A 71,670-nucleotide genomic window follows, 5' to 3' on the forward strand; every position below is an offset into this window, starting at 1 on the left:
AGTGTGCCAAGGAGGGTGCCCACACAGCCTGAGCACACCCTGGAGGCCAGCAGTGGTCTCTTGCCCAGGGCGATGGGAGACAGGGGAAGTGGGCGGGTGGACACCAATGGAGAATTTAAAAGCTCACTATGAAGAAGCTGAAAGGTCTTCCATTTGAATCTATGACAAGATCTCTGACAAGTCTCTAAAAGATGGGATGGTGCCTCATTAGATCTTATTTTCTGTGGTTCTAATTAAGATGACCTCATATCATAATCACAGACCTGATTCTCTCTGCCCACCACACTGGAAGCTCCCAGCTTCACGCTGACAACCTCCACCTTGGCCACCTTTCCAAGGGACAGAACAGTAGAGCTCAGGGACAAGCAGCAGCCTGTCTAGCAAGTGTCCCCACCAATAAGTAGATACCCAGCGAGCCCTGTGGGCCGAGAAGGTGCGTCAGATGGAGAAATGGATGCTCCGTGGAAAGGCACAAGCCCCTTACTCTCCATCAGTGTGAGCTAACCTCCGACCCCGATTCCCCACCTGGGACAGCATCCCACGCAGTGGGCACAGCTCAGAGGCCAGAGGTGCCCAGCCTGCAACCATCGGCTCTGGGATTGCCGGACAGCGAACGGTGACTCGCCACTTCTTCACGTTTCCCGCCGGTGCCAACTTCTCTCTTTGCGATGGGGTGACATCAGGGGCCCAATAATAATCATGCAAGAAAGGCAGATAATTAATATTTAGCTTTGTCAGAGGGAAATGCTTGGGAGGAACCGCCCTCTTGTCAGAGGGCTGATTTTTGGTCAGCTGGTGGGCAGACCCAATTAGACACATCAGCCGAGAAGACAAGGAGCTGAAAAGCAGCTTACTGGCTCCAACATGACGTCCAACGGGACGCTTCGGTGCCAAGCGGCATGTGCAGAGGCCAGCCTACACACAGGTGGGTCTTCTATTCTCATGCACACCTGGGCCCCAAGGGCCGGCGACCCGGTCCAGAGCAGCCCCGGTCATCCCTCACTGGAACTTTCCTTGTCCCCAGAGCCTGCCCCAGAGCTCACCTGAGCAGAGCCTTGGTGTGGCAGGCCAGGAAGGCTGGGGGACATGTGGGCTGGACTGTGTCCCCCCAGATTTATAGGCCAAAGCCCTAACCCCCGTGTGCCTGTGTCTGAAGACAGGGCTTTCAGGGGACGATTAAGGTTAAATGAGGTGCTACGTGTGGGATCCTAATCCAACTGGACTGGTGGCCTTGTGGGAAGAGAAGGAGAGACCAGAACTCTCTCCAGAGCCTGACCCGGCCAACACCCGGATCTGGACGTCCAGCCTCCAGAGCTATGAGAACTTCTGCTGGGTGAGCCCCGAAGTCTTTAGTCCTTTGTTATGGAAGCCAGAGCTGACTGAGCTACTTCCCGTCTGGCCCTCCCAGGACAAGGAGCCCCCTAAATACCCCCCCACCAAGAAGCATCTGACTAGGCTTGAACACCTCCAGGGACGGGGTGCTCGCTTTCACTCTTTTAGCTTCAGGATGGTAGAGTAAAGAGGTTTAGGGACTTAGGTCCTCTAAGACCTAGGTTCAAAACCTCTTTGCCCCCAAACCTACCTGTGCCCCACCCACCCTGTGCCTTCCATTCTGGAAAGGGTCTCAGTGCACCCACAAGCATCCAAAGTCAGCAGCCCGAGCACCATGCCAGCCCTTCCCCTGATCTCGTCCCCTGCATCCGGTCTGTCCCTTGATCCAGGCGAGTCCGCCTGCCACCGCCCACCATCACTGGCTCTCCTGGCTGTTTGCTACACGCCTCTAACCGAACCCTTTGTCTGGCCCTGCCTCTCCCTACTACCCCCAAATCCATCCTCAAACCGTTCTCTGTGAGCTTTCCAAAACACACTCATGACCGCACACTTTCCCACGAAAATCTGCCACCATGTGTCCCAGCGCTCTGCAGGACCGCGGCCAAGTGCCATAGCACCGTGTTCCCGGCACACCACACTTCGCTCCACATTTGGCCCCGACACCTGCTCCTGCAGCACCTGCCTCCACAGCGTGACTCGCCCTGACCCAGCCCAGCCTCACCCTCTCAGGTGCACAGGCACGTACATCATGCCCACGGACACATGTGCACACACACAGGTGCATGCGTGTGAGCATGTACACGCACACACATGTCTGCAAGCACAAATTCCCCCTCTTGAGTCCCTCTGTGTGCTGCTGTCGCTAGGAGCACCAACAACTCCTCCTGGTCTCCCACAGCCCTGCGCTGACTGACCCTCCAAGACCAGCGAAAAGTCACCAAGTTCTTCAAGTCTCAGTTTGTGCATCTGCAAAATGGGAACGATACAATCTCATCTATCTTACTGGGGAGTGTTGAGCTTTCCGTGGAGGAATGTGGATCAAGTCCCTGACACGGAGTCTGGCGTGGGTTGAATCTGATGAATTTTGGCTGCCTTCCATCAAAATAAAAAACACACACGCACACACATACACACACCCAGGGCTACATGACAGAATTCCAGACTGGGGCTGACAAGTGGGGAAGGGAGGAGAAAATGAGAGCGGGCAGAGGGAGCGAAGACGTGGGTTTAAAGGCAGCAGGAGACGGTCCAGGCACCCTCCGTGACTTTCTGGCGTCTGCCCCGGTGACAGAGCACACAGGTAGTTCTCCAAAACCTCACCGAGACGCGCCATCATTATCTTTCCTGATCATGCAGATTAAAATGCAAGCCCATCTCACACATAAAAAAAACCATGATCATTTTTAGATGAAGTTGTTCACACAGGAAGAAACCCCACGTTGCCTCAAAGGAGAAAGTGGATGACACCTTTTCCTCTTCCCCCAGTGACAGGCCCACGGGCTGGATGGGCAGCGCAGGTGCGCAGGTCGGCCAAAAAGTGTCCCCAGCATTCGGGGGGTTGGGGTGGGGGTGGCTGCTCCTCAGTGCTGGGTCCGTCCTGACTGAGGGCTTCAAAGGGACAAGGACTTCTCTGAGGGCGCCTTCCTGTCCCTCCCTCGCGGTAAGGACACCTGCTACAACAGTGCCCCTCCTCCGCCACGGACAGCGTCCTGGCAGGCACAACCATGCACCTGGGGAGGGGGCCGGAGGACTACAGGTGCGCTGGAGGGTCCAGAACGCAGGAAGCACACTGAGAGGCAGCGAGGAGGACAAAGGGGCAAGCTATAAATAAAGACCGAGGCACGGACCCACAGCCAGGTGTACAGGGGAAAGAGGAAGGGGGGAGGGAGGTATAAAGGAAGGGCCTCAGCAACCCCTCCTGCCCCCGCTGGGCTGACCTTCCTTCTCCAAGGAGAACCCCCCTCCCTTGTGCCTTCAGCGGCTCCCAGAGAGAGGGTCAGCAGGTCAAGCCTCGTCGCTCAGAGGACTCCGGTTTGAGTGCAGACAGACGAGGAAGGGCCCTGAAGCCCCCTCCCTGAACAGGGCAGGGCAGGCAACAGCCTGCTGACCAGGCCTAAGGTCAACGTGGCGGAGCCTCAGCCCATGTCCTCGGTGAACCAGCCGCTGACATGCTGCATGGTGGCCTCACCCCAGGCAGCAGTCTCCGGGAGCAAGCAGGAGGGACCCCCCACTGGACACACATCCGGGCCAGACGTCCATCCACACTGTCCCTTCCAGGCACTAAATACAGCTCGAACAGCAGTAAGATTAGCAGCTGGGGGGAGGGGGGCGGTAGAGAGATAGAGTCCAAAGGACACTCAGGCTGGGCCACCATGTTCTCTTTTTTTAAACTCAAAAGAGAAAGAGGAAGAAGACATCCTAGTCGGTCCCCATCTGGACCATACGACTGCCACCATGCCTGGAGACTCAGCATAAGCAGGGCAGCCTGATGTCTGTGTCTGACCTCTCACAGCATTCGGGGCCCATCTCGACACGTCAAGCCAAGCCCCACAGGCCTGGGGACCCTTGCGTCATGGCTGCAAAGCCCACAGCAGCCTCCTGAGCAGTATTCTCACCTCACCCCATGGTGTCAGCTCCCATGTGATGATATTCTCAAAAAGCCCACATCCCAGACTTCCTGTGCATTCCAGAAGAGCCAGTGTCCAGGCAAAGCAGTGTAGACAGAGGCACAGGGAGAGGTTCACGCTTGAGTTGGCCAGGTTGAGGGTTACTTTGCGTTCCTGCTGGGAATAGGTCGACTTTACACTTGAGGAGCGCCCCAGGTGATGTCCCAAGACCCCTGGAGGTCGTCTAACGAGCATAGCTATTCTTAGGCTACTACTAAGACAGTACTTGCTCTCTTTGATGATGTTCGCATTGGCACAGGGGACCCTAAGTCAACAGGAGGTGACACCATCGACGCTGGGGCACTGACCGAGGCCGGTGGCTGTGCCACCCAAGTGCACCCCAGGTCCCTATATTCGTCACTGCCCCACGCGTCCATTTTCCTGAAAAATGTCCTTGGTGAATCAGGAAAACATGTTAATCCTACCACATCCCTACCCTTGACCTACACATCCCCTTAGTGTCCTGTGTGGTGAAACATGCACCTGCCGGCAGGGACAGAGGAGTCGTCAGGAGCAAAGGCACTGGAGGGGTCGAATGACAAGCTGAATCCACCCGTTTTTCCTTTTTTTTTAATATGAAACGCCATTGGACGTTGACCACTGACAAGCGATGGTGTTTTGGAACTTGGGTATTTGACAGACTCCTTGAAAATGAACACACAGGCCTGTTTGTTCAAGGAAGGCTGAGGGCGTTTATTGTTGATAGTAATAGCTGAGGTGTCAAGTAAAAAATAGTAGAATTTGGGGACACCGGTATCCGTCCCCCAGTCCCCCACCACAGCCCATGCTGGCTCTGAGAGCTTCCCAGGCCTTTCCAGATGAGACTGATGGAGAGTCACTGTGGTTTCGGGATTTTGTGTAACGACACAGGTCAGCCTCAATAGTCTCTGCCTCGCTCAGAGCACCGGAATTTTCCAGATGATGACACACGATCGCATGTGAGTAAAAGATACACTCAGAGGAGATGACAAACAGACAGACTTTAAAGTAATAGCGTACACATCACAATTAACTTTTAAGAAACCACCACTTGCCAGGTTTTGGTGCCATATCCGCAACTCTCCGAGAAGGCTATTAACCTTCTAACCACGTATCAGTGCAAGACTGGATTTTTTCACGTGCTGTGACACATACAGATAAATGCAGAAACAGGACAAAACCCAGCATCTTCGGGTAAGTCAGACATGGGAGAGCTTTGCAAAAATATAAACTAATAATGTTCTTTCTACTATTTCTTGTTTCAGAAAATATATATATATATAAAGTTTATTTGATGAAATATGCTGTTTAAGGTAATAATACATAATGGTTTTATGGGTGTTATTTTAATTCAATATTTTAATCTAAATGCATTTAAAAATAATATTTTTTAAATTGGCTAATTACCATTTCTGATTAAGGCAATAAAGGGCCACAGCTAGAACCCACATACACAAAAGCCCTTCGGTCTCCTCAGTAACTTTTAGGAGTACAAAGGTGTCCTGAGACCAAATCTCTGGAGACACAATGATCTAGTCACTTACCATGCCCAGGCGCAGGGACATCTCCTGAAAGCTGGTTAGAAATGCAGGCTCTTGGGCCCCACCGCAAACCTACAGAATCCCATTCTGCATCCTAACAAGGTCATGTTGCGGTATGACACATGCTCATGGACTCAGGAGAGGGGCACTCACAAAGGCATTTCCAGTGTCCGGTTCTAGCACAACGTCCTACTGGACTAACCCTTCTCTTAGTGGAACATCAACCCCATATCATGCAGACCCGCATCAAGAAATAACCCTAAAGCAAAGCATCATGGATCCAAACCACAGGGGCAGGTCTGGGGAGTATGTGGGAGCCTCGTGCTGGAGGCTCTGGGCAGGACAGAGGGCCTTCCAGCCACAGTGTCTACGTCGGCCTGATCCCATCAATGGCGTAGGTGAGAAACTCAATCAGTGCGGTGGGACCTGCTGGGGCCCTCGTTGTTGGTGGTGGTCTTGCTTCCCCATTCCCACTCACCCCAGCCATAGGGTGCAGGACCCCTCAGGGCTCCCAGGAGAGACAGTCTGCACCCTCCATTCTGTCAGTGGACCCTACACCCTAGCTCTCTGACCCCAGCTCTGCCCAAAAGCCAATCTTCATTCAGAGATCAGGAGAGGACAAGACAATCAGTGGGTTGGGGACACCACGGTAGGGTCTAGATGAGCTTTTGAGGGGTAGAGGATAGACAGAGAGGGGACACAAGAGCTAGGCAGAAGCACCCAGGCCCTGGCTGGGAGCCAGCTCCAGGTTTTGGAGCTAGAGGGAAAGGAAAGGTCGCCGCTGGACAGCACAGGTAGGTATGTCCAGGGTGCAGGATGTTGGAAGTTGTTGAGATGACGTATAAAAGGGGCCAGCACACCACTGCTCAGCGACCAGCAGCAGCCGCGGGAGAAGCCTGCACACACACACCCCCAGCACAGCCCTGCCGACACCTTGATTGTGGCCTCCCAGTCTCCAGAACTGGGACAGACAGACCTCCGTTGTTGATGCTACCCAGTTGTGATGTTTTCCACCAGCCACGGCTGCCCAGGAGACATGGTGGCTCCTGCTTGCAGGCAAGGACACTGGAGGTCTGGGAGGTTACAATGAACTGGCCAGGTCACAGAGCCGGGCCCTGTGGAGAAAGGAGCTAGACACCCCCCCCCCCCCACCTCTGGGGTGGATCCTGCCATGCCACGGACTCCGTGGACTCAGGCATGTTTCTCGTCCCTTGACCTCTGAGCGGGAGGCATCCAGTCCAGACCGGCTGGGATAGGCAGCTGACCCCTGGCCATGGTCACCCCTGCAAAAAGAGCTGAGTCAGTGGTATGTGAGCTGCTCGGGTGGAAGGGGAGCCAGAGGCCAGGGGCCCTCAGGCATGTCAGCGGGAGAATCAGGAAGTCAGTCCAGGCTGCCACTTCCCCAGGCCTTCCCCTTCGGTCACCCCCTCTGCCCAGCATTCCTGGTCACAAACCCCCCACAGCAGCAGGGCCAGCCTCCAGGGCCAGCGGTTGGAGGCTCCACCCTCCACCTTCAGAGCATCCTCCATGGAGGCCAGGCCAGCCCAAAGGCAGGGGCCCTGCAGGGGGAGGTCAGGGAGGGGGAGGCCAGGCCCTGGACCCTGCAAAACAGCAGGACTCTGGGCACCAGCACCCTGTGAGCAGGCGTCTGATGTCCTGAAGGGATCAGTGCATCCTCTCCCAACTGGTTACCGAGGGCCCGTCTGAGCGAGCAAGCTGCTGTCGGGGAAGGGGGCCATCTCAGACTGTGGGTGCTGGTCACCTTTTCCTCTATACCTGTCGGCTACCTCCCTGTCTCGTTCTACTCCAGTCTCCCTCCCCAGGTGACAGAGATCAGGAGACAAGGGTAAGACAGCCGAGAGGGACCTCACGGGCCCTGCTCGATGCCCTGGCCTCCAGCATTTTTAACTAGGGCTTGGAGGGGGGGGGCTCTGCTCTGCTTGGAAAGGGACAGAAGAAGTGGGTGAGCCTAGGAGGAGGAGAGCAGAGTGCTCCCCCAAACACGCAGAAAGTCATTCGGACCCAGGGTGTGTGTTTGTGTACACATGTAGGTATTGGGGCAGGGCCATGCCCATAGTGTTTCTGATGCCAAAACACATTTTCACATGAGTTATTTCCTCTGACCCTCACAGCGATCCCACAAGGTAGACATTGTGTGCACACACACACAGAGGGGGAAACTGAGATTTAAATGGGCTGGGAGACGGGGCTGGGATTCAAAGCTGTGGGCCTCACAGGGTGCCCTCAGGTGCCACTGGATCTGGGCCACAAGGCAACATCAACCTGTCTTTAAGAGCTGCTGCCAGGAGCAGTCCCAGGTAACCGTCGGCAGAGCTGACCCCCTGCAAACCCTTGTCCCTGCGGCCTGGAGTCTGAGCCTGTGTCCCGAGTTCTGTTCAGAGCAGAAGAGAAAGCACCACCCACTCCACACCCACTCTCACAGCCCTCGTATTCCTACCCACGTCACCGTCATCCCGCGGTCTCAGCCTCCCCCAAACTTCCCGCCTGCTTCTAATTTTTCAGCCTTTACTAATCTCGGCAAGGGGTGGGGGAGGAACACGTGGGAGGCAGAGAGAGCTCCGTGCAGAAGTCGGCATGTGACCCTGGGCTCCTGCTGTACAAGCAGCACCAGGTCCGCTATCTGTGGGCAACGGCAAAAGGCCATCCATCTACCATCCAGACAAGTGCTGGCACAGGAAAGACACATGATGCGTGGCCCAAACACGGTGGTCCCCCGGCCAGTCCCCCACCCACACCCCAGCCTCCTCTGCCCTAGGCTGCTCCCCTCCTCTCTCCTTGTCACTACTTCGGAAGTCCCCCATGGCCGCTGCGTTTAGATCCCCCAGGCCAGTGGCCCTCCCCACCCACCCCGGGTCCTCTGTGAAACCTAACAAGTTTCCTGCCCTCTCTCCTGCGTGTCATGACACCGTCAAGCAGGCCTGGGCCCTGGAGGTCCCGGGGAGACCCTGTCTGTGTGGGCGGGTACATGGTCCACCCAGCTTAAGACCCAGAGATCTGGACAAATATCCCCCCGTTTTCTGGTTTGAGGAGGAGGGAAATACTTCCCTCAGAGCAGCCCAGTGGCCTAACTGAAGTCAAGATAGGTGACATCTATCACTTTCCTGCCATCTGCAAGCCTGTCACCGCCCGGGGAGATTAGATTAGCGAGAACCTTCATCAGAGAGTCTGGCTCTAGAAACAGCGCCTGGTTCTCCCGTCTGTGCCCACAAAGGCGGACACCAGCGGGGCCAGCACGCTGTCATGGGCAGAAACAGAGGCACGTCCCTCATTTCCAGGTTCTGCTTCCCCTTCCAGCCGTTTCCTCCAGCTCCTTTCAGAGTTCCAAATGACCTTCTGCCTGATTCCAGCCAAAACCTTTGGGACCCTCCCACCGGCTGGTCATTGTCACCACCCCGGAGGATTTCTGGCAAACAACGCATCTCACGTGTCTCTTCCGTGTCATCTTAGCCTCCGAACTGAAAAGCCGCTCAGCAGTGAGGCAGGCCCCTCACCCCCGCCCCCTGTCCTGATCTCTCTTCTCAGAACTGGTCACTGGGCAGGACTTGAATGATGAATGCTTTGTGTCCGGTTTTCATTCCACACAGTGAGGGGACACTACTAAAGAAGAGGTCTTTCAGGAGAGGCGAGCGAGGCAGTGTCTTTAGCAAGGGTCAATGACCAAGCAAGTCTCAGCCTCTGGGAACACACAAGACATCCAGGTTCCACAGACACCTCCTGCCTGTCAGTACCTTGGCGATAACTGAACCCTGAAGGTCACACCGCCCTTCAGCTGTTCTACCCGTCTTCTCCCCAGCCACACGTCCTCAGCTGTTCTACCCGTCTTCTCCCCAGCCACACGTCCCCAGCTGTTCTACCCGTCTTCTCCCCAGCCACACGTCCCCAGCTGTTCTACCCGTCTTCTCCCCAGCCACACGTCCCCACCTGTTCTACCCGTCTTCTCCCCAGCCACACGTCCCCAGCTGTTCTACCCGTCTTCTCCCCAGCCACACGTCCCCAGCTGTTCTACCCGTCTTCTCCCCAGCCACACGTCCCCACCTGTTCTACCCGTCTTCTCCCCAGCCACACGTCCCCAGCTGTTCTACCCGTCTTCTCCCCAGCCACACGTCCCCAGCTGTTCTACCCGTCTTCTCCCCAGCCACACGTCCCCAGCTGTTCTACCCGTCTTCTCCCCAGACACACGTCCCCAGCTGTTCTACCCGTCTTCTCCCCAGACACACGTCCCCAGCTGTTCTACCCGTCTTCTCCCCAGACACACGTCCCCAGCTGTTCTACCCGTCTTCTCCCCAGACACACGTCCCCAGCTGTTCTACCCGTCTTCTCCCCAGACACACGTCCCCAGCTGTTCTACCCGTCTTCTCCCCAGACACACGTCCCCAGCTGTTCTACCCGTCTTCTCCCCAGCCACACGTCCCCAGAGAAGGTCCGCTTCATTGACAGTTCCAGGAGCGCCAAGTCCGGACTTGCTCCGTAAGCTGGTGCTCCTCAACGGGACCGAGGCCTACCGGTGTCAGGAGCTTGAGGGTCCTGGCTGTGCTGCCCGTTCTCACGCTGACCCCTGCCTCATGGACGCTAGCTGCCCACACCCCTGAGCTGTCCCTCTTCCTGATATAAGACCACCTGCCCTTTCTCGCCAGTCCCAGGCAAGCTGAAATGACCCAACTCAGGCAGAGACTGGCACCTTCTCGGGGTCTGTCCCCTGCCGCCTGGTCCGGCAGGGGCAGGAAGAGGAGACGATCGCAGTGTCCCCATTCCCTGCGAGGTTGAACTTGACAGCCAGCCCTCCTGCCAGGAGTCTGTGGCTCTCTGGGGACCCAGGATGAAGTGTCCGGTCAGCAGTCACCGCCCGGCCAGCACACCTCGCCCCTGCGCTGGCCGGCCACTTCCCGGGCCTGGTGCTTCCCGACAGCCATCGCTGAGGGGGGAACCCAGAACCGTGAGGCAAAGGGGAGACTTCATTCAAGGGGGGTTGAACGTTCCACACCTCAAAATGCCCCAACTCTTTCCACTCTGTGCTTTTTTAGTCTGTCAACTCTTCTTCCGCCCAAAATGCCTACTGCAAGGGAATGCCTGGAATAACTCAGCATCCTTAGAAAACACGACCGCCCTGCTCCCCTGAGCTCACACTCTCGCTCCCTCTCGGCCTCCTTTCTCTGTGCCTGTCTTGTTCAGCTGTCCTCGTTCCTCTCTCTCTCACTCTCCCCCCCCCACAAACCTTCCCTCCCTCTATTTTTTTGTCTCTCCTTCTCCACCCGGAGGGAGCTCCGCTTTCGGGGCCCCCTCCCGAATGAATGTCTCCACATCGACAAATAGCAACTTCGTTGGTTTAGGGAAAATGCTTTATCAGTGCAGAGGTTAATTGTCTTTCCCTGCCATGTTTTTATTGAATACGTCTGGGTGACAAAGTTAATTTCCTCATTAGCTATTTGTGAGAGTGGAACAAGCTCAGGGGGCATCGGGGCAAGGAGGCGTGTGCCGAGTGCAGGGGGAGCCGCCTGGCCTCCGGCCCCCGGGCTCTGCCCAGGCCCCCTCCCAGGGTGACAGAAGGACCAAGGGCAGGCGTTGGGGTCGGAGGTACTTGCCGAGGAGAGCAGAGCTTGTGGAGAGACCTGAGGCTTGAGCCCTGGGGCGCCGACTGGTTCCCATGGTCCCAGGGACTGCAGGAAGGCCACACCAGGGAGAGGCCACACCAGGGAGAGGCCTGGGCCTGGTAGCCAGAACTGGGGACCCACCCCGGCTGCTCCAGGCGCCCTCCTCTCCCCATGATGAAACACCGCCCTGTAGTCAGACACCCACGTCGCAGTCTTTTAGGGCACAATAAGAGCAGCAGATAAAAACAGATACATCAAGCAGCCCTCGCCCCAAGACCTGCCCCGCTGAGCCCAGGGGCCCAGGCCAGTTAGCCTGCGGGACTGTGAGGTCTGTGGCCTTCACTAGGACCTGAGCAGCCAGCACCACGCGTGTTCATGATGGATGGTGGCCTTCGGCGCAGACACCCCAACACGAGTGGCCCCAGAGGCTCCATAGGCCCCCCTGCCCTCCACCCCACACTGAGGGGCGGCCCCTGGGTGAGGAAGGAAGGTGAGCACCCACCCAGATGCCGATTCTGCAATGCAGAGTGGGGGCATCACGGGCATCACTTAACGCAAGGTCACCGGGTGGGGAGGCTGGTGGTGTCATGGGACCCTGGGCCAGCCACTGCACACATTTCCTGGGCTCTGGAGGGAATAGCTGTGTCTGCAGCCTTACACTGCCCTCTGGCTCGGCACTCAGAGACCCTACCTTGTGACTACAAGGTCCTCACCTGGGCCACCGCAAGCTCCCCTCTCAGCCACCAGACCCCACGCTGTCTCAGCCCCTCCTCACCCTCTGTAACCCTCCTCCCTTCCAAGTTACCCTTCCCGTCACTGTCAGCCCATCTGACCCCTCAGTACTGACGAGTCAAGACAGAGGCCACTAGGACCTGGACACCTGGCCAGACAGGAGTCCAGAACTTTCCAAGCCAAGCCTGCACTCCGACCCCGGTCCCTTCCAGCCCCCAGGCCAGTGTTTTGGGCTGGTTCTAGCAGAGAGAAAGCTCATGGTGCTGTGGGCCATCCAGAGCAAGCACCCCCCTCCTGGGCCCATGTCCACCACACCAGGGCGAGCAGGCAAGGGACGGTGTGGGGGGGCAGCCTCGGCCCTCTCCTTTCTAGGAAACAGGGCGGCATGGGACTCAGTGTGGATACAGTTCCCGAGTTTCCTGTTTCTATAAACTGACATGTCACCCTGGGGGTGAGGGGAGGGGACGGGACACTCCCAGAGACCCCTTCTGACCCAGCCCAGAGAAGGTGTCTTTCCGCAGTAATTTCAGAAACAAGAAAAACCAGACCCGGGAGCCATCTGCGTGCCACCAGCTCAGCATGGAGCAGGGACAGCTGGGCAGCCCGCACCCCTCCCTGTCTGTATCTCCTGTGTACCTGTGCCTCTCCTTTCTCACGCCCCTCCCCCTGCCGGTGACCAATGACTGGCCAGGGCAGAAGGGTCTTGGTCACCAGGTACCCTTCTGGCTCTTCCTGGAGCTTGTCCCTCTGACAATCAGCCATCCTCGGACTCGTGCTGAAAGAACAGAGAGGGGCCTCCAGTAGCCCCGGCCGTCCCAAGAGCAGCTCCTGGACTTGTGACCACCAGCAGGGGGTGGCCACGGGAGCCCCCATCACCACACTAAACCGGTTTGTGTTGACCCCCTCCCAGCAACCCTCCCGGCCCAGCTCCAATCTGTCTAAAGCCTGAAAGGACTACTCCCTCCACCTGTGTCCAGTCCCGTGCTGGCGTCCCACCTGTTCCCAGACTTCCGTGTGGGGGTAGGAACCTGGCAGCGAGGTAGGCTGAGGCCTAGGGCACCTCCCCGCCCCCCCATGCTGAGGGAACACTGGGGACCGGGGAAGGCTCCCAGGCAGGGGCGATCGCAGAGCTGGGCTCTGAAGGGTGAAGAGGAGTGTGCAGAGGTGATCCGAGAAGAAGGGCGTGCCGTGAGGCACAGCAGATGCAGGGCTGCTCCTGCTGAGGAACTTGAGGCTCCTGGGTGCCGCTGACACCCACACTTCAGGAGGGGGGAATGGGCAGGAGGAGGAAGGGGTCTGACTCTGCAGAGGGGCACTTAAGGCTGTTCAGCAGGAGAGCAGCAGAGTCTGAATATGGTCTGGGAGGACCCCCTGGGAGGAGGTGCAGTGGCCAGGCCAGAGCTGAGAGCCACAGGAACCCTGTGGTTACCCTGATACCAGGGGCGCCTCTTCTCAGGCCATGGCTTTCTCTGAGGGACAGAGTAGAGACATTGTCAGAAGTATTCTCAGAAAACCTCAGGGAGGGTACTGGAAGGTGGTCTGGTCCCAGGGCCCCGCGTTTCAGAGACGGGGGGTGGGGGGACTGAGATAAGAGAGGCTTCGCCCCGTATCACGGTAAGTCAGTGCCTGCGCCAGGAATAGCTCTCCGATCAGCCTGGACTCCCACACTGGACCACACGTCTTTGATGTGGGTGCCCCAGCTGCACGCGCTTTCCTGTCAACACACCTGGGCTGCTGCCGTGCCTCCACATGTGGGCGTCTTGGTGCTTCGAGGTGCCCCATCTGAAATGCAGTGTCCTCCCAGAGCCAGCAGCTAAGCTAAGAGAGTCAAGTCGTTGAGAAGAACAAGGTCTGAGCAAAGCCTGAGATCAGAGAGGAAACTCCTCGGGGAGCTCACGCCGGCTCTGGTGCGGCAGAACCCGGGCCCCTGCTGCTGGAGGCTCTGCCCCAGCCTGGCCTCGCCAGCACCTGCACCTTCATGCTGTTGTTTGTGGAATGGTGCCTGTCCCGCTAGCCGGAGCTCTGAGGGCAGAAGTGTGGAAAGTGCCAGCAATCACATGGGCAGTGGATAAGGAATGTCTGTGCTGAGGAAGGGGATTAGGGTGGCACCTTCCCCAGACCGTCCTGGGATGCTCCCCTGAAGGCTCTCACCTTCCTATGACCCGCCACTCTCCTCTCCCCTGGAAACGTCTATCCAGAAAAAACGAATCCTGGTTAGCTGTCTCCTCATCATTGCCCGGAGCCACTCGGACCAGCGGGTGTAGCAAAGCAGGTCACTTGGGTGGGGACCCCCAGAGCCATCCCAAGAGGCACGGGCATAGAAGGCCAAGGTTTTTCTTGTACTCCAGGCCTTGTGACTCTCAAGACGGAAAGTTAAAGGGTGTTCTGCAATTTCGTTCTCAATCCAAAGGAATGTTGCTTTGGGAAGTAGCCAGAGTCCACATTTCATGGGAAGGTCCCAAGATGATAGCGATGTGGAAAGGAGGGGGTTACGTTTTAGGATTTAAGATGTTTTCCCAGACACATTTTAAACATGATGATAACTTGAAATATTAATGATATGCGTGTGTCTTCAGCTCACCAGAGAGCCTACACTGGCCCAGAGGTACAAGGAATTTTTAGGAGTGATTACAGTATTCTGCTCACATCACTCAGTCAGCTGAAACATTCGCCTGCACCCAACGGCCCTTCCAAACACAGTCATCATTATTGTCTTCACAGAATTTGGTGAGGGTTGTGCTAGGCACTATCACAGTGTAAGTAGAGTCGGCCTCCTCATCCGTGGGTTCCCACCCTCGACTCGAAACACAGTGGACTCTTGAACAATGGGGGTTTGAACAACGCAGGTCCACTCATAGGTGAATTGTTTTCAAATCGGTTTCATTCCAGAGCCAACTCTATGACCTCACGTAAATCTCCAAAGCTGTCATGAAAGGAAATATCATTACACCCATTATGCAGGTAGGAAAACTGAGGCTTAGAGATGCAAGGACTTGTCTGAGCTGGAGCGAACCTCAGACCTACTGAGGTTTTTCTCAGCATCCCCCCCCCCCACTGTAATCTGCCAACTTTCTCCCTCTCCCTCTAATTCCCACCAGGGAGGACAGTTTGGGCCTCCCCTACTACCCCAGTGAGCCCTCCATGCCCCACCTCTGCGTCTGATCCAGCAGCTTCTCTCCAGCCTGCTACCTCCAGACGGGACCCCTGAGAACCAGGACTTGGGGTTCTGGGGGCCTGCTGCTTCCTTGCTGTGTCTAACACAGAGCCTGGTACCCCCGAAGGGGAGGGAGGCAGTACCTTGGTGTGAAATGAATCATTGATTTCCTCACTGGGATATCATCTTTATTCTTCATCACGTCTATCAAGAACGTTAAGAAAATCTATACCCTCCCCCTCAGAGGTCCAGGGTGTGGCTTCTCACTCAGAGGTGAGACAGGACCCCCTGGAGAGTCAAGTCAAAGCCAGACGGCGGGGGTCCCTGCTCAGAGGGGCCGCTCACAGGGCAGGGGAGAGGGAGGGACCATTGCTGCTGATCCTGCCCGGCCTCTCCATCGGAGGGGCATGCGCCCTCCAGCCTGGCACCCATCCCTACCCAGTCACAAACTAGACAGTGAAAGACACTAAACTCACTGGGCACTCACCAGCATTGTGGGCCACTTTGAAACCGGCCTGCAGTGTAAGACAGTGAATGGACCCATTTTGAGATTACTATTTGAGGAAGACACCTACGACGGTGGGGGCTTTTCCTCTGCATCTTTTGGAAATGCCAGAGATAAAATGTTAAATGAGACTACCAACCAGGTCCTAACCAGGGCCACTGCAAGCTCCCCGCCGTGACACCTCAGAAGGGGCCCGGGGCTCCCCGCGCGAGCAGCAGGCCTCGGCCTGGAGTTCTGTTCTGACTTCTCAAAACAGGGTGTCATCTACCCAGCTCGAATGAATTGAGAAAGAAATTCCCTCGCACCATGCACACGCACACACGAGGAGATCTTGGTTTACAATGAGTGTGCTGCTGTTCTCTGTGTCTCACGGGCCGGGGGCAGGCCCGGGGACCGCGTCAGCCTCCCTGCCAGCCAGAGTCAGTGAATCACACAGTCCCGTGCCTGTGCCCATCCCTGGTCCCCGGGCCGCTAGAGCTGACTGAAAACCCAACAGCAGCTGGCAGGAAACGGGTACGCGCGGTGACCACAGATAAACTGCAGGGCAGCCCAGCCGCGCAGAGTGGCTCTGCAGCAGGAAGCGAAGCTGTCAGCATGGCCCGGCCGGCTCTCCGACCCCCCCTCCCCGGGGCTGCCCCAGACAGTGCAGGGGCGCAGCTGTGGGTCAGGATGAAACCAGGAGCATGACCAGACTGGCACGGGCCTGCTGCCCTGGAGGCCCAGAAGTGTCCAAAAGGAGAAAGAAACACTGAGGAAACCGTGGCTGGGAGGCCAGAGGGAGGGGCGGCTGCCGCTGTGGTTGTCGGAAACTGTGGTTCGAATAATCCGGCCTGCGATAAAATGACAACTGGTGGTGGCTATGGCCCAGGCATTTCTTAACCAGAGTCCCTGTCGCAAAAATAACCAGCGGTGGGGGGTGGCGGGGAAGGCACACAGAGAAGAGGAGGCAGAAAAGTCCTGCTTTTTAGAGCTACAGACACAACAACATCCTCAAAGAGTCTCACAGCTTTTTGGCCGATACAAAGGGCTGGTGGCCCTCCAAAGTCCACCAGGATAGAGAAAATAGTAGCCAGCAGGCGGTACCCCAAATCCTTCCCTTCCTCACCCCTAGAATGCTCGCAGACACCCCAGCATATAGGTCAGAGTATCCCCATTTCTCAGATGAGCAAACCGAGGGTCAGCGTCTGCATACCTGGCCTGGGGACACAGAGTTCGCCAGATTGCAGAGTCCAGACTAGGCCTGGCTGCTTGTCTCTGCTGTACCCTGAGTGACATATCCTCTGTTCACAGGGAGTCATTTGTGCAGGGGGAGCAGAGGCGGATTTCACAGCGGGCGCACAGGGCGTGCACCCTGGGCTCGACTTCTGAGAGGCCCCACAGAACCCCAATTTGACACTTTTTTCTAACGACACCAAGTCTGATTTTCCGTGTGCCATTTTAACATGAATAGGACACCATATTTTTTTATTTTTTTTAAAATATAGTAAACATGTATTTTTATTTTCCCTGTCTCTCTCTCTTTTTTTAAGGGGCCCAATATTTTCTTCTGCGCCCGGGGGGAGGGGCCTCATCGGACCTTAACCTGCCTCTGCAGGGGGTGGGTGGTGAGCGTAGCCAAGAGCTCAGTCCGGTGCTCAGGGTTTAGTAACACCCTCCTGTAACCCAGGGTGGGTGCCGGCCCAAGCAGCCCTGTGGCAGGGAACCCCCTCTCTGCACCCCAAAGCCAACCCAGGGACCTTCCAGGGGCATCCAGAGTGCAGCGGCCTGCCGGCTGCTCGATCCTCTGTGACGCGTTTAGTGACAGGCAGCAGCGGAAGCTCCAGCATCTGCCTTTGACTCATGTTCCTGTTCACAGCCTCCAAGGCAGAAAAGGCTCAGCTGAGAGGCTCTGAGCTGGGCACCCTGGGGCGTTCTTCTGGCTTTCTGCAGTCTGCACCGCTGGAGTGGGGGGGGTCTCCTGGAGAGGAGGTCCCCTTCCTGCGTCGGTGCACCTGCTCCTAGGGTATGTGCGTGGTCCCCCTCTCGGGGAGCAGGAGGGGAGCTCAGCTGGGGGACTGATTCACCCTTGTTCCTGGAACTATCTGAAGGCGGGAGAGGATGCAGTGGGTAGGTCCTAACTGTATCATCTGGGCTGAGGCCGGTAGCAGATGGTCCTTGTTATAAAGAAAAAAAAGGGGAAAAAAAAGCTTCCATGTGGGCCTGAAATAGCACAGCACTCACCATCAGCTGAATGGAGAAATGTGCTGGCCGGGTGTCACATGGGGGTGGGCACCAGCTGCAGGCTGCAGGTTGTAGGTTGTAACATGTGGCCCGGGCAGCAGCCATAGCCAGCGGCCAGGCCTGCAAGGCAGAAAGGGGAAGCCTCGGGCAGCCACTGTGTGCCCAGCCCCATGTTGGGCAGGTGGTGTATCTGGCCCCACAGAGAGCCCCATGACAACCCTGAGCCCATGTGACTTACTGCCGCATTGGGGACCTGGAGGCTGAGACACGCAGTGGGGGGGACTGTGAACACAGGCAAGGCAAGGGGTGGGTGCTTCCTAGTTTGCCCTGGAGTAAGTCTCGGCTCTCTGCTCACATCTGGGTGCTCTTGGGCCGGTCATGCCCTCCTTCTGCACCTTAGGTGGGTTTCCTAGAGGGTGAATTGGGCCTGGCCACAGCCCATGGGGTAGCCAGGGCCAGCACCAAAGAGCTCAGGGCCCGGGCAGGTTGCTCCCTGAGGTGTACGACACCCTCCGCCCCTCTCTCCTGTTTTGAGAACGCCTTTGGGGCCCTGTTTAAATCACACTGCATGTTGGCAAATAACAGTGACAGTTCTGAAAGTTACACCCTCCGGGCTGATGCAGAGTGCACTGGGAGAAACAGCGATGACACCGAGCTGGTGACAGGCAGTACCCAGAAGGGCAGGACCCGCCAGGCTCCAGCCAGCAGCCCTGGGCAGCAAGGGCTCCTCCGACTCCCTCCTGTGCCCTCCCCCCACCAGAGCTCAGCAAATGGAAACCTGGCCCTGTGGTCTGAGAGGTGGAGGAACTGCAGGACCCAGGTGGGGACACTGCCAGGCAGTCAGGGATGGAGGGTTTCTACCAAGGAACCGACTGCGGCATCCTCTGGGGACGACCAATGTGCGAGCCTTGAACAGCTGGCTCTGCAGAGCTGCTCAGCTGGGGGCCAGTTTCTGCAGCGGGAGTGCCCCGCTGCGGCCTGTGGGGTCGTGGGACGCGAGGCTGGGAAGAGACCGCAGGATCAGCAGCCAGGAGCTCAGATATTCAGCACATCACTGGTGATAAACAGACCAGCCCTCCCAGCAGAGGGACCTGAGGGTCGGGGGAGGGACAAGACACAAAACAAGGACAAGGGCTCAACTGAGAGGCAGGACCGCCTCGGGCCGAAGCCCGGACTCTTCAGTGAGATTGTGGTTAGCCGTGACAAGTTCACTGAAATCCGCACTCTGTTCACTAGCTGTGTAATTTTGGGCAAGTTACACACCCACTCTGGGCCTCTTATGTGGGGTGGGGACAACGGTCCTAGTGCCACCCCAGCTCTAACAGCAACCATCTTGTCCTAACAGCCTCTGCGCATATGGGCTCTTGTTTTTAGATCAAACATTGGAGTCCCCAAGCCAGCGCTCTGTGAGAAGCCTGTTAGACCCCGCACACCCAAAGTGAAACACACGCACGCCTTCCGCAGCCCCACGCACACCCCCCAGAAACACCCTCTCCCTTCCCCTCATGCACTTCCTCAGAGCCCGGCTGGGAACCTCCATCTCCTCTCCTCCTCCCCCTTGTCCACTACAGTCACAGCCACAGCCACACCCCTGCACCCAAATAGCAGCCATGAGGCACAGCTGACCATTCAGCTTTAGAGCACGTGCCCCTCCGCTCTGTGACACTCTGCCCCTGCTGACCCTCCCTCTCTCACTTTTTTTCTCCCCCATCTGTGCCTGGGTCCTCCTCTCACCTGGGTGCTAGCCCCTCCCCCTCACCTGGATGCCGGCCCCTCCCCCCCACCTGGGTGCTGGCTCCACCCCCTCACTTCCCCCTCTAGTCTTAACTATGGTCCTGTCTCCTCTTGTTAACATCCCTCTTGCCAAGCTCACCCTCTCCAGGGGCCTCTGTTACCCAAATCTGTACCAATTCCTTCCAATCGTACCTCCATCCACACTTCTCTTCTGCCTCCCGTGACAACACAATGAACATCTCTTATACGCACCCTCCGCCATCTCAGGCACCTCAGGTTCCATTTGTCCACCACTGCGCTCATGACCCCTCACCGACCTGCTCTGCCGCCAAGGTCTGTTATTTTCTGGATGGCCACTGTCATCTGCTTCTCTGCCCTTGATGTTCCCAATGCCCTCTTGGCCTCTGGTCACTCCAGTCACCGTCATCGCCACCCCTGTCCCCAGCACAAGCAAGCACCATCTCGGGTCAGCCGGCTGCAGCCATCCAACTGTCTGTCCACCTCAGCCCTTCCCCCCAGACTGTCCTCCACATCCTCCCACATCTCAGGGGAGCTCCGGCCACCCTCCAGCAGAGAACACTAGTGCACAGCCCAGCGTCCACCGTGGCTGCCCAGGGCCTGCATGACTGGCCTCAGCCTAGTTCTCCCAACTCCTCACTCTCTCCGGAACAATCTTCTCTGGTGTGTCCTCCCCTGGCCGCTCCCACCCTGGCACGCTGGCGCTGGCCTGCACTCCCCCCTCACTGAGCACGGTCATGCCTCCTTAGGAAGCCTCCTCCTCCCCTCTGCCCCCACCCGCCCCACTCTAAAAAGTTACTGCATTAGTCACTCCCTGAGCTTCCCATACCCTTTTCTTCACAAACGTTAAAACCATTTGTAATTATTCACTTATTCGTGTGGTTAATTGATTAACGTTTAGCTCTCCCACTGGGCTAATAGAGTTTGGCCACATTTTGAGCAGAGTAATGCTTTTCCCTGGGGTATTGTCTGGGAACCACAGGAGGGCCTGCCCCACCTGCTAAATGCCTGTGTGTACACCCCCACCCCCAACCATTGTGACAGCATCCACACCCTCTGGCATTTCCACACACCCTGGGAGGTTGATACCCTGCCCCCAGCCTCCTGGCCAAGAAGTACAAGCCCTGGGGACAGGCATGCTAGGTTTGTCCAACCCCTGCATCTGGAAGGCCCAGCACACAGAGGATGCTCAGAGAACACAGGTGGTGAATCCACCACAGCCCCTGCCTGTCGGTTTTTGAACAAGCCCTTGTGACCACCATGGCCAGCGCGATCAAGGAGCTCACAGTTGACATCCAGGTAGATGTCTGGCCTGTGGCAGACTAGACAGTGATCCTCCACACACTGGAGATAGGGTGACCCTGTGGCACTGGCCCAGAGCTCAGCTGGGCAGGACCTAGAGTCAATGACCCTCATCTCACTGACTGTGGTACTCAGGGCGCTGCAATGGGACTGCTCCTCCCTGGCTCATGTGCCAGGGAGGTGCTGCTGGTCCTTTCTCAGCCTGTCAGCACCTCTAGCTCCTCCCTGCCCCTGCCAACCTCCTCTCAGGCCTGCCCACTGAGCTGGCTGCCCAGAGGACGCCAGCTCCAAAGTCCAAGCCAGGACGCAGGCCACAGAACTCAGACTCCCACCTCCAAGCTCCTTCCTCGGGAGCTTGGCCTTTTCTCTCCCTCTCCTGGCGACGATCTCTCACCCTCCATCCAGATTCTCACACATGGGCCACGTGCGGTGAGCTTTCCTGGAGCCAGCCAGAATTCCCCATGGGCTTCGTGCTCCTCGTGTCCGGCACCCCCTGTGTGCCCTCGGGACCGCGGGCACGGACCCTCACACCCTTCCCCACTGGACTCCTGCAGAGATGCATAGCCAGTCTGTTCCCTGCTCGTCCCATCTCGTTCCCACCCAGTCTGCACTGGGCAGTACCAGGCGTCGGCCACACAGCAACCACCAATGCCACATGCCCCTGGCCCCAACGAGCTCACAAAAGGCCCTGCTTCCCTCATCATCTACCCACAGGACTTAATCCTGGTCCCTTATGCTGGATCAAGTGCTCTGCAGTGTCCTCCCGAGACTCTTCAGAGTTGGGAAGAGTTTACACCCCGAGATCGTCAGACAACCAGGGTATGACGTGTAGACAAGACGCCATCAGGGCTCCAAGAGGCAGAGGTCAGCCTGGCTTGGAGGAGCATGACTAAACTTGTTGGAGGGCCGAGCATCAGGCTGGCCCTCAGAGGACAGGCACAGTTAATAGTTAGGAAAGGCTAACAACATTCTAACCAATTTACACAGACCGTCTCCCCTAGTCCTCACACTCACCCTCTGACACAGGGGAGAGTCTCACCCCCATTTTACAGACAAAGGCACACAGTATTAAATTATAAGCTTAAGGTTGTGCAGCTTGTAAAGGGCAGAGCCAGGGTTTGAACCCACACAGCCTGGCTTTGGGGACATAGTTCTCTGAGATACCATCAAGAGGGTTGGGGTGTATCAGCTAGCGTGGCTTTGTAACAAATGTACCCACATTTAGGGGTCAAGAAGCTAGGAGTGGTTTAGCAGTTCCTCTGACTCTGGCCTCTCCTGGGCTGCAATTAAAGGGACACCCTGTGGTCACCTCAAGGCTCAACTGGGGGAGGGTTTGGGTCCATGCTGACTCATGGGGGGTCATCACCAGCTGTTGGCTGGAGACCTCAGTTCCTTGCCCCATGGGCCTGTGCTGTCAACAGGCTACTCACCATGTGGCAGCAGCTCCCCTCAGAGTGAGCAAGGGAGAGAGAGAGAGAGAGAGAGAGAGAGAGAGAGAGAGAGAACCCGGCAGAAGTCACAGTCATGTTGCCACCTCATCACAGGAGTGACCTCTCATCACTTTGGCCGACATCTATTGCTGAGAAGCATGTCTCCAGGTCCAGCCCATGCCCAAAGGAGGCATGCTGCAGGAGGTCACGGACACCGGATGCACGGACCCCGGGAGGAGGGGGGAACACCAGATGCATGGACCCTGGGGGGTGCAGGTTTGGGCCACAAGGCAGAAGGTGACCACAAGGCCAAAGGCAAGACCCAAACTTCAATCTGGGGTCCGGAACCTTCTGCCTTGTGGCCCAAACCTGCTCCCCACATGCCCCCTTTGCTAGTGGAGGACACAGGCCCCCACACCTTGAGGTGTAAGCCAACGTGCTGTCTTTGTGTTGGACTTTCCGCTCCGGGGATCCTAGCTGCGTTTTCATCAGTAGTAATTCTCACCTCGAACGGCTCTAAAACCTAACTCCCAGCCTGCGAGCGTTCTTCCTCCTGCTCTTCCCAGAAACCTGAGGCCGAAGCAGACGGGCACACGTGGCTGGGTAAAGAGGCCGTGTATTTGTGTTTCACTGGTGTCAGGCTCAACACTTGGCACCACCGTCCACTCACTCCTCCCACACCCTGGCCATACGACTGCAGTCCACTCTAAATGCCTCTACAGTGTTTATTCTGCCTTTGTTTCCTTCTACTCCCTCCCCTGTGCCCAGAACGAGGGCATGCCCTCACTGTGCCAGATGTCACTATCCACGTCATCTTCTGAAAGCTCCTAGGCTCACTCAAAGACCAACCATGGCTCCCCCACGGCCAAAGGCAAGACCCAAACTTCAATCTGGGGTCCGGAACCTTCTGCCTTGTGGCCCAAACCTGCTCCCCACATGCCCCCTTTGCTCCCATCAGGCTGAGCACATGACCTGAGTCCTCCTGCTTCCGGACCTCCTCTCACACTATTCCCTCACCTCTGAATGCCCTTCCAGCTCCTCCTTGCTTAGCCAAACCATGGTCCCCCTGCAGGGTCAAGTGCATGCCTCACCCTCTCAATGAACCTCTCCAAGACGACTCCAACTGTCCAAGGCTCCTGCAAGGGGCAGAAGGCAGTGTGTGCTGGACCAGGCCCACTAAATAGAAATGCTCAGGACAGCAGGACAGCTACTCTGCAAGAGCAGTCTGAGTTCCCCTCCCTAAACCTGCGCCCTGCCCTCCTCTTCACTATGTATCTGTATACCTCGCCCGGGCCTCAGGAACCGAGGTCCCTCTGCCTGACCACCGGTAGTGATGAGGCCCCATCCCCAAGGGGACAGCTTTCTCCGGGCTCCGTACACCTCCCGCTCCCTGGCTCTCTCCAGCTAGACTCTGGGTAGTTTCACAGCAGGGCTATGCCCGGCACATCTCTGCATCCAGCACGGAACTGCGACCGCGGCAGGGAGAGAGGCAGGCGTGGGGCTGACCAGCAGTGCAGGTCAGAGCACCGCCCAGCGCGGCCCCAAGTCTTCCCAACAACACCGTCCGGCCCCCGGGCCCGCGAGGTGCACCCGCACTCAGTGCACACACCCACACGACCCACTGTGCACTGACGCTTGTTCTCTTCTCACACAATGTTCAGAAATAAATGCCGGCGCCCACATTACACTTTTTTGTAAATAGCACACTAAAGAGGAGACACACCCCATGCTCCGGAGCCGCACCGGACAGGGCCTGGGCCATTTGCATAAAAGGGAGAAGTTAGACCTGGGGAAAGTGACAGGTAAAGGCACGTGGAGCCCTGCCCTTCCTCTTGTCCCTGCCACCACGTACCAGGGGCCTGGAGGGAAGTCTCGTCGCTCCTCTATCTAAACTGAGGCGCGCCCTTCAGAAAAGCACCTGTCTCACACCTTTTAGTCCGAAGACCACTTTCTAAATGACTGTGCATTCTGGGCCGTTTGTGCCCACATGGCTTCTATTGGAAAGATATTTTCTGTTTTAGAAATTAAGATGAGAAAAATTTTTTTCTGAATATTTATGAATTTGGATCCAACACAATAATAAATTCGTTATATATTGGCATACATTTCACATGTTAAGAAAAAAAAGAAACAGTGTTTTCCCAAAGAAAAATATAATGGTGTTCGGAACAGTGATGGTTGATACTTTTCCCAAGTTCCTGAAGGTCTGAACGGATAGATGACAACTAGGTGCTCACGTCGCGTCCGCATTCCATTGGGGGTTTTAACGTTGTTCTAGTTGATGCCGGACAAGAAAGCCCCGTGGGGCCGCAGACATGCTAACCAGTTCCTCCCCAAGTCCCCATGTACAGAAATCACGAGCACACCGCCACTGATCGCCACAGACTCCCTTCACTGGTGTGACAGGAGGTGAGTGACGCTTCTGCTACCTGGTCCTTTTTGTTCTCCTACGCAGGGGGCATGTCTCTTCCATCCAGAAGAGGTGGGACACAGAAAACAACTCAAAGAGCAGGCACAGAGCCCAGAAAATGCCCGGCCGAGGCCTTGCGTCTGCTCGGGGTAGCACGTTGATGGGCCGGGGGTGCATTTCTTGAAGAGACCGTGACCTCGCAGCCCTGAGCCACGCACAGCCTCTGTCATGCTGAGCCTGGCTCCGTCGCCCACAGCAGGACACAGAGCCAGAGGCCGGAAGGAGGAGGACCCCCAGTAGCGTCTTCCAGACTGGGCTGCTTACCTACCCTCCAGGACCACAAACTGAAGGCAAGCCACTCCCTACCACGGGCTGTGCGCTTCTCAACAGACAGCCTGCCACCATAGTGACACTCACGTCTGCCATTATCTCAGAGAGAGACAACACCTTTTCAAAGACATGGACTAGCCCTGGCCGGTTGGCTCAGCGATAGAGCATTGGCCTGGCATCCGGAGGACCCGGGTTCAATTCACGGCCAGGGCACATAGGAGAAGCGCCCATTTGCTTCTCCACCCCCCCCCCTCCTTCTTCTCTGTCTCTCTCTTCCCCTCCCGCAGCCAAGGCTCCATTGGAGCAAAGATTGCCTGGGCACTGGGGATGGCTCCTTGGCCTCTGCTCCAGGCGCTAGAGTGGCTCTGGTCGCGGCAGATCGACACCCCAGAGGGGCAGAGCATCGCCCCCTGGTGGGCAGAGCGTGCCGGGTGGATCCCGGTCGGGTGCAAGCGGGAGTCTGTCTGACTTCTCTCCCCATTTCCAGCTTCAGAAAAATATAAAAAAAAAAAAAAAAAAACAACAACAACAACAAAGACGTGGACTTAGCAACATGTCAGGTTAACTTCTGCGCTTCTTACGGATGCTCTCAGGAATTGGGCCAGAGTACACAGGGCCAGCAGGACCTCTGTGAACAATCTGGAAGCCACGGCCGCACCAGAAGTGTTCTCTTTCTCGACCTGTCCCCACCCATCCCTGGATGAGTCAGGTACCATTGGCTCTGCGTGCAGGACAGTGACACAGGCCAATTATTATAAAAATGATAGCTGGTGCTGTACATGCACAGCATCTCAGGATGGCTCCTGCAGCAGGCATCCCCATCCCTAAGCCATGAGGAACACCAGCCAGGACCTTGGGTCCTCCCAGGACAGCCTGCTGCTGTAGTGACAGAATGGGTCAGAGGCCATGCCTGGCTCCATGCGCTGTGGATCTGAACATTCCCCCAACAATCCAAAAGAAGGATATTGATTGACAGTCCAATTTTTTTTTTTTTTTTTTTTTTTTTTTTACAGAGACAGAGTCAGAGAGAGGGATAGTTAGGGACAGACAGACAGGAACGGAGAGAGATGAGAAGCATCAGTCATTAGTTTTTTGTTGTGCATTGCAACACCTTAGTTGTTCATTGATTGCTTTCTCATATGTGCCTTGACCGTGGGCCTTCAGCAGACCAAGTAACCCCTTGCTGGAGCCAGCGACCTTGGGTTCAAGCTGGTGAGCTTTTGCTCAAACCAGATGAGCCCGCGCTCAAGCTGGTGACCTCAAGGTCTTGAACCTGGGTCCTCTGCATCCCATTCCGAAGCTCTATTCACTGTGCCACCGCCTGGTCAGGCGACAGCCCGATTTTATAGCAGAGATGATTACCTTAGAGACGGGCGGAATCCTGCCCGTGGCCCTTCCGGAAGTGAGCGGAGGCCCCACCAGACAAGGCCAGTGCCACCTCGGAGGCTCACCCCCAAGACTCAAACCAGTCTTTGAAGGGTAATTTAAGGAGCTAAAAGTGCAGCACTGAGCGACCTCAATTAGAGGTCGTGAAAGGGACAAATGTTTGAACACAGCATCCTCACTGGAGACTCCACTTCGGTTCAGTTCAACAATTACTATCTAGAGAGAGTCATGACCACACAAGCATGTGTGCTCACACACACACCCAGCCACACACAGCCACACGCACACACACTCACAGACACACACACAGCAGCACACACACCTAGCCACACAGTCACGCGTGCGCACACACACACACACAGAGCCAACGCTGCCTTTGAACACTGTTCCCGAGGAAATTCAAGCAGTGAGAGAAGGGAGCTCACCAGAAACAAGAAGCAACTACGTCATTCCAAAAAACTAGCTGAAATGACCACAAATCTCACCCCCAAAAAATGTCCTCAGAGTGACGGGGACCTGCCTCCTGGCAGACAAAATAAGCCCCGCATGGATGGGCCCTCTGTGGCTGGGGAGGCAGGCGCTGTCGCCGTGGTCAGTCCAGTTCAGTTTGCTTGACTGTCGTGAAACGTGGGCTTAGCCGGGGGCTCGCTCACTCCTAGGACCCCAAGGCCAGACCTTTCCATTCCGGTGACAGCCGAGCGCAGCCAGCATGGGCTGCGGCCCCACCAGCATGAGGCCGCCGTGTTTACCACGTCTGCACCTTGGGTTTCTCTCTGTTAAGGAACACCCAACAGATGTAATTCTGGGGGCTTCCCTTGTACCCATGCCACCCGAGAAGGTGGGGTCTTGGGCTCCCAGCAGGCCCCCGAGTCTGGGTGAGCACCTCAGCTGTTCTGAGACCTGGGACTGGCGGATCCTGGAACCCGGGGGGTCCTGGAGAGCGGCCGAGGGCCGGCAGCCAGCGGCTGAGCATTCAGGGCTGGCCCAGAGAGCCGCCAGGGTGCACAGTCACGGGCACAGCAAGTCGCCGCAGGGCTCGGCGGTGCAGGCGGGGCATCCAAGGCTCCCTCACCCCTGGACGGTGCTCACTCAACATCATGCTTCTACAAACAACCGCGACACTTTGTTAAAACAAATCACAGGTGAGTTTGGTACCTTTAGCTTCCATAGAGACACAGGGCTCTTGCAGCAGGAGCCCTGGCTACTGAAACCCTAATGCTGCCTCCACGTGGCCACAGAGCCCAAAGGGAACCAGGGCAGGCTGACGGGGAACCCACCTCTGGGACGGCTCAGCGGCATCGTTTTGCACTCTAGTTGGTCCCTCCTTGGGGTATTTTTTTCTGTCACTTCTCATCCCACTTCTAAGTCATGCTGTCCTCCTGTATTTGTATTCCCTTACCGGCCATCTGACCTCCTTTTTTGGACAGGGAGGAACACTGTGAAACACATGACATGAACTGTGATGAGATGAACGATGAGTTGGCAGACTGTCACCTGACTCAGGCGGGAAATCGGACCCCCGATGTGACGTCCCGGTGTGTGTTCCCACGGGGCATGGCCCCCGGCGGGGCCGGCTAAGAATGGGCATCCCGGCCTGGGCTCCCACCGAAGCAGCCATGTTGGGGATTTTCAAGGGTTTTCAGCTTCAGTGGCTTCCAGTCCCAAGAGAAGTTTCCTGCTAAGTCAAGAACAAGCAGCGTCAGAATCTTCTGAGGCACCAACAACAAGCACCCAAATGTGAAATGCCCGCTCCTGAGTCCCGCTAAGGAAAACATCTCCTGGGCGGATGGGACCAAGGCTCTGTACTTCCGAGCAGCCAACTCCTAGCTCAGTACAATGCGAGATTGGCTGCCCTGTCACGTCAAGCAGCCAGCCAGCCTCCATGGAGTATGTTGGGGACCATCCCAGGGTGCTCATCACAAAGGCCTCGCACAGCCCCATGGGCAAGCTCCATAATCTTCCCTCCTCCTCGTGACGCCCAGTCCTCCTCAAAGCTGGTGCCCTCCTTTCTGACTCTTACCTGACACCCTCCTCTCTGCCTGACACCCCCAGCACTGGGACACTATGGGGGACCAACAGGTTCCCGAGCTGGTCCCCCCCAGCACACAAGCGCCCCCCACAGTCCCACGCTGGCCTTCGCCCAGACTCAGATGGGGTACCCAGCAAGTCAATGTTTATTGAACAAACAGATACATCTTTATTGTTTTCCTCCAGAGACTCATGCACTCCAAACACACAGCTCCTAACAAAAACAAAGCCCAACTAGACCTCTTACTTTATTGCAGTGTGGAAGCTGTATCCATGTCCGTGTTTCCAAACCTGGACCTCCCCCCAACCCTGTTCCTCCTCCTCTCCTTGGTCAAACGTGAGTTAGGTTCCAGCCTCAGTTTAAATGCCACCTCCTCTAGGAAGCCTTCTCTGATTTCCTCTTACTCACGCAACAACAAACATTTGTTGAATGACCACCCTGGCTCAGGGACTTGACTCGGCTGAAAACATTGAGAAGAGGTCCCTGCCTGGACCCCCGAGGGGCAGGTAAACGCAGAGATTCATACCCCACACATCCAACACCACACATGTGCTCATTCTCACACCACCGCACACCAGCCAATAGACTATGTGTGGGGCCGAGACCTGCTCATTAGCCTTCACACTTATAAGGGAAAGTTCCTCTGGGAAGCTCTGGTCAGTAAATAAAGCATAGAAAAAAACCAGGCGCGCTGCAGGGAGATCTAGGTAAGGTTAGAAATGGAAACTAACACCAACTAAACTCACAGTGAAATACCACACAATACACATCCGTTAGGAGGGCCAGAGCCCAGAGCACAGATGACACCAAACGCTGGCGAGGATGGGGAGCAGCCAGAACTCACGCATCGCCGGTGGAATGCAACATGGTGCAGCCTTCGGAAGATGGTCTGGCGGTTTCTTACAAAACTAAACACACTCTTTCCATAAGACCCAGCAACCGTGCTCCTTGGTAGTAACCCAAAGGAGTTGAAAACTTAGATCCACACCAAAAACCCGCCCGTGGATGTTTCTAGCCACTTTATTCATAATGGCCGAAACTCAGGAGCAACCAAGATGTCCTCCGGTAGGCGATGGACAAATAAACGGTGGTCCATGGAGACAGTGGACTTATTACTCAGTGCTAAAAAGAAACAGGGAGCCATGAAAAGACACGGAGAAACTTCAGTACATGTCCCAAAGAGGAAGAAGCCATTCTGAAAAGGTTATATATAGCGTATGATCTCAACTAGACAACATTCTGGAAAAGGCAGAATTATGGAGACAGTTAAAAAAAGAAAAAAGAAAAAAAATCCATGTTTGCCAGAGGCTAAGGGGATGGGATGGACAGGTGAGACACAGAGGATTTTTAGGGCCATGAAACTGCTCTGTGTGACATTATAGTGTGGACACATGGCATTATGCATTTGCCCAAACTCATGGGGTGTGCCCTACTGCAAACTATGCACTTAGGGTGATCACGCTGTGTCAGTACAGGCTCATCAGTTGTGACACATGTCCCACTGTGGTAAGGGACACAGATAGATAGCAGAGGGGGGTGTGCATGGTGGGGGACACAGGGACTGTATGTGAGGCTTGAGCAAGGGGTCACTTGGTCTGCTGTAGCCCCTCAGTCAAGGCACATATGAGAAAGCAATCAATGAACAATGAAGGTGCCACAACGAAGAATTGATGCTTCTCATCTTTCTCTCTTACTGTCTATCTGTCCATATCTGTCCCTCTCTCTGACTCTCACTGTCTCTGTCACACATACACACAAAAAATACAAAAATAAATGTTTTTAAGAAAGAAACACCCGTAACAACAGCAGCCACGTTGTGCCTGGGCCTCACTGGTGACAAAATTGAGGTCCCAGCTGGGAGCAGAGTGGCCCTGCCTGTCTCTGAAGCCACACCCTCCAGGGCCAGCCTGCCTCCAGGTGGGACAACAAGGCCTGGAGACCCTCCAGGATGGCAGGAGGCAGGAGCTGCCCAGGGCCTCGGCAGGCACAGCTCCGGGAGGCACTGGCCTGCGGCCTCCAAGGGAGACCACGCCCTGAGTGCAGCAAGGAAAGAGGATGGCACAGGCACTTGGGCAACTTGTTGAAAACCCTGCTGAGGATCCTGGTTTAATGCACTCACCGCCCCAGAGCTCAACCGGCTGGGTGGGTGCACACGCATGACGCTTGGGTTCTCTGTGCCTCAGTTTCCCCACCAATAAAATGGGGATAATTATGCTCTCAACGTTGTGATGGCCATGCCACTTAAATGAGGGGAGGCCGGCACGCCGTCTGTGGAGCAGGGATGCAGGGGGTCCAGCAACGGATGGCCTCTGCTTTACCTTCAGCTGCCACTTACCGGGCACCGTCCCAGGCCCTCTGTTTCCCTCAGTCCACTCAGTCTGTACCTCAGCCTCTGTCCAGAGAAAGTATCAGGTCCCCTGCTCCAAGGACATCCCCAAGACCACCCAGGGAATGAAATGATCCGTGCCCCCGACACTACCACACTGCTGTGATTTTGGGGGGAAAAAGTCTTCAGCCTCCCTGAGGAACACCCCCCCCCCTAATGTGGCCTGGAAACTATGCTGCCCTGGCTGCAGGCCGGGGGAGAGGCAGGCGGACAGAAAAGCCCCAGGTAATGTAAATGGAAACTTTACCACCAGCCGGCACCTGGTGTTTTTGCATTTCCCAAGACAGCTGGAGGGACCTTGTGCAACACCTCAGGCCAAGGAGGAAAAGAGTGGAGGCCCGCGCCCATTGTGGTCCATCGCATCATAGTGGGGACAGCTGGACCAGACTCCAAAACCCACTTCACATCCCAGCCTGGAAAAGCTGTGGCACAGCCTGGTCAGAGGCCGTCCTGCCGCTCAGGTGGCCTGGAAAACACCTGAAAGGGGCGACCAGGTATGTCCTCCATGCAGGCCAGGGGGACGCTCTCTGGGCCCCAGGTGGGAGGGAACAGTGCTATGACCCCACAGGCCCCAGGGGAATTAAAAGCAGATCCCAGGGACACTTGTCCAGGCTGCAGGTTGTAGGAGGGTAGCCACCCGCAAACTCACACCAGAACCCCCAGGTCACATCCCGTGACCCCTGCTCCAGTCCCTCTGAGGCCACTTACTGACAGAAGACCCCAAGGACACAGGCCTCCCAGGGGAATTGGGGCTCAAAGAGCTCACGGAACCTGCCCCAGGTCATGCAGAACTGGAAGAACCAGTGTCCTGGGCCAGCCTGCAGGTCCATGAACTGCTGCTGCCCCAGGGAGGGAACCAAACGTGTGGCCAGGCGTGGGCAGAGCACAGGCCCCAACACTCTGATGAAACCCCAGACACCCGGGGACAGGACAGGCCTTGAACGGCAGCTGTGTGCAGATGACCAGAGCTGAATTTCCCCATCGGCACGGTGGCCCAGCTGTGTCAGAGGGGCAGGCACGTGCAAAGCGGTCAGGGGCCCCATGGCGCTGAGGGTGGCCTCTGCAGCTGCGGGTGGGGGTCAGGCGGATGCCCGCCCACCCAGAGGTGGCTGCAGAGGACAAGGAAGTGTAGGCAGCAGGCTAGACACAGCCAACATGGGGCCCAGAAGAACACAGCCGCACAGAGAACGCGGCCAGAGGCCTTCCACTCTGTCCGGAAATGAGACAGATGCAGGCGGGAAGCACCCTTCAGAGATGCACACAGCAGCGTTGAGGGACAGCAAGACTGCGCCTCGCCCTGCAGCGAGGTGAGCGCACAGGGGTGCAGAGGAAGCGCCCCTGGGGGGGGCTGGGTGGCAGTGCTCAGATCTAGATTTGAGCCCCACTGCTCCCCAGCCCCCAGAGAAGGAAGAGCAACATCTGTTTAACTTACCTATTTACACTCGCCCAAAATAGACTCGTGCCTGTGGGGCGTTCCAGTTCAGAAGGCGGCTCAGACCTGAATTATGTATAAACCCCCTCCTCTGTCTCTCTGGGCGAGCAGCACTCACAGCTACTCCCCAGTAACAAAGAGTTCAAGAGCGAAAAGGGAAAGCCGAGGCAGATGTGGACTCTGGCGCTCACCAGTCCAGCTCACAGCTGTGCAGACAGGACACCTGGCTGGCTCTTCCCACCTGTCCCCAGCCTGGGTGCCCCAAGTCCGTGCCTGTCTTCTCACTGGGCATGCTGTTCCTGCAGACAGAGTCCCCGGTCACCTGGTGGATTCAGAGGACAACGACCCTGGATGAGGACACCACTCGGCAAGCAGCCTCCAACTTTTTGCTGTGACAAGGCCACCGACATTATCGGGCATGCTGCCAGCAGCAGCGCCCACAGGGGAAACGGGCCAGGTGCTTGAAAGCAGGAACAAAACCAACACGGAGTGGGTTATTTTTATCAGCCTATCAACATGCAGCGAAGACCCTGCAGCTAACGGGGCATCACGGGCCTGGAGCCGACTTCCCCTCCCTACGGCCGCGCTCGGCCCTTCCCCGGGAAACCGGGAAAGTAGAGCAGGTCAGAGCTGAGCGTCCCTCATTCTGCCGTCTCCACGGGAAAAACTAATTAGTCGCCAAATATTCAGAATGGGTAATTGCTACCTGAATTAACAAGGGCAAACAGCCGGTGAGAAAACAATAGTTTACTATTTCTGAGAGCCGGCCTCCTTCCACCCAGAGTTCCAGGCTCTGCTGGCTGGACCTGGGAGGGTGAGACCCAACTCCCACTGGTGGCCTGCAGGGTAGGGGGACCGGGCAGCCTGGGCCTGCTGTGCTCCCAGGTCAGTTCTAACACTTCGGTGACCGAGCCACCATTGTCTCTTCCTATGCACTGTACACACACCACACACATGTACTACATGCACACACAAGGATACAGCACACACATGTATGCACCACACAAGCAATACCACTCACACATGCATGAACCACACACACTTAAAGCACACACTCACAGGACAAACTTGCATGCACCACACCACAGACATGCATGTACCATGCACACACACTACATACACACAGTCATACACCACACATACTCACAGCACACACATACAATACCACTCACACATGCATGCACCACCCACAGTCACAGCATAGACATGCATGCACCACAAACACACACCACACACATACATGCACCACAAATGCCCCACATGCCACACATACTACATATACACATGCAACACCACTCACATATGCATGCACCGCACACCACACACACTCATAGCACACACTGCACGCACCACACACACCACGCACATTCACAATCATATCAGGTTTCCAAGGTGAGTGCATTAAACCAGGATCCTCAGCAGGGTTTTCCACAAGTGCCTGAGTGCTGACCAGGGGTCTGTAGACCAGACTGAGGGGTGCAGATGGGAGGAGTGGGAGGAAAAGGCAGGCTGAGATGACCCTGAGGGAACACAGGCATGTAGGAAGGTGGGGAGAAACCCACTGCCTCCCCATTCACCCAGCATTAGGCACAGGCTCCATCATGTGGCAGTGGCTCTGGGGAGCCCTGAGCCCTGAGCCCCAGGGAGCCCACTGAGCCCCTAGCCCAGCCCTGTCACCACCTTGCTGTCGCTCCCCTGCCGGGCCTTGGTGTCTGCATGTGAAGTGATCGGTGCCCTCGTGTGAACACTGCCCTCTAGGAAGACTTCAGCTCAAGTTCGGGGTGGTCATGGGTCACCCAGCCCTTCAATCCCTGTCCCTGTCTCTGCTGGAGCACTCACCACAAACTGCCCCTGGGCATCAGCAGGGCACTTCCTCTGGGGTGGCCACGCTCTCTGCAGGCCTCACCGTGTGCCCAGCGGTGGGGCCAGAGCCGTCCCACCCTGATGCAGCCGGCAGACCTGCAGGCGGAGCCCTGGGCTGCCGTGGGCTGGCATGGCCACAGGCAGCGGTCATGAGGATGAGGCATGTTAGCACCGGGCAGACGATTTTTCCTTTGCATTTCTCCTTAAGGACACCCTGTAAACCTCTCTGTCACTGTACAGAGAGAACCTTGTCTAACAGCCAGACAGTAATTTCACAGAACGGCCGCATGATAACATCCCTCTGAACCTGACTCTGAGAGGTTTACTGGCCAGTACAGAGCCCAGCAGGTAAATCCAGGGCCCCCAGAGCTCCCAATGGCCGGCGAGGAAGGCGGAACTGTCAGCACAGAGAGGGCCCCACCCTGACTCTGAGCGCTAACGGGCACCCAGGCATTATTTCATCTCTCAAAACCTCAGCTCCCATGGCTGTGAAACGGGAAGGACAGGGACGTCAGTGAGGGAGGTCACATGAGCTAGCCGAGAGCGCCTGGTGCACGAGGCCTCCGCCTGCTCCCTGTCCCCCTCCTCCCTCCCTGTGCGAGGAGCAGAGAAGCAGAAAAACTGGATTGCAGGCTGCTCCTCAAGCCCCCCTCCTGTCCAGCCTCCTGCCCTGCCCTCCGACCCGTGGGCCCAGGTGAGCCAGCAGGTGGCAGGTGGCAGGTCACAAACCCTCCGCTTTCCCCTGGAAGAGGGATGTTCTGACCACACCGTAGCTTTCAACACAAAATGCAAAGCCGACCTGAGTGCGCCTAGAAACCCCATGACAGTGAACAATAAAACAGCCCCCACTGTGATAAAATATATACATATGGCAATGGAACTATTAGAGAGTGTTTTTGTTTTTTATTTTTATTTTTCCCAGAAAAATGCAGAAACACAGCCGCTCCCGGCTTGAGCAGGAAGGTTTTAAATAATCCCCACAGTGTTTATAAAGTTAAATGGTTCTTCCCATCACATTGCTATGTCCCACGCCCGGCAGGAAGACTCCTGAGAATTCAAATTCAAAAGGAGATATAGACAGGTAAGCAACCCTATAGCTTAGGGGGCCTCACATATCTATCTGTCCTGCTGAGTCACCAAAGGCTGGCCAGCCCACAGCTCCCCAAGGACCCCGCAGGGATCAGCCCCCAACCAGGCCACCAAAATCAGTCTAGCTCACCCTCCACCACAGGACCTCGGGCATCGATGACCTCTGCAAGAAGGCCCGGGCTCCTCGTCTGGAAGGGAGCGTCTCCTTCCTCCGGGGTTTTGGGAAGGATGAGAGGAGATGGATCCGATGCTTGACCAGTTCTGGGGTGGCCTCTGTTCCCACCTTCCCGCAGACCGTAGAGGGCTGTGAGCATGGGCAGATGGACACGGACCCGTGCAATAACGTGCAGACTCTGAGAAGTTGGGCCGGTAGACTTGTATCACTTACGGTCTTTAGTCACCTTCCAGGAGCAAGTCCTGGGTCCCCAGCCATGGGGAAATCCCCATGGCTGGCTGGCCAGGAAGCTGCCCAGAACACTGTCAGTCACTAAAGAGCCTGCGTCTGCATTTCTCCACAACCTTGTTCTGTCCCTGTCCCCAGCCCCACTGACCTGACTTCCAGCCTGGCCTTCACCGGCCTCCTTCCTGCCCCTAGGTCTCATGTCTCTGGTGGTTCCCAGGCCACCCAAGGAAACAGCCTGTGGCCCCCTCCCAGGAGGCCCTCTGAACACCTCAATATCTCCCATGCTTGCTCCAGGAAACATCAAAGACAGAGGGGCTGCCCGTTGCGTCCTGAAACCCAGTGACCTGTGCCAGGCCGGCTCACGGCGCCTGTCAGACATGACCTGGGAACCTGGCTTTGATCAGTGAGTCCATACGCCACCCTCCACCCCAGAACTCTGTACCTCAAATTCATTCCACAGGCAGGTGACCTGGCTCCCCTCATGGGGGGAGAGGGGAGCACAACGAATTATGCCTGGAATTTGCCCTTTGTCCACTCACTAAAGAGCCGCATCTCTGAGTCTCTCCCCCGCCACCTCCACTTTATGACGGGTTAATGGGTGGAAACGTCTTTAATTTTAGAAATAACGGCCAACAGTTGAACAGCCCGCACTGGTTCCGTGTCTCCGGGTTCATGATCTCTCCACGAACAAGGAGGTGCAAATATTTTTAGGCCCCATTCAAGTTGCAAATGAAATATTAATTAAAGGTTAACGCCCACAGCCTTCAGAAAATGATTACCCAAGATTGCAATTCTATTTCCCCTCCTTTTTGTGCAGTAAAACCGCACCTTGTCACACAGCAGCACACAGAGACGTGGAAACAAGAGCGGGACACAGTGACAGCTCCACTCAGAGTCTCTGGGACGCAGCACCCGGCCGCAGCCTGACTTGCACCGGGAGCCAGTTGGGATCCTTCCAAGGGACCCAGACACTCGACAGGGACAGCCAGCTGCTTCGAGAGCCACCACGTGGGCAGCTTCCCAGGCCACTTCCCACAGGAGAAGAAAAGAGGACAGTAGGTAGCCTGGCACATGACAAATAGCAGCTGCTATTTATTGCACACCTACTGCGTGCCCAGCAAACTCAGCAAGCTGGCAGGAACTCCCGTTGTCCTCTACAGACTAAAGCACCGAGGCTCAGTCATATTGAACAACTGGCTCGAGGTCATGACGTAAAAAGGGCAGAGGCAGGAATCCAATCGAGGGGCCAGCTGTTCCGGGAGGGTGGGCTGTGTCCCTCTTGCTCACCAGTGTGTTTCCCCACAGTCATCCGAGCACAGTGCCTGGCACGTCGTTAGTGCTCGAGAAACTCTTACTTACTCAACACAATGACAAATGGTGACTGATCGGACTCCTGAACTGATTCTCCACACCTAGAAGGCAAACCTCTGTAACGTCTCAACAAAGAAAACTTTAAAAAAAAATTATCATAGCTGTGACTTTGAGCGAGTGTCAGCCCCGAGAGAACCAGGCTCAGTGGGGGAAAGGGCAGGCACGTGGTTTCGCCCACGTGGTAACAACAGCCTCCCCATTCCCCCTCCACCTCACTCGCCACCCGCCCCCAGCCATGCCAATGCAGGGCACAGTTCTTTCCCCCAGCAACCTGGCATGTGGTTTTAAGAAGATGAAGTAGAATGGGACACGAACTCAGCTGAAGCAGTGATGGTGCATTTTGTTCTGTGACAACGTGAACATCAGAAAGCTCCTCCCAAAGCTCCCTGGGACAGGAGTGACCACAGACTGACCCCGGGGAGAGCTTCCCTCCACCCCACAGCCCTTCAGGTAACTCTGGGGCAGAGAGAAGCCTTAAGGTCTGTGTCAGAGGACAAGGCTACAGGTTGCAACGGGACAGGACAGAGATGTGGGTAGCTGTGACGCTGGTGTCTCCAGACCGTGTGGCCTGGAGCCAGGGACCCAACAAGCAAAGGAATTTGCTGAGCCCATTGGAGGTGGGGAGAGCTGCTGAGGCAGAAGGAACAGAGCTGCCCCGGGGTCACGGAGGTAGGGACGGGACTTCCCCTCTGGGTAGGGCAGAGGTGGCTTCCCATTGAGCTGCTGTGACGGTGGAGAGCAGGGGGCGGCTCCAGGGGGGACGGACAAGTCCCAGCGGGGCTTGGGGCAGGTAGATTTTCCAGTTCCAAGGATTTTTCTGGAAAGTGCAGTCGCTCTGTGTACATGTGAGGAATGGGTGGGGGCGAGGGGCTTCCTGACCTCAGAGTCAGGAGAAGCAGGAGGAGGGAGAGGAGGAAGCTGTTGGGAGACTCTCAGGGAGGGGGCTCACTGCTCTTTGAGCAGAGAGGTAGCTGGGGGGGGACTTGTTCCCTAGTGCCAGCGGGCAGAATAGGAGAAGCTTAGTCACCAGGCTGATGAGAGGGAGGGCCATGCAGACAGCAGACAGAGGGAAGAACACATGTTCCTGAGTGTCCAGTATGGGGGACACAGTGCCAGATGCTGATATGACATCAGAAACACTGACCCTGCCCTCAAGGACCATGCAGCCCTCTGCACAGACAATGTCAATGTGTCAGGTGCAAAAACTAAGGCTCAGCATCTCGCTGGTGAACTCTGACAGAGCCCAGACACCTCTTCTGCCCCTTTATGGACCCCTCCTGCAGGGTGTTTTCATGAGGGCCTGAGAAAGATGGGCCCAGGGGCCTTCGACCTACCTCCTCCAATCCCAGGTCCTTTAAGATCCCCTGCCAGAGCACCTTCTAGGATGCGGACCCCCAAGCAGGAAGCACAGATAACACCAAGGACAGGGGCACTGGAGATGGAGGGACAGAAGAACTCCTACCACCTCCAGACAGGGGGACAGAGAGCCCCTGCTTTTTCTGACACAGAATGAATCCACTGACGCTCCTCCTTCTTGGGTACATTGACTACATGCACAAGCAAGGTCCCAGAGCCCAGAGATCCACAGTACAGAGTCATCAAAGCCACCAGCGTCCCCCTTGCCCTTAACCTGTCAGTCCTTCCCTGCTCAACAGGGCTTGGCCAGAGAGGTCACACGGAGAGAAGGCACAGTGGCAGGAGCGAGGGTGAGGGGTGGTGGAGGTAAGAGAGTCCGCCAACGAAGTCCACACTCCCAGAGGTCCTCAGAAAGCCTTCCAGGACCCTCACTGGCCTCCTTTGGGGCTACCTCCGAGCAGGGCCCCGGGGTTCTCAGGACACATGTGTGAGAGAGCAGGTGATCCACAAAGAGCGCTGGAAGGCAGTGCTGCTCCCGGGGGCTGAGCCAGGCAGGCTTCCTGGTGGAGGTGCCTTGCTGGTGGTGACTGCGCCACCACCAGATGCAGGTTGGTGCTGAGCTCGGAACCGAGTGAGCGGCCTCCTATGAAGAGGAAGTGGGAATGTTGTAAGCACTGGATCCTCCTCCTCCTCTTCCCGCAAATTAAAAGCATTTTCCAGGAATGGTGAAGAAAGCTGAGAAGCTGCTTCCACAGCCTTTAGACGCAGGGAGGAGGCACAGCCCCAAGCCCCAAGCTCAGGCCCTGCTGTGGGCAGGGGAGCACATGCCCCAGGCTGGAGCCCAGAGCCGCCGGGGCCAGCGCCCAGGCTTCCCTAGGACAGCGCCTGCGGGAGGGAGCCTTCCACCAGCCGTTTCCTGCGGCTGCCGGCACCCGAGGCCACTCCGGGCTCCAGGGCGCGAAGTCCGGGACGTGGGGAGGACACTTGAGGTGTAAGCACCCCGCCAACCAGGGACTGAGGGGAGAGAAGCCACCGGGCCCCCTGATTGCCTGGCACCTGGCGCCTGGTTCCGAAAGAGGGGTTTCCGCTCGCTCCTGTCCCCACTCTGTAAGGTTGACGGAATCCCTCATTGTGCGGAATCATGGAACTGAGGTGGCCGCTCCCAGCTGTCCAGGGGATGGGCCTGAGACTTGGTGACACAGGGTGATAACCAGTCCAAGTCAGGACAGGGATGCACACAAGGGCAGGTGCAGAGGGCACAGTCGCAGGGGCACAGGCAGGGGTGCAGAGGGGAAGGAAGAGGGGGACACAAGGACCTCAGGTGCCCAGGCACCTCTGGGGAGCCGGGAGGGGGAAGTTGGGGTCAGAGCTCCAGACTGAGGTCCCTTTGCTGAATTCCCCTTCCAGACATCAGAGGCGAAGAGGAACACACAGTCCGAGGCCACCTGCCCCAGCTGTCCCCCATGAGTCAGAAAGAGATGGGGCTTTTTCCCTGCAGGGTGGCATGAGCCAAGTTCCCCTTAGACTGGGCTCACGCCAGCCCCTCCAGCGGGAAGGCAGCGGCTTCGGGAGGACAGGGGGACCAGGCTCAGGGAGGGGCAGCAACAAGGGTCCCGCCTACCGGTTGACCACCGCCCCCCCAGCCTCTTCTGGGACAACACACCACTCCATCCATCCCACCACCCGGCTGGTGCCATGCTACGCCTGCGACCAGGCATCAGCTGTCCCTGCCAAAATCACCTCTTTGTCTAAGTCCCCATCATTGCTGATGATGTTTCCAGATGCAGCCTTTCCTTGTTCCTGGAACTGGGTATAATCTTTTCTTTACTTTTTTCTTTTTTAAATTTATTGATTGATTTTTTTAGAGAAAGAGGAAAGTCAGGAGGTGAGAGAGAGAGACAGAAACATTCACCTGTTTCTATATGTGCCCTGACCGGGGATCAAACCTGCAACCTTTCCTTCCTGTAACCACCCCACGCCGACCCTCGCAACGTGTGCTGCGGTCAAGGTGCCCCGGGGGTCCTCCTCCGAGAGTGTCTGTGGACTTGCGTTCTGGTCTCACACCACACCTTCCCCTGCAGATTCTCCCAAACCAGAAACAACCTCCCCCAGCGCCGGCCCAGGGAGGTCCAGGTCCCTCCACGCTGACGTGGGTTCTCTCTCTGCAGGGCCGCAAAGCGTTCCTGAGAACTGCCAGCCATCACTTCCCACCTGCGACCTTGAAGGGCAGCTCCTCGCGCCCTCTGTGATCTGAGTATTGGGGGGGTGCCCCCCCGGAAAACCACAAGACACTGTGGGTCCTGTGAGAGGGAGGGCAGCAGGGTGTGAAGAGCGTGAACCTTGGGGTCACGGAGACCCGGAGGGTTCAAACTCCGGCCCTGCCACGCCCTGTGGTGATGATTCAGTTTCCCCAGCCCCGGGCTCTTCATCTGTGAAACAGGGTAATCATGCTATCTGGCAGACTCGGTATCAGGACGGAAGGAACATGTTGGCACCTACTAAAGGCTCAGTAAACAAGAGCCCTTCTGGGATACACAGGTCAGAATGGGGATTTAGGGCACAAGCTCTGAACCCAGATTACTTGTGTCTGGACCCTGTGCATCACGCGTTCGCTGTGTAACCTTATATAACTTCCCTCACCTGTCTGTGCCTCTGTTTTCTCAGCTACAAAATGAGGATCATGGGCTTAGCAGGTACAGAGTTTGTGCTTGAAGGGAGTGGAAAACATTTTGGAAACAGATCATGAGGATGGTGGCACGTTGTAAGTGTAATTATCATCACCGAACTGTACACTTAACATAGTGTGGAGACCCTGGCCAGTTGGCTTAATGGTGGAGCATTGGCCCGGTGTGTGGAAGTCCTGGGTTCGATTCCTGGTCAGGGCACACAGGAGAAGCACCTATCTGCTTCTCCACCATTCTCGTCTCCTTCCTCTCTGTCTCTCTCTTCCCCTCCCGCAGCCAAGGCTCCATTGGAGCAAAGTTGGCCTGGGCGCTGAGGACGGCTCCATGGCCTCTGCCTCAGGCACTAGAATGGCTCTAGCCGCAATAGAGCAATGGCTCAGATGGGCAGAGCATCACCCCCTAGTGGGCTGTACAAGTGGATCCCAGTTGGGCACATGTGAGAGTCTGTCTCTCTACCTCCCTGCTTCTCACTTTGAAAAAATACAAAAAAAAAAAAAAAACACCTTAGTGTAGAAATGTTTGTTATATATTCTATTACAGTTTTTTCAAAGTGGGTAATATAATCTATACTAAGAAGCGATGAACTGTAGACTTTTAATGGGTCCATTGCATACTACAATAAAACAGCTCAATAAAACTATCTTTAAAAAATAACAATAAGTGGCGATAATAATAACGCCCACATGACAGGCTGTTGCGCGGAATTCAGTGCACCTGGATGGCACTCAGGAGAGCTCAGAACAGCGTCCAGCACACAGCAAACACTCAACCGTGCTGGCTGGCATATTCCATACACCTCACCCCTCCCTTCATGTCATCTGTGTAAGAACCCTGCACGCTTCAGAAGTATGTTTACTCATTTTGTAAGTAAGAAAATTGACAATCGGGAAAAGTTAGCGACTTCTGCATGGAGTGTCGACGCCTCGGCTGTGTGTGATGTGGATGGCGGCAGCCGTAGTGCATGGAGAGTCAACGCCTCGGCTGTGTGTGATGTGGATGGCGGCAGCCATAGTCTCAGGGAATGTGTTGTGAAGGCACCTGGTAGGGGCCAAGTGAGCAGCAGGCCATGGGGCATCTGGGCTGCTCACCCATGGCTCCCAGGGGCCGCCTGGGAGGAGCAGCTGCTATGCACTGGGCAGGGGGAGGACAGACAGGCCAGTAGGTGGACAAGCACGCACCCGACTGTCCTCAGAGGTCATCTGACGTTAACTGGGCTGGGCATGACACCCGAACAGTGGGTCACATGTTAATTATTTCTAGAGGTTTCCATGCAAGTCTTCTTTAGATGAGATTCACATTTAAATCAACCAACTCAGAAGAAAGTGGATGGTATCCCACAATGTGCGTGGGCCTCGTCCAATCGGTCAAAGGCCTTGATAGAAAAGTCTGATTCACCCCCGAAGAAGAGGGGTTTCTGCCAGCCGGCGTCTCTCAGACTTGAACAGCAGCATCTATGCTTCCGGAGTCTCCAGCCAGCAGCCTCCCTCTCCTGCAGATTCCGAACTTGTCACACCTCCACCTCGGAATCTCGACCTGCAAGCCAGTTCCTGAAAATAAACCAATCTCTCCCTCTCTCACTCCCTCCCCTCCCCCCTCTCCCTCCTCTTCACCTTCTCCCTCTCTTTCTCTTTCTATATAAACATACACACTTCCCACCGGCCGCTGACTTTGTATCTCCAGAGAGCCCCGAAGAACACAGGCTGCAATGTCTTCGGTCCGGTCCCTTTGGAACCAGAATGAGCCTCTCTTTGTTGCCACAAGCAAGCTCCCACCACGGCCAGAGCACCCGAGATGTGCCCTCAGCTGCACGTCGCTAAGGAGAGCTTGGAGCAGTCACTTTCCCGAGGAAGGAGAGCATGGCCGTGTTTAGGGATCTGTGAAAGTTTGGGTTTTCTGGGGCCTTTTACTTCTTGTCTTAGGATCCCTTTTTCTTGTTAGTATTCAAGCCATTCGGAAATGTCTGAACTTTCCACCTCTGAGTCAGCGACAAGTCACCTGACACGGGTGTTGCTAGGTAAGAATGAGAGACCTTAACATTGGAGAAGTCCGCCGCTCAGCCCGAGTAGGAGAGGCTGCTGTGAGTAGGGTGCCCTGTAAGGGGTTCAGTCTCCGCTACCGAGTCCGGAACCCTGTCCGCCAGAGGTAGTTCCCACAGTAACACCCACAGGATCTGGACACCTTGAGGAGCTCCTCCAAGACACCTGCTGCCACACCCTTCCTCAACACAGCTGGGCTCCCTGGCAGGAGCCTGGCCCCCAACTGCCTGGCAGAGCAGAAGGAGGCGCCAGGCTCAAAGGAGGGGGCGGACTGTCCAGCAGACTCCGGACGAGGATGGCCAGAGGCAGCCCTGCTTGCATCTGGGTGTCCGTCTGGCTCAGCTCTGCCTGCCTGAAGCTGGACCCCCATCTGACCCCTGGGAAGGCTGGGGTAGGTCCCGACAGGTCACAGAGGTCACAGTGCCAAAGGTCCAGGAGGTGAGACTCAGGCCTGGAGCCAGAAGACAGAGCTGTGGGTCCAGAGCGAGAGGGGTCTTTGGTTCGTGCCTTTACTGCTCAGAGCAACCTTGGGAAGTGAGTGACACAGAGACCCCAGGCGGAGAGGGGTTCAGGTGACAGGGCGGCCAATAGGACCAAACTAGAGTGGGAACGGGTAGGGAGGGTGAGCAGGGCGCAGTCACTCTCTAGACAGAAGTGGGGTGCAGGATGTTCCCCTGGGACCCTGAGTGGTCTCAAGTCAGGTCACTTCTCAGGCTTCGTTTCTAGCCAAGATGAGGATGAACTAGCTTGGGAAAGCACACCTACAAATCCAAACTCACCCCAAACTGGGGACATGTGTGCAATTAAACCCAAGACTGCAGTTGGGAGGGTCAAAAATTGTTTCAAGTCCACATGCACTCTTTAAAGTGAGAAACAGGAGGACTGGGAGGAAGCCACGAGCTTGCCGCGTGCCACGTGACTGGCAGGATTCTAGAATTCTAGAGGAATACACTTGAGGTGGGCTGCCTCTCCACCTCCCTGTCCATCCCAGGTCACCCACAGTCCTGTGGCCTGCCTCCCTGGGCTGCAGGCCAGGTGTGAACAAAGGGACAGCCCCAGGCATCAGCCAGGACCAGCCAGAAGGGCACACCAGACCCTCTGAGGCTGCTGGATTTCCTCTGGCCTAAACCCGGGAGGCTAGGGCCCAAAGACCCCAGTGCTGAGTGAGCGCCTGGGAGGGGAGGAAGCGCCTCTAACTTCTGCTTCCTCTTCCCCATCTTGGGTGGACCTTCCTGAGAGCTGGGGAGCCCTGCTTTCCCCTAAAAGCTCTGCTTGGTAGGACTGTGCCAGGTAAGGTGTACCTTGTGGCCACCCCAATGGCACAAGCACCCTCCACTAGCAAATCCATCCTGTTCTCTAGGCCCCAACACAAGATCTCACTTGCGGTGGCTTCCCACAGCCTCTTCCCTGGACCGCTGTGACAAAGGGCCAGAGCGGACAGCCCTCCATGCCAGGGACCCAGCTGTAGGTGCCACAGACCTGTGCCAGGGCCCAGACCGGGTCCTGCAGAGCCCGGGGAATAACCAGAGGAAGCCCTCAGAGGCCCCCAATCCCCTCCCCTAAGCCCTAAGCCAGGCTTCAGTCCTGAGCTCCGCCCTTCTTTCACAGTTTCGTGTGACCCCAGCTCCCCAAAGGGTGACTCGGAAATGCTGAGACCCGGCACTGGGGACCACTAAGGAGTCCCCTTACAATCACATCCGTTAACATACAATGAATAAACAACGCACAATGGATACGCAGTATACAAAATACAATAATTACATAATACATGGTGAGTATGCAATGAATGGATAATACTTAATGGAGACACAACATGCGATGAATATACAATATGGGCACGGATACACAGGACACAACAAAGGCCTGACCGCACCTGGTGGGAGTGGAAGTGAGAGGGCAGGGCCCAGGGATCATGGGCAGTTGCATCCAGAACAGGGTCACTGGCAGGACGCTGGGCTCCAGTGAGGAGTCCCCAGATTGGGAGAAAGCCTGGCCCATCTCCCACACATGAAACGTGTGACCTCCAGGCGCAACCCAGCCCTCCTGGGAGTATGGCGTCTACCTCTTCCTGGCCACCTTCCCTGGAGCGCACCCCAGTGCTCCGGCCTTTGCTCCCGCCACTGCCAGGTAAGGGGGATTCCTGGGACATCGTCTGCATACTGGTGAGCTGGGTTGTGGGAGAACGTCCAGCTCCTCTCCCCTCTGGAGGAAGAACCGCAAAGAACCACCCCTTCCTGGTGCCCTCAGTGGGGAGGGTGGGATTCAGAGAGTCCACAAGTGTTCCCCCGAGGCAGGCCGCGTGAGAGAAGTCAGAGTTCAAGTCTGCCGGGGGGGGGGGGGGCCGTGGGGAGGGCCTAGACTCAAACACACACAAGTTCCCAAGCCAAAGGCAGAGTGAGAGAGAGAAGGGCACTGAGCTCCTTATGCCCACACCCCGTCGCCGCCCAGGTAGGTGCCATGCTCATGGGAGCCCACCTGAGTGGCGGGGCTCCCTCCTGTGAATCCAGGCAAGACACTGTCTTCCCCAGTCATCTCAGGGTTCCCTCATCTGAGCCCAGGTTCAGAACCGAACCCCAGCCTCCCCACACTCCTCTGAACGGAGGCCCGGGATCGAGCCCAACCCGCAGCCACACAAAGCGACACTGCGGACCTGCAAACTGGCCCCTGTCCCAGGCTGGAAGCAGACAGGTGAGGCTGCCCTTTGCCCTGACCCACTTGCCAAAGGCGCCTTGCCTTCCCACAGAGCTCTGCTCAAGGGGATTCACCGTCCCCTCCGGCCTCCTGCAGGCCCCCCATGGCGCTTGCATGGCCAAACCTCCCCCCCCTACACAAGGCTTACTAGGCATAAACACCCTCCCAAGGCCAGTTAAATTGACGGGCAGAATATTCAAGCCACCCAGAGCTCTGGTGACAGCAGTGGATTCTTGTCAGAAGTCTTGGGCTATGAGTCCCACAGAGCGAAGACCACCTGCTCTGAAGGGGACCCGGGCACTTCCTGCTGAGTGGATCCCCTTGAAACCCACGCAGCTGAAGGTGTCTACTGTCATAACCCAGAGAGTGACACTAAGGGACTACCGCCGACCCACACCTACAGTGGCGGTACCCACCTACAGTCACAGGGGGCTGGTACAGGATGCAGGAGTGGGATGGCCGCCACTTTATGGTCATAGTAAAAATAAGTGGGGAGTGTCTTCAGCTCTGGGTCAACACTGGGTAAGAAAATGGGACAGCTTTTTCTTGAACTTGGAAACCGTGCCATACCTCTCTGCGCACATTCAACATCTCACAATTCAGGGGCCATGAGCATCAACCGACCTGTCTAATCTACCTGCAACTGCTTCATATCATCTGTATTCTTAAAGATATTTTTTGAAACTCTATTCCGTAGGAAGAAGAATAGGATGACTATGAAATGTGCATTCCGTGTGCAAAACAAAGAATCATCCACATAAATTGAAACATTAAAAATAGCAATAACGCCTGACCAGGCGGTGGAGCAGTGGATAGGGCGTCGGACTGGGATGCAGAGGACCTAGGTTCAGACCCCGAGGTCGCCAGCTTGAGCACAGGCTCATCTGGTTTGAGCAAAAAACCCACCGACTTGAACCCAAGGTCGCTGGCTCCAGCAAGGGGTTACTCTGTCTGCTGAAGGCCTGTGGTCAAGGCACATATGAGAAAAGCAATCAATGAACAACTAAGGTGTTGCAACGCGCAATGAAAAACTAATGATTGATGCTTCTCATCTCTCTCCGTCCCTGTCTGTCTGTCCCTGTCTATCCCTCTCTCTGACTCTGTAAAAAATAAATAAATAAAATTTAAAAAAAAGAAAGCCATTATTTAAAAAAAATAAAATAAAAATAGCAATAACATAGAAGGGAATTTGACCCTCTCCTTACTCGACAACCACTCATCTGGAATCTTTGCCAAAACATTTGAAAACGCACCTGAGAGCGAAGGTGATCTTGCTGGGGACGCTGGACCCTTACACGCTTCCGGAGGGAATGTGGATTGCTACCACCCTTCCCAGAAGCAACAAAACAATCCTTATATCCTCTAGATGTTCCAGCCTTTTTACCCAGAGACCTGCCTGCTGGGAACCTGCCCTAAGGAAACTGTTCAAAAGAATAACAACAAAAAATTCCATATGCACAAATAATATGTTCACTGTCGTGTGGTCTGTGAATTAAAAGTTGAATGCAACTTAAGCATTCAACATCCGGAGGTCACAAGTAAATCAGGTCACATCGAATAGATATAAGATGATATTGGGATTATCATTTTAACTGTAGTGGCCTAAAAAAAAATGTTCTTGATATCATTGCATGATAACCTACTGAAAATATGTGAATATTGTTGGTCCTTCATTTTGTCCCAGAAAAGCCTCAAAGAGCCATGGTACACTTGTTTTAGGGAGAATGCTGGAAATAGCGGTTGACTCTTTTCAAGTCATTTTTAAGAATTTATTCTTAGGAGATTATTAGGCATTCATTGCTGTAACAATACCCTTTTATTTTTTTTAATGGGAAAACCTAAGTAACCAACAATAAGAGATTAATTAAACAAATAACAGATATACAAATAATGGAATATTGTGCAGCCAATCAAAATTATGATGTAGAAGAAGAAAGAACATAAGAATATGTTCCTAATATATATACTAAAGCAAATTACAAAATTGATCTTAAGGGCTGCTTCCTGTTTTGTAAAAGTTATATTTTTTTCATTTTAATTTCTTGTTTAATATTAATTTCTTAAAGTTCTTTTTTTCTTTTATACAATAAAAAATATTTGAAAATGAAAGACAGGTCCCCAGAGCAAAGCCTGATAATTTAATGAGAAAAATATCTAAGCGTGAGGAGTGAAAACTATAAAACTGTTAGAAGAAAGCACAATTATAAATCTTTTTGACCTTGCATTAGGCGATGTTACCCACATGTGATACCAAAAGCACGAGCAACCAAAACACAGAGAGAGAGAGAAATTAGACTCTATCAAAATTGAGAGCTTGTGTGACAGAGAACATCAAGAAGAAAATAAAGAGAAACCCACACAGAGTGGGAGAAAGTATTTGCAAATAATAGATCTGATAAGGGCCCAGTACCTGGAATAGGTAAAGAACTCTCACAATTCAACAATAACAAGAAAAACCGATGGGCGAAGAATCTGAAGAGACATTTCTCCGAAGATACGCAAATGGCTGATAAGCACCCGAAAAAATGCTCATCGTCCTTAGTCACTAGGGAGTTGCAGTCAGAATCAGAATGAAGTACTCCTTTATACTTAATTAGGATGGCTATCATAAAAAATAAAAATAAAAACGGGGACAGTAAAAAGCATTTGATGAGGACATGGAGAAATTAGAGCCCCTACACCCTGCTGGTGGGATGGCAACATGGTGTGCAGCCCCTTGGGACATCAGTTGGGTGGTCCCTCCGAAAGTTAGAATCACCATATGACTCAGCAATTCTACTGCCCAGGATGTACTTAAGAGAATTGAAAATTCATGCCCCCCCCCCCAGAGACCTGTACACAGCAGCAGATCCTTAACAGTCAGAAAGTGAAAGCAACACAAATGTCCATCGATTAATGAGTTGAATAAACAAAAGATGGCACAGCCACACAACAAAATATTGTTTGACTATCAAAGGAAGGAACAACTGACAGATGCGACTACAGAGATGAACCTTCTCCGTGAAGGAAGCCAATCACAAAAGACCACGTGTTCTGTGATTTCACTTATAGGAAAGGAAGCAGACCCCAAGAGACAGAAAGTAGGGGAGTTGGTGGCCACCGGCGTCCGGGGAAGAAGAGACAGGGAAGTGACTTGGTCACAGGCATGAGATCTCTTTAGGGGATGTCTTAAGTATTCTGGATTTGGTTGCAATAACGGCTATACAACTATCGGGGTGTATTCAACGCCATTGGTATTATATACGTTCAAGGGGTGCACTTTATGTTATGTGAATTATATCTCTCAATTAAGAAAAAAAAGATGTTTAAAAAATCAGATGCAGCCTGACCAGGTAGTGGCGCAGTGGATAGAGCGTCGGACTGGGATGTGGAAGGACCCAGGTTCAAGACCCCAGGGTTACCAGCTTGAGTGCAGGCTCATCTGGCTTGAGCAAAAAGCTCACTAGCATGGACCCAAGGTCACTGACTCGAGTGGGGGGTTACTCAGTCTGCTGAATGCCCGCGGTCAAGGCACATATGAGAAAGCAATCAATGAACAACTAAGGTGTCACAACAGAAAACTGATGATTGATGCTTCTCATCTCTCTCCATTCCTGTCTGTCTGTCCCTATCTATCCCTCTCTCTGACTCTCTCTCTGTCCCTATAAAAAAATTAAATAAATAAATAAATAAAATAAAAAATCAGATGCATATACTCAACGCATACTGTAATGACTCATTATTTACAGAGGCATGCAAGTCATTTTAAATCCCAATGATAGTGGATATAAAGACACTGTCACTAGAGCTTTTTGATTTCCCACGAATGGCCACAAGAAATGCAGGAGGAGACCTCAGCGTGTCACCAGATAGTGTTCACAGAGAGACTTCAGATCTGTTGGTGATGTGAGGCGGGATGGGGTGGATGGGAATCATGTGGTCTTAAGGAAGATGATCCAATCTACATACTTCAGGTTAAGAGCTCAATAAACGAGTCAGAAATTGAGATGTGCATTCAAATAGGAATTGCCACACCTGGCGAGTTTGGTTTTTTGTTTTTTAACTCTTAACCAAAACTGTTGGCTTGAGTGATTCTTGGGAACAAACGCTTTCCTCTTCAGTCCTTGCAGACACGGAGGTCGTCTCCCAGCTCAGCCTTGAGGGGGACCTGCCTGAGGACCTCCCATGAGAATCACCCAATGGGGACGTTGGTCAGGACATGCGAGACACTATCAGCAACATCACAGGGTGAGTCCTTTGCCCCAGGTGCCACCCTGTCCCGGCAACCTCCACTCCCAGGGACCTCAGCGTACTGGTCTACACAGGAAAGGCTGGATCTGAGACTCTGAGGCCCATCCGCTGTAACCTCCCCACCCAGCCCTGCCTGCCAGCCCCCCCAGACCTAAGCCCTGCTGAGCGCTTACAACGACAAACTGTCTTGATTGCAGTGAAAAATGGGTTTGGCAGCACCGAAGCCTATTACAAGTCAGTGAGTTGCTTGGCCAAATGAATAGCAGTGGAAGCAGCTTTGTTGATTTAGCAAGACAGCCTTTTCCTTTATTTCTTGTAGAGAAAAAAAAAATTATCTTCTTCGACTTGTCTGACTGCCAGCCAGGAACCTTTTATTCCATGCAAGTTCTGAAGTTCTGATACTGTGTCCTGGGATAGTGAGGGGAAACTGAGGCACAGCAGGCTATGGGGGAGGCCCCGCTTCATGTGGGTGTGGTCACAGGACAATGCTCGTGTCTGAGGGTCTCTCTCAGGACTGGGGGCCTGGGGAGCCAGCAGGGGTGGGAGTGGTGAGGGGGCGTGAGGGAGGCCCGCACCCGTGCAGGGGACGCCCCAACAGAAAAGCCCGGGACCTGGCTTCCAGGCCCAGCTCTCCAGTTCCAAGCTGTGTGGCTCCGAGCACTCAGGGCTCCTCACTGGGCATCGCTGCCAGGAGTCTTGGGGTCACCAGTACAGGAGCTCTGCCACTCCTGGTGACCATTCAGAAAAAAACTAAAGCCAGTGGTATCATGACCAGCTGAGATTAACCACTTCCCTCCAAGGGCGTCTGTTTGTAGCACTGGCCCCAGTGTCCTGGTCTCAGAGGGGAGGGCAGTGGAGGTGACCCGCAGAGGCTGTGGGAACATGAAGCTGCAGGGAAAATGGTTAAAGACTGACCCACAGGGGCCAGGGCAGAGGGGTCAGGGTGGAGGGGCCTCGGTGGTAAGCAGGACATCAGGACCCAAGGCAGGGCCAGTAGAGGAGGCAGAAACTCAAGACAGGGACCAAGGGGTCTGGAACATGGAGGGAGTCAGTGGGTGGTCAGGGAGAGGTTGTGGACAAGCTAGAGTCAGACAGAGGGTCAGAGAGCCCTCCCCCAAGGTGGGGGATGCCTGTCCAAGCACAGAGCAGGACAGATGCACAGGCACAGAGTGCCTACACCACTGCCCCCTGGATTGGGCAAGCTGCTACGTCAGCCCTAGACAAGGTCAGCGGTGATGGTGATGTCCCCGCCTGCTTGCCCGAATGAGGGTGCCTCAGGGTCTGAAGCCAGAGCCAGCGCTAGAGGCCACCCACCCCTCCTCCTGACCTTCCAGAGCCCCTCCCTGCCCCCACCTCAGGGCTCCTGGAAACAGCCTTCAGACAGACACAGGCTGCGGAGGCAGGCAGATGTCCTGCTGGGCTTTCTATTCTCATAGTATACAAATGTCAGCCTCACCGAAGCCCCGTGAGGTTGGTGTTCCTGTATTGCCCCATTTTCCAGACAAAGAAACTGAAGCTGACACAGGTTGAGTGGCCTGTGTGAGATGACCCGCTAGTAAGGGACAGTGCTGTCCTACAGGTCCCTTAGACTTCCCATGTTGTTCTCCTCCTCTCCCTCCCTTCTGCCCCATCTTCCTCCCTCCTCCCCAGCTACAGACCAGGAGAAACTGACTCAATTTCCCCCAATGAAGAAAACATCTAGGAAAGATGCCAGGGGCCTTCTTTTTATTCTAAATTTGTTTCTGATTCCCCTTAGAGGGAGCTAATATTTTTGGAGCCTAACCAGGCTGGGCTAGGTCTCATTTGGGTGGGGCCATCCCCTGACCCCTCCCCACAAGGCCTCTCCCTCACAACCATTTGTGACTCACTGACTATAGGACAATCGCCCAAGGGCACGGGGCCTCTCTGGGCAGACCACCGGCTTACCCCTGCACCATCCCTACCCATCCATTCGGTTACTCATTCATTCATCCATTTATTCATTCATTCATTCACCATGATGGAGGTGTGGCCTTGGTGTCTTGAGCTCATGGGCCAATAGAAAACACCATGTGGCCTCTACAATGAGCCAGGCTGTTTTACAGACAGCATTTCATCCAATTCCCTCAACAACCCTTTGAGGTCAGTATTATAATCTTCATTTTTAATTTTAAAAAAAACAACAAAACAAAACATGGAGAGGTTGAATAATTTGTCACTCAGCTAATTTTGGAGCAGGAATCCAGGCTGGTATGTCTGATTCTAAAGCCGGCTTTCTCTGCTCAACGACATTACCACCCACCACTCTCTCCTCCGTGTCTCCTGGAGGTTGCAGACCCCCAATCAATTCAGGGGACATTCTCAGCCCCAGCTGCAGGCTGAGGTCCCCCCACCCCACGCTCTTTCTTGGTCACATGCATTTTGGAGCTTCTGCTCACCTGCCCTTCGTCCCAGGAAGGGACCCGCCTCCTTCGGGAAGATCAAGGTACACATTTCCCTGATGTCCTCTCTCCCCACACCAACGGAATTCCCTACTGACAGGACAACTCAGGATGCAGTCAGGGGAGAAACTCTGCCAAGAAAGGAGGCTCGCTCCTCCCCCACGAAGGCCCAGCCCTAGGCCAGAAAGACCCCCCCTCCATGCTCTCACTGGGAACATTCCAGGCAGACCCCTGGCCCTAGGCCTTGGTCAACTCCGCATAAATCAGAACTTTACACCTTATGGTCAATTGACTGTTTTCCCTGATAGAAGGAAGGATAATGTTGGTCCTCAAAATTAACAAATTTTGAAAATATACCCAAAAGAACATCAAATAATTTAGCCTGATTAGACAACATTCCCCCTGGGTGGTTTTTTTTTTAAGGCATTTCTTTTAGGCAAATTATGCCATAAAAAAATAAATAAGTAAATGGTCTCAGTAATGTGGTAAAGAGAGACCTCCATAAAGCCAAGTGTGGAAGGAGAACGTGGCCCCGCGCACAGATGTCCAGCACCGGGTTCTCTCCCCTCCCTCCCGCCCGCCCCATGTGTCCCACAATCGGATCTGTCACCAGGGGAGGCCAGCTGGGCACAGGGGACATCAGCGCAGCCTTGACCTGTAGGCTGGGGCATCAAGCAACCGCTTCCTGCCCATGTTTGGAGTCACCACCTATCTGGGGTGAGTCCAGGGATCGGGGAAGCCAAGCTCGCAACCGCCAGACTGCGACCTGGCGGTCGGCCTCTGCGTCTGCAGCGAGAGGGTTTGCTGTCCTGGCGGACTTCTATCTCCACCCCTAGCTGCTTTTGTGGCTTTCATCTTTGACAGTGCCTGCGTATAGAATGACCCTGGAGAGAAAGTGCCCTTGTTCCACTTAGAAGGTACCAGATATGTTCCTTCCTTCAGGGGGTGATCGGAAGCTTCCACCTGGGGACTCCGCAGGCGGGAAAAACCCCAACAGTGCGTCAGGGAGGCTGTCCTGGCTGAGACCGTGCCAGCTGGCCAGCTGCCGCGGTTACTGCCAGAGCCCGGGTGGGGTGTTCGGCCTGCCAACGTGGAGAGACAACATAGCGTGTCGTCAAATATTGGGAAACCTCAGACCACGCTGGGGACGGGCGGCCTTGAAGGCGGAGAGCCTGTGCCCCAGAAGCACTCTGTCCTCCTGCTGTGATGCATTTATAGTCACCACAGGGCTTGGAAGCTGCGAAGACACAGGGCGATCTGCTCCGAACCCTTGCGTTAGTGATAAGGAAAGTGAAACCCAGCAAGGAGAGGACACATCCAAGGTCACAGAGGCACCGGGCACAGAGCCGAGGGCGACTGGAGCTTTCGTCCGTGCCCGCTAGGGGCTGAACTGTGTCCCCGAAGTTCAGAGGCGGAAGTCGTAACCCTCGACACTTCAGAACGGGGCTGTGTTTGGAAACAGGGCTCTTGAAAAGGCAGTGAAGGCAAAACCAGGTCAATGGAGTGCATCTCATTCCAACATGACTCATGTCCTTATAGGAAGAGGGTACTGAGACACAGACCAGCCCCAAGGGACAACCACATGAGGACTCAGGGAGAAACCCGCCCTCCGCAAGCCAAGAGAGAGGCCTCAAGAGACAACTACCCCACCGATACCCTTGAACTCAGACTTCCCACCTGCAGAACTGTGAGACAATAAATGTGGCTTCACCTGGTCTGGGGTGTTTTGTTACTAAAATAGTGCCCTTCCCTGCTTCTCCCCCCTGCCCCTCCACAGTGACATGGCAGCCTTTTAGGGAATGGAAGTTTTAAAATCCCTCATTTCTGCACACTTACTGAAAGTGACGACAAATTGGGCAAAGCACTTTGAATGAGCCAACATGTGTTGGGCGGGACTCCCTGGGAGGTTACTTGTACTGTCGGGTGGTCCTGCATGTCCCAGCAATGGCTCTCCTGTGTGGCTGGTCAGCTACCTCTGCAGCCACTTCCCCAAGAAAGCATCCAAAAGGGTCCAGGTGTCCATGACCCTCTTGTTGAAGGGGAGCAGTGCTCCCATTTATGGGTAAGATCCGGTTCATTTGACCCAAGTAGAGCAAGTGTCTTGTGAATTTCTTTCCTCACATCTTATGTCATAGAAATGGACCATGTAAAGAGGAAGGAGATTCCTAAGGTAAATGTGAGTCAAATGCTCATGTGTGCACCCTACAGACTGCTAGTGACCAGCGTTCTCTGGACAAAGACGTGGACATGAAGGAGGTGCATCGCTGAGGCTGCTGGTGACAGAAGTCACACGGCACCGCGGCCACACATGGGCACTTGGAGCCAATCTGCCTCCTACAGGTGCTGGCTGTGTGAGCTCGGCCTCGTTCCCCAACCTCTCTGGGCCTCCATCTGTCCAGATGCTTTCAGATGAAGCTCACAGGAATAGCTCTGCCCGTGGGGCAGTCGTGAGAACCCATGGGATAAGACAAACAAAACTGTGAGGGTAGCGACAGGCGCACAGAAGCTCTGTCCACCCTCACGGTCTGGCTGGTGACATCAGACTCTCCTGGAAGTGATCTCAAGGGCAAGGAGGACTAACAAAGGGCCGATGATGGGCTCTGGGAGCCCAAGGAGAGAGCCTGTATCTCGGCTGTGTTGGGATGTGCAGGGATAGGTCATCCAAGATGACCTGTGCGCTGATCCGGCAGATCGAGACTGTTCTGGAAGACAGGATGCCTGTGGGCAAAGCCAGAGGGCTTGCAAAAATATCACGTGTCTGGGGAACTGCAGGAGACGGTTGTGGCTGTTGGGGAAAGCAGCCGAGGGCAAGGAGAATGAGGGGGGCCCTGGCAGGCCACTGCTGTAAGCAAGCTGATTGGAAAGAGGACCCCAAAGCAGGCAGACACGCGAGAGCTCCGCCCACCTGCCTGTCCAAGTGGGCGAGGACAAGGGCTCAGACCAGGCAGAGGGAAGAGTGACTAGCAGAGAGAGGTGACATTTAATGGGCAGACACTAGGTGCAGAGCAGCAGAGCAGGACAGTGACGGGCGATGGGAACCAAGCCCTGTGGCCTGCCCAGAGTCGCTTCTCCCAGCCGGGTTCTCATTTCCAAGGTGGCAGCTGACTGGGGACACTGCCCCATGTGTTCCCTGTGCACCAGCCGGCTGGCACAGAGAAAGCACTCTGCCTGGTCACCCAGGGAGGGCATCTGACACCAGGTGGGCTGGCCTTGGCTCTGACAACCCTGTGCGTCCCTCACCTTCAACCAGGGAGATAGCAGGTGTTTGTGACAGGCCCAGCCCTTGGGGCCCAGTGGTCCAGGAGGAGATAAGGCGCTTTCAGAAATAACCCCCGGAGGCAGATGGCCGTGAGTGCCCGGGAGAGGTGCAGATAGCGCTGGGAGCGCGCAGAGCACATAGCTCACCAAGGAAGCTCTGAGCCAGACAACTTCCAGCTGAAAGAGATGCCTGGGAAGGGATCTTTGGAGGCAGGGAGGGCCCCCTGGGGTCCAGGCCTTAGTGGGTGCCTGCCGTTGTCACTTCTGGCTTCTGAGGTGATGGGGTCTCTGCTTCATCATTGCCTGACTTCCTTCTCAGTTCAGTAAGCTGCTGCTGCCACCACAAAGGTACATGTTCTTCTATTTGACTACCCTTTGTTCCCTGGAAAGCAGCAGCATTGGGAATCTGATGTGGCCACAGGAGCTAACGCATGGGTTAGAATACCGCCCACCAGGCGGCTTGAACAACCGCCATCTACTCGTCACCGCTCTGAGGGTTGGATGAGACCAGGACACTGCATGGTGGGTGTCCATCTTGCTGTGTCCTCACGGGGTGGAGAGTCAGGTCATCTCTGTGGTGTCCCTTTTTATAAGGGCACTGATCCCATTCATGGGGGTGGCACACTCACAATCTCATTACTTTCCAAAGGCGTCACCTCCAAACACCATGCCATTGGGAGTGAGGGACACAGACCTCCAATCCGCAGCTCCCCCCTTTACAGGTCCCCTCCTGTTAGAAAATAAAAAATCCTAAAGGGAAACTTCATTTCCCAAATCCTCCAAACAACTAGTAAATTTGGGCCACAAAGGGTGGAGATCATTTTTTTTTCAAGGGGAGGTAAGGGACTAGTCATCTGGGGAACAGCACATAATCAACCAGAAGCTGTTTCTATGACAAGCAAAAATGTTCATAAATATAAAAAACCTGAAATAGTCACAAAAGTCAGTCACGTTTTTAAAAAAGTGTTTTTGTGTCTCCTACCTTGATTTCTTCTCACACTACCCTTTGGGGTCACCGGTAGGAAAACCAAGGCGAGTAACATTTGAGATCGCCCCTCAGGTCAGAAAGCCACCGTCAAGGGACAGGCTTGTTCCAGAACAGCGTGTTGAGGGGACATTCTAGAATAGTCCTGTCATTCTAAACTAGCTGTGGTTGATTCTGGGAAAGAGAAACTTGCCAGAGCTATCACTTTTCAATCGAGTACATCAGCTTCCGTAGGATGGTGATCATCCAGGGTCAGACTCTTGAACCACATACAAAGGACCCAAGGGCTGGGGGGGGGCGACCCCACATCTACAGGTTGCTCACCTTCCAGCATCAGGACAGATGACACTTCTCATCACTCCAGCCCAACAGGATGTCACAAATGGTCAGTGAGGGGAGAGCTGGGGCTTGGGCACAGACGGTGGCTAGAAGTAAGACTGCTACGGTCCCCAAGAGGCACTGGTGTTCCCCCCAGTCTATCAAGCCCTCAAATACGCCCCATTCTCTGCAGACAGACTCTTCCTCATTGACTCAAGGTCTGGTTGCCACACTGCACTTCTAACCTACAAAACCCCACCGGCTCCTTGGCCCCTGAGCACGCGCCAGCCAGCGTGAGCTCCCTCCACCTCTGGGGACAGTCTGCATTGGGATCACTGTTTGGAAGCAGAAGCCTATGGCTTGGTTTCTGTATATTTTAGAGCCAATCAGCGAGATAAAGGTATTTTGCGAGGTGCGATGGTGGAGGTAGACTGGCTCCTCCGCTAGCTGCTTGGCAGGCATAGGGCCTGCCGTCTTACGAGCAAGGAAGCAATGATTGGAGCGGCAGAGATTTTTTTTTTTTAATCAAAGTAGAGGTGTGATTTTCTCGGGTTCTGTGAGAACACACACATATTTTTACCAACCCAATCTGTTTTCTGGCAGCCAAGTGGCCGCAGGGCCTGGGAGGCCACTGTGGAAGTTCACCGGAGGTGTGCCTGGTGCGGACTCCGGGAGCCCCGAGTATGCCTGACCGGCAGGAGGCTGGACCCCTGCAGACGGAGGCAGGGGGCCCAGAACCCCAGAGTGACCAGGACAGGTGGGCTGCCGTGAGCACAGCCCGCCCGGAGATGGGTCATTCTAGGACCATAGTCACGTCTGCTCAGGTCCACACCTATGACAGGAGGGACCAGAACCAATGCCACCTCCATGCACCCAGAACTGCATAACAGGGCTCACCTACCGCACCGGGCAGGACCTCTCCTTTTGTAGCTCCTCGCGGCTGGGTGAGTTCTAAGGTCTGTTTGAAATAAAATGCACAACTTATGAGAGACACTAACTGGGTCAAAGGCGACACCGGCTGGGGGGGGCGGTGACACATTCCCTTATAGCATCACCTCTCTTGGTCCCTCAAGGACAAAACCTGTGCTCTGCTTTACAGCTTTACAGGGCAGAGCTGCATCCCACAATATGGTAGCCGCCAGCCGTGTGTGCTAAATTTATAGCTTTTCTTGAGTAAGTTCTAAAATTCCGTTTCTAGGTCGCCGTAGCCACATCTGAAGTGCTCAGGAGCCACACGTGGCAGCGGCTGTCATACTGAGTGCAGGCATGGTACATTTTTGTCATCACAGAATATCCTACTGGACAGTGCTGGTGTAGACCCACCAAGGCCACACAGCAGGGAGAGCCACGGGAGGTGCGGGCGCAGGTAACAGGCAGAGCAGGCCTGATGAAGTCGGACCGTAAGCCAGAACCGGCGACATAAGAAATCCCCTCAGCTCTGACATCCTAAGGCCTAAGCAGGAGGCCCGAAGGAAGCCATGTGCCCTAAGTCTGCAAAAAAAGAAAAGGCCAAACCAAGATAATAAGCTTTACTGAAGGGATTAAAATACCCATGCTCCTCCACCTGTACAAATGCACCACAGAAACGTGGTCCGTCCCTCACGGTCCCTCACGGTCCTGGAGGCTGGAGGGCGGAAGTCAAGGCATCGCAGGACGGGCTCCTTCTGAAGGCTGGGAGGGCAAAGCTCCCGTCCTCTCTCCTCGCTCCTGGTGGTGTCCCTGGGCTTGTGGCTGCGTCATGGCCTCCGTCTTCCCATGGCATTCCCCTGTGTCTCTATCTCACAAGGCCTTCTTCTCATAAGGACACCAGTTCTATTGAATGAGCGACTGGCCCTGCTGCTGTATGACCTCATCTTCACTGCTGACATGAACAAGAACTCTATTTCCAAACCAGGTCACCTTCTGAGGTTCTGGGGTGAGGCCACCACTCAAAGCCCTAACAGCGAGCTCCCGATTTGGAGTCCTCAGGCTTTTCTGAGTTCTATGCCAGGACAGAACTCCAGGTCAGTTTCACAGGAAGAGCCCCTACAGCTGGCCCTTCCCTTCTTTCCACCCCCAGAACCTTCCACACAGAGGACCTGGCCGTTGCTCCAGCCGCACCTCCCCACAGGGCCACCTCTGATTGCCCTCAGCCTGGGTGTGAACATGCTAGCACCACCTTGTTCCTAGAAGCAGGGTTGGGCTCATTTGCACAGGAATTCAAGGTCTCATTTCCCTCAAGTATGTTCTAGGGGAAAATGAGGTAACAATCTCTGGGTGGGCATGGCCCCTCAGCTCTCGGTAAAGGGCACATCTCGAGGAGAGAACTCAGGGCTCTCCAAAGCTCACATCCCAGCTCTGAGGGCTGTCATGCCACAAACAAGCAGACCTACCCAGCAGAACCCACAGAGGGCTCAGGATTTGATGGCCTCATCCCTGCTGGAGGAAGGGCAGTCTTCTCACTACAGACCACTCTGGCCTTTCCGAATCACCTACCAGGGAAACAGAGGGGGAACATGGTGTTATACAACATAGGATGGTTGGATAGATCTTGATCCAACTGTATAAATAATCACTTCAAATATGAATGGTCAAAATACACCAATGAAAAGCATTTATTAGTGTGGATTCAAGGAACCCAAACCTAACTACATGTTGAGGACAAGAAACCCACTTCCAATATACAGACCTAGAGGAGCCAAAAAGAAAAGCGTGGACGAAGACACGTCATGCTAACACTAGCCACCAGAGAGCCGGAAGAGCTACATTCACATCAGCAAAGCAGCCTTCAATATAAGGAAGACTGTCAGGGGTAAAGAGGGGCGTTACACACTGATAAAGGAACAGGTCCATTCTCCAAAAAGACATAAAAATCCCTAACATAGACACACCTAATAACAGAGCATCAAAAGACATAAGGCAAAAACTGAAAGAACCGTGAGGAGTAGTGAACACATAAACCATTACAGTTGGCATCTTCAACACCCCCCGTTCTTCACCGATAGCTACAACGGGCAAGAAAGTCAGCAAGAACAGAGGACCTGAACAGTCAGTGTGATCTCACTGACATTTATCAACTACTCCATCCAACAACAGCAGAACTCATGTTCTTCTCAAAAAGTTTGCTTCCGTTTTTATAAAGATAAAAACAGCAAAACTCACCTGTGTTTTATTAGGAGCCAGGAGAGTGGTTACTTGGGGAGCAGAAAAGGTGGTAACCGGGGGAGCTCTATGGGACCTCCAAGAACACTAGCGATGCTCTATCTTGACAGCTGCACGTGTGCTTTGTGAGAATTCATCAAGACAAGCACTTACGCTTTGTATGAGTTTTGTGTGCATAGAATGCTTAAATTCAGCTCAATTTTTAAAAGATAGAGAACAGGAGGATGGCGTTGCCTGGAAGACAGTCAGTCCAGGTGCCAAGAGAGCTGCCAGTCCAGCCTGGCGCAGATCAGGAGACTCCAGAGTAATTGTTTCAAGAAGATGAACTTGACCGGCCTGAGAAACATCTGGACTCAGAAGAAGAGGTAGAAAATGCCCCACAGGAGAGAGACAGCCTTATCTCCACACATCCCACAGAAGTACCGGTGCTCCCAAAGACCGTTCTTCTCTCATAGAGGAGGGCGTGAGAGTGGAGGGCATAGCCCAGGGGCTTAATTGAGGATTAAGACTCCTGGGATTAGGTTTAGAAATAAGCGAGCTCCTCCCTTCCCCATCCGCCTGTAAAATGGAGCCTGAAGGAATAGAAATATGACTTTTGTCTTTAATATGCTTCCTTCCATGAGACGCATGACACATTGTCATGGGACTTGGCGGTGCTTTCTTTAATGAGAGAAAACAATGACCCTATTCAAATTTCTCCAAGTCCTTGAGACCAGTGTGAATGCCAAATTTAGTTTCAGCACAGAGCTAAAGGCCCCCGGAGCCCACGGGTGGCCCTCCCACTGTTTTCCTTCCATCGTGGGTAGCGTCAATGGCTGACTTTCCATTTTTATCATTTTTTTTTTTCTTTCATGGTAACTGGCAGGGGTCGAGAGAGCAGGGAGAAAGGAAACTCTGGAATGGTCTCTCCACACCCTTTCTTGATCCCAACATTTCTCTATTTTCTAACGAAAGGCTTGTTTGTGAACAGAGGAACAGACGAGTGAGGAAACGCAGGGTTTCACCAGAGCCGCCGACAGGTAACAAAACCCAACACCTTCGTGTTCTTCCCTCACCTTCCTACAGTCAGCTGTTGAGGCCAGAGAGCCGGAAAACGACCCGACGCAGACATCAAACAGCCCAGAGGGAGAGAGACAAGAGCACTCGACCACCAGATCAATCAGCCATGAAACATCAGGAAGGGATTTGGGGGGGGGTATTTTTTTTTCCTGGTAATGTTTTTATAATTAACCTACAAACCTAAATTTTGTGGAAAGAACTCAGTGCAAAATCCCAAAGTAGTCATAAAATTCCCACTTCTGAGCATCACATTTCAGGCCTTGCCTCAAAATTAACTTCTCATTTCCTCCTCTCCGATGCTAATAAGGAGGGAAATAAATACTCAATCTTCAACCTCTGGTCCTTACATTTAATCCCAGGTTTCCTGAGCCTCCTCCATTGCACGGATAAGAAAACAAAGGCCCGGGAGGAGACAGCATCTGCCCAGGGTCAGCCAAGGTCAGAGGTGCAGCTGGGACCAGGACCCAACCCGGCTCCCGCCCACCTGCTTTGCAGTCACAAGAAGTGAGAGTGTGCCCAGCCTGTTGGCAGAGGCTTTCTCAGTGTAGACATCTGGTCTATCCCCTTGACTCCTGGTCCTGATCCCGGGCATCTGTGGGAGACCAGGACAAAGGCCAGGCCTTGTTGCTGGTAGTCTGAGCCGAGCCATCACTAGGAGCTGATGCCCTGCTTCCTCGACCTGCCTGGTGACCTGCAGGAGCCCTCTGTTATGACAGGAAGACCCCTCAGAGAAACCACACCCTGGGACAGCCCACATTTGCAATTCCCCACCCCGTTCTTACACCCTGATCAGCCTGCCAGACCGGACTCGCTCAACCACGGGGTCTCATGCCCCTGGCCCCTTCGGTCTCGCAGGGGCTTCCACTGTAGAGGTTCAGGCTCACACAGTTAGCCAGCGCACACACTGACCACATGCTGCCACCTCTCCAGGTCACAGCTCCCAGCCACTGGGGACGGTGGGCAGGACTGAGGCGGCCCAGATGGGGAGCACTGCCCGGATGACGAACACGCGGATAGAAAAATGGGTGGGCAGGCCCATGGTCAGATGGACGAAGGACTGCCAGGTGGGTCCCAGATGAGCTGCCCAGAGAAGGGAAGAGGGTCCTGGACATCCCCCCAAAAGCATGCGGAAGAGGAACGTTCCTCCACCCCTACAGCATCATCTCCAGCACCCCACCGCACCCCACAAACCAGCCCCCCTCAGTGTGCAGCCCTCCATCCCAGCCTCCCACCCAAACTGACGTCACCCACCCCCGAATCAGGGGCTGTGGAAAAGCAGAGGCTTCCTCATGTAAGCTCCCCCAGGGTGGGTCTTAGGGCTGCATGAGGCATGAGGCAGTCCCACCCTTTTCAAATGCTCTTTAGCAAGAGAACGATCATTTCAAAAGAAAATTCACGAAGAGCTGCAGGAGACAAAACAGAAGAGTGAGGCTGGTCTGACTGGAGAGAAGGGGACCTGGCCAGATGCCAGGGTTTACCCCCCCCACACCCCCGTCCAGCCCAGCCCTGTGCCCTCAACTAGGCTCCCCGGCCTCCACAGAGCGCCCCTCACATGCCACCCAGCAGGGCCAGGGCTCTACGCCGGACGGCCTGGTGCTTCTTGGTGTGTGGCTCACGGAAAGGTACAGGCCCAGCTATGAGGAGGCCCTGGAGACAGTGGAGACCGGAGTGGACGAGGGTGTGTGTGTGTGTGTGTGTGTGCGCGCGCACGCACGCGCAAGCACGCGTGTGACAGAGAGATCCTGATCAATGTATAATTGAACTCTACAGCTAAACACACAGGCTGTGGTCACGGCCATTTCACCAAATGGCCATAAAAGTAAAAGATAAATAGGAAATCCCTCAGTGACTGGAGTTTCTCTGAGCAGAAAGGGCTGTGATCAAGTGTTATCTGAGCCGAGTTAAGCTTGCAGCAACCCCGGTGCCATGAGCAAACAGAGAGAAGACCTGTTTCTCCCCACCCGCAGCCCCATAAAACCTCCCCCAAGGCTGGGAGCGGCCCCGGGGCTGGGTCGAGGACGGGTCTCAGCGACTGAAGGACGCAGGCCTCTGGGGACTGGGCCCACCCCCAGGGGGGGGCAGTGGTCCTCAGTGGGACCCTCTGTGAGCCTCAGCCAGCGTCTCACAAGGAGGAGCCCTCCCTTTAGTCATTGGGGAGATGCTGACCCCAGACTTCAAGGACCCCCAGGGCCACCCCAAGGTGCTGCCTGACAGGAGCCCAGACCTTCCTGGGTGTGGCCTCCTGGCCACCCTGACCTCACTGTCTAACAAAAGAAAAGGGGAGACTAAGGCCCATTCTAGAATCCCACACTCCACGTGGCCATCCAGCAAAGGGGCCCCCCACCCCGGATCCACGGCAGGAGGTGCAGATTGTGATTCCACTGGGGTTAGAGAGCAGTGTCCACACCCCACTGACACCTCCACTAATGGAGGGAGGCTAGTCTGGACAGCACAGCCGTCCACACTGCTCTCCACATGGCCACGGGACCCGGGACCTGGGCCACCAAGCGAGAGGGCCGCCAGGGCAGAGAGACAACTCTGGATGGGCCGGGGACAGCAGACAAGCATGTCCTGTGCGCGCACACACACTCACTCTTTGATGCTTGACTCCCAGTGACCGGTCAGGGCCTCACCTTGCCCCCACAGGGTGGGTTAACCAGACCCCTCCACCTCCTGCTGCCCAGGACCCATCCCTTCAGGTCCTGCGCTGGAGGAAACAGTGTCTACAGCCGAGGGGCCACATAGAAAAAATTTTCTTTTCAGAAAAGGAAGGCTCCGGATTTGGGAGCCAGTCTGTTACTGCCCACTGGGCTCCCAGCAGATCTGGGGCCGGGGCTTCTCCTGCTCCGGTCAGCCTGGGGCTCACTCAGTAGCCCCTTCCTCCTGGCCTTCCAAGCTCCCTCCCCGGCCTCACTGCTGTCCCAGGGGCCAGGACCAACAGGGGTTCTTCAGGAAGATGCCACAGAGGGACACCTCTCAGACAGCAAGCTCAGAAGAGCTGCCCACAGCAGGACAAGGACAGAGGCAGGAAAGGGAGGGGAGGAACAATTTTAAAGATAGCAGGAGAGTGGAGGGGAAGTGACATTCTAGCATTGACAAACGCCAGGCCCAGGGTCAGATGGCTGGCACCTTCACAAGAGCCCGCTGAAGTATCATCTTATTTGTTTACCAATGAGAGAGTAGAAAATCAGAGAGGTCAATACATTTGCCCTCAGTCACACAGCTGGGATTGAAAACATCTAGAGAATCCAAGGGCCAGCTAGGGGTGGACCTGTCCTTTCTGGCCCTGGTCATACTTCTGCTAAGTATGCGGGGACCTTATCCCCAGGGGAGTTGGATAGAGAAGCACACACCTTCTAGGGACCTCTGAGGCCACAGGACCGTGACTCAGCCTCCTCCCTCCCCCATCACAGCGGCCCTTCACTCTGATAACAGACTGTATCATGTCGGAGGGTTGCCGCTGCCCACAGTTTTCCTGTTTTTGTTTCATGACAGCGAACTCATGGAGCCCTCACTCACAGGGCTGAGTTCTCAGGGAGCTGAATTCTCACAACTCCAATGCTTCACTCACGTCACACAGAAGCTGGGGATGCCGGAGCCCAGCAGCAGCAGAGGGTGCCCCACGGGAAGCAGCAAGCTGAGGATGTGGGGGACACTTGGGGTGCAGGACCAGAGCCCCAGCTGGTGCTCAGCCATTAGAAATGGGGATGGGGGCCACCAAGAGAAGAGCCCAAGTCTATCTACAATCACAACAAGAGACTCAGTCACCCCCCAGACCACCCACCAGGGTTCCCAGGCAGAGTGAGGGTTCCTCAGGTGGAGGGTGGGGAGGTCAGAGGACTTTAAATCTGGGTGCTCTTCTCTCTTTGGAAAACGTGGGCCCCTCCCAGTGCCCCCCCTTCCAAGTCTGGTCAACACATAGCTGAGCCTGAGCCAGGACAGCCCCCAGCCAGTCTCTTGGCCAACCCCCGCCCCTGTGTCACAGAGGTGCCAGGGATGAAAGAGGCGGCTTGCTCTCTACGCCATCAGACCACTCTTCCATCAGGGCGCTGCCCCCCCCAGCCTGGTCTGTGCCCTACAAACCTAGCTCGGTGCCCTGTGTCTCCGTGCCACTGAGGGCCGTGGTCATCTACCACGATGTGGAGGGGATGACTATGAACCCGAAACCGGGTAGTGACAAAAGCCTTCGTTTCAGGGAGCAGAACAAGGTCAAAGTGACCCAGGCTCACACGGTCTCCAAGAGGCCATCAAAAGACCTCGGAAGACAGAGGCAGGCAGGTAGGCACTGGTCCTAGGACAACGAGCTGGCCACTCAGGTGAGAGGAGTGAACCTTCCACAGACCAGTTATCTACCAGAGGGCTGACGGGTGGCGTACAACAGTTATACCCTCCTTTTAAAAGTCCTGGGCTGACGCTTTTCATGGCATTTGAGAGAAAGAAGCGATCCTTACAGACTTCTCAAATCAAGCAAGATACCCACCCAGACTCGTCTCTGTGATGTTCTGTGCCTTTCAGACAGACCTAGTGAAGGGACAGGCACCTTAGGAAGTTAAGAAGCATTGCCTGTCACCTCCCAGATTTTTTTTTAGGTGTGCGAACACCCAGAAATCAGCCCAGTTCTTGTTTCCACTTGACAAGTCAATGTAGCAAATTTTAAAAGTGGAAAAATGTGTCACCTTCAAGCTTCCCTTTCCTGTCTCTCTGCCCCCAGCATCAAAGCCAGGGCCTGAGCTTGGGAACCATCTGATAAACGTTGGTCTGTCCTAGTGGCTGCTGGCCTGGGGCGAACTACTCAGCACCTAGGCAGCCTCCCTGCAGAGGACACCTCAGCCACAGAAGGGCCTGGGGCTAGATTCTGTCCCCCTGCGCACCTGCTGTGTGACTCAGCAAACAACCCGACCCTCCTGCAGCCTTGGGCCTTGGTTTCCTCATCTCAGAATTGGGGGGGGGGGGGGGCGGTGTCATTATAGAAGCCACCAAATAAAAGCGCACCTTCGTCTTCTACACGTTAGACTTTGATCTAAAATGTGTTTTAAAGGACTGACCTGTGGTGGCGCAGTGGATAAAGCGTCGACCTGGAAATGCTGAGGTCGCCGGTTTGAAACCCTGGGCTTGCCTGGTCAAGGCACATATGGGAGTTGATGCTTCCTGTTTCTCCCCCTTCTCTCTCTCTGTTTCTCTCTCTCTCTCTCTCTCTCTCTCTCTCTCTCCTCTCTAAAAATGAATAAATAAAATTAAAAAAAAATAAAATGTGTTTTAAAGGGCACCAGACTGCCTTTGTCATGCATTCATACTCTTGCAGGAGGTCTAGGCTCACCTTTTGAGGTTCAGGGAGCCAGGAAGGTCCTCAAAGAATAACTGAATCAGTGCTAGTGAATGTTCTTTAAACGGGGGAGGGGGGACTACAATGGGTTTCACTGACACCCCAAGAGGAAAGTCCCCTAAGCTTATTTTCCAAAATGATCTACCTTTAAAGTTCCTATTCCAACTGGGCCCAACTATAACCGCCTTCATCCAAAATGATATATCCATTGTTCTAGAACCTACAGATGCTGTGAGCCCTAAGCCCGCCCTCCCCCAAATGGCTGGGCCAGAGAAGACTAGGGAGGAGTTATTAAATGGGAACCCTTCAGCTCGGCAAGGAGAGTTCAAGTTTCCTCCCTGGGCGGCCTTTGCCCCTTAGCGGCCACCACTCTGCCCAGGTTATCTCCTGGGACCCCTAACACCCTGCAATTGTTCCCTTGGCCTCCCGGCCTCCCTTAAATATTAACTCAGACTCATGCTTTCCGAGAGCACACAACACGCCCTCCCCAGACCAGGGGACTCCTCTAAACCCAGTTAATCCTCTGAGACAAGCCGGGGGCGTGGGGATGAGACATTAACCCGGGCCCCTCCGAGGCTTCCCAAACCAAGGTCACTCCTCACTCACAGCACAGGGCTGTGAAGCCTGGGTGGGGGCTGGGCCCATGGAGGCTCCAGGTCTTGGGACCTAGCCTACAGCCCGTGGCTTTGGGTCTCCCAGGACAGGAAGCACAGGGTATACGTCTCTGGGAGCTCTCCTTCTGTCCTCACTGCTCTCCTTCTGTTTGTCCAGATGAACAGACCAGCTTCCAGAGCCCAGAGAACAGTCACCTTCTGCACCTGCCCCCACAGAACCCAGAAAGAGTTGCTCCAGGTCCAGGGGTAACAGGGTAATTGGATGGTGCTGATGGGGCCTCGCCATGCTGGTCCATGGGCGAGAAGCTTCCGGGACCTGCCAGCTCACAGACCCTCACCCTCTGTGGCCCCGTTTCCATCCCCAGACATGCAGACACAGAGATCTCCCTGAGATAGGTCACAAGAAGAGACATCACCTGGTGTACACATCATCTATCACTGTTCTAACAACGTATCCCAAATTTAGTGGCTTAAACAAAACGTGTTATCTTACAGTTCTGGAGGCCAGAAGTCCTAACTGGGTCTCATTCGGGCTAAAATCCAGGTGTTGGCAGGGCTGCATCCTTTCTGGAACTTCTAAGGGACAGTCTGTCCCCTTTGCCTTCCCCAGAGGCTTCTAGAGGCCACCCATGTCCCTTGGCTGGTGACCCCATCTGCCTTCAAAGGCAGTAGTGACTGACTTAGTCTTTCTGACCTCACGACTTTGAGACCCTGGCTCTCCCACCTCCCTCTTCCGGATGTAAGGACCCTGTGATTACACCGGGCCCGTCACAATAATCTGGGGAAATCTCCCCATCTCAAAACCCTAATCCTATCTGCAAAGTCCCTTCGCATTTAAAGTTCCACCTCTCTGGAGTTTGGGAGGGGGATATCTTTGGGGGAGGGCACTATTCTGCCCACCACAGTCAAAGGAAAGAGCTCTCTTGGGGACATGCTGTGAAGAAGGAGACACTCACATCTCCAGGGGGGAGCCAGATGGCGCCCGGAGCGTCAACCACATGTCAACTTTGTCATCAGTGGTCAACACCCACTCTGCACCCCGTGGGCTCCTGGTGCTGGAGCCCTGTAGGTCCTGTGTTGAGCTGGCAGAGAGACTGGGATGTGTCTTCTGTGGGCCAGGAGGTGGCATTCCTGCTGTTCTCCAAGTCACGGAAAGGAAGTCCACTGGAAGGGCTGCGTTGGAGCGTGACCTCAGCCCCCCAGAGCCCTGAGCAGCCCTGGCCACGGGACGCCTGCAAGAGCAGAGCAAGGATATCTTGGGACCCTGGCAAGGGAAGGGGTCCTGCAGCGAGGACAAGACTTCAGGACGCACAAAGCCCTGGGGAGCTCAGGAGGGTCCCCAAGACACAGCACCTCATCACGTTGATGCGGAGCTGGCCCTGGAGAGGCGTGGCTGGCCAGGGCCCTGCAGGGCAAGAAGCAGGACTGCCCGGACCCTTCGGCCAGAAATGGGACTGGGGCGTGGCACCTGCACCAAAGCACAGCCAGCTTGCTGGGGGCTCGGGGACACAGGGGACTGGTCCTTCAGGAGTGACTACTTGTCCCTGTAATTGCCCCAGAGCCTGGCCTGTTTAAACATAATGACATTCTTCATCACTTCAAATCTTGGAAAACCATGAATCGTGCAATCTTAGAATGGAATGGCATCCTGAAGTGTCACCTGGTCTACCCCACTCACCAGAGGAAAGCACTGTCAACCCCTTTATGGAGGCCACAAGGCCAGCAGAGCAGGGGATGGTGGTGTGGGACCCACATCCTCCTCCAGCCTCTCCCACAACCACCTGAGGGGGCAGAGCCAGAGGGGAACTTGGGGGGGACTCTCTCCAGCAGCCGTGGTGGGGGCACTACTGCATGGGGGCTCGGCAGCCAGCACGCCGTACCCTCATTTCAGCTCGGCCCCTGCCTTCTGCCGACCATATACCCTCGCTGAGCTTCAGTTTCCCCACGGGCAAAGAGGAGCGAAAACCCACCGCCTCCCAGGGGAGTCCAGGGCTTCCCTCAGCCCTCACCTCGTGCCGGCTCCCTGCCCTTCACATCTCTTCCCCTCTGACCAGTTCAAGTTCAGCCAGATTGATTTTCCTAATCAGCCTCCCTAATTTCCTGTCCTGGCAGGTCTCAAAACGAAAATGCCTGGTGTTCAAGGCCTTGCGGTCCCAGCTTCCTGTGGTCTTCCCGTGTGGGCCGCATACCGATGGGCGGGTGAGGCGCGGGGTCAGTCCCCAGAGGACCCTGGCCAGGCCAGCCCAGCCCACTGTCATGGCACAAACGGTTTAATGATGAACTCTTTCTGCAATGCCGCCAGCCTCCCCCGTGCATTCATGACATAATCACCCCCTTCATCTCGCGTCCAGCACAGCCTGGTCACCCTCCTTACAAGACGACTAGCATGCCTGGCTTGAGTCACTCGCCAGCGCCATATTTCATGCCTCTGCGCAGTTCATCATCATCGGGAGTCACGGATGCTAGGTCAACGACTCCCATCCCCGTTTACCCCCGCCCCCTTGGGCTGTCCTTTCCCCTGGGCGCTCTGGCTCTCTAGCCCGCGTTCTTTGTCCATCCTTCTGTCTCCCACGGATGCAGGCGGTTCTATGGGGCACCCTCACCCCTTCCTGGACCATGGACTCATCTCCTCCCTGCTCCCTTTTCCCCCCCTAAGCACCCCTGGGTCCTGAGGAAGCTCTGGCTTTTCCTCCTTCTTCTGGGAACACCACTGGTGATGGGTCAAGTGTTTGTGCTGCATCAAGGGGCCCATAAGGGTGACTGATCCCTTGATCAAAGCATATACCGTCAAAGCTCTCCCATTATGGATGGCATCAAGTTCCAACTCCTTTGGCTTCTGAGACATCTCCGACCCTTGGCCGTATCTCCGGCTCCATCCCGGTGTTGCCCCCACCCCCAGTCCCTTCCTCGGGTCTTCACTTGCCCACCCTCTTGTCTCCACCTCAACAAGATCCCTTTCTCTGCCATCAGGCCCTCTTGGTCCCATCCTTCACCTCCTTTTCTAGTGTGGGAGAGAGAAAACTGGCTTCTGAGCTAGACATAGGCAGCACCCAGCCACCCCCCTGCCCCGCACCCCACAGAAGCTGCTGTAGAATGATTTACATGCACAGTAGAAACGCGGTGAACCATATGCGTGGCGTGCTCACTCCCAGGCTCTGCCACACAGATCGCCACAGACGGGGTGGCCGAACACAGCAGACATTGCTTCTCTTCCTGTTCAGGTGTCCAGAAGGCCAAAATCAAGGTTGGCAGGGCCACCTCCCAGGGAGGGCCCCTGGGGCAGGGTCGCCCCAGCAATCCTCCATGCTCCTCGCCTTGGGGGGGGATCACTCCAATCTCCATCTCCTTCATCGTATGCCTTATGCTTCTCCCTCCTCTCCAAATACACATCCAAATTCCCCTGGTCTCACAAGGACTCCAGTCATTGGATTCATAGGAACACACTTTTATTTGATTGTATCTGCAGAAACCCTGGTTGCCCACACAGAGTCACATTCGCAGGCACCAGAGGTTAGGACGCGCACATATCCTTTCAGAAGACACAACTGTCCCCACATCTGACACTAATCACGCATCTGCCAGAACCAGGTTTCCATATCTCGAAGATAACAACAGCCCTGCCCCTCCGCTCCAGGGAGGTTGCAAGAACCTGAGGAAATGAAACAAGTAGAAGACAGCTACTTCCTGATAGAAGACAGCCACTTCCTGATAGAAGACAGCCACTTCCTGATAGAAGACAGCTACTTCCTGATAGAAGACAGGTACTTCCTGATAGAAGACAGCCACTTCCTGATAGAAGACAGCTACTTCCTGATAGAAGACAGGTACTTCCTGATAGAAGACAGCCACTTCCTGATAGAAGACAGCCACTTCCTGATAGAAGACAGCTACTTCCTGATAGAAGACAGCTACTTCCTGACACAGACTCTTCAACCAAGGGACACTCTCGCAGGGACGAACACGGCCACCTTCGTCCTGTCTCTCCCGAAAACAGACCAGAGTGAGAGTGACAAGATTACAGACCAGGCCTGGACTCCGCGCTAATTTATGTTACCTGTCAAATGAAGGGCTCGCTGGCACCCAGGCCCTGGATAGCAAACCACAGTGTTTTTGAAATGTTACTAGTTCCCAGACCATGAAGAGTGTTGTGCTCAGACGAGGGGCAGTCCCTCAGCCAGCAGCTCTCTCCTGCCCCAGCCACACAGCCCTGGCTGGAGAGTGGGGCTGGGGTCCTGCCCTAGACCTAGCTCTCTACCAAGTTTGCTACACCACCGTGGACAAGCAATTGAGCCTCAGTGTCTCGTCTAGGAAACACTCGCACCCACTTTGTGGGGTTGTCGTGAGGGCAGATGGGAAACAGAAGGGCTCGGGGACCTGTCAGCAGCTGTAGTCACTGTGCAAACACTACTCCTGGGGTGCTGGGGACGCCATCTCTCAAACCCAGCTGCCCAGGCCGGCGGAGCCATGGGCTACCCATACTCAAAGGCCTTGCTCAAGTCAACAAGAGGTTCCTGGCTGAGTACTGTCAGAGGTCTGCGAGGCCCCGCAGAGCCGCCTTCGGCCCACCTCTGCGTTTAAGAGCCGGAGACCAGGGGCTCGCAGAGGAGAGGTGACTCCAGGGCCCTGAGGAGCGT

Source organism: Saccopteryx bilineata, chromosome 6 (assembly GCF_036850765.1).
Source record: "Saccopteryx bilineata isolate mSacBil1 chromosome 6, mSacBil1_pri_phased_curated, whole genome shotgun sequence".
Classification (NCBI taxonomy): domain Eukaryota; kingdom Metazoa; phylum Chordata; class Mammalia; order Chiroptera; family Emballonuridae; genus Saccopteryx; species Saccopteryx bilineata.